Source organism: Neoarius graeffei, chromosome 15 (assembly GCF_027579695.1).
Source record: "Neoarius graeffei isolate fNeoGra1 chromosome 15, fNeoGra1.pri, whole genome shotgun sequence".
NCBI classification, from domain to species: Eukaryota; Metazoa; Chordata; class Actinopteri; order Siluriformes; family Ariidae; genus Neoarius; species Neoarius graeffei.
The window spans coordinates 64,686,967-64,759,055 of NC_083583.1; the positions used below are offsets into that span (position 1 = coordinate 64,686,967).

Genomic DNA, 72,089 nt, shown 5'->3' on the forward strand with positions numbered 1-72,089 from the left:
CTATCAGCTCATGTACGACATGATTTCATGGAATAACTGTTAATTATTTGTGTTCCTTATAGCCATAATGGTATTTCACATGCATCTTCTCTCCCACTGCTAATGAAGTGTTATGGATGCATCAATGAAATGCGCTGAAAAATACAAACCCAAATGCACACAAAATCTACAGGGTGTCTTTCACTCTGTGTAATCACCAAATACAACTGTCGCATGAATCTACATCTCTGGGCTAGAGAGAATCAGCCCCACCCTTGCATCGTTATACTAAGCTGTGTATTTTTACTACAACCCTTGGTGGTGCTGTTACTCTTGTTTCCACAATAATCCACTTTAAAACATTTATTAACAGCAAACAGTCTGATGCAGATCTCAAAAATTAAAGGATGTATATATAATATCTTTGTGATATAATAATAATAATAATAATAATAATAATAATAATAATGCTATTAATTTAATACTTTCTGTATATATTTTTTCAAAATATTTTTTCCTTTATTTATGAACAGAATAATCATGTTGTAGAGAAGCCTTGTAAGTAGGTGTCTAATGTTTTTTTTTTTCAATTTCTCAGATGAAATGAGTATTTTTTTTCCTTCTTGGTTTCATTAGTGATGGTGTGAGCAAAGTTTTCTTTTTGCTCTCTTACCTTTTATTTGTCAAGTGTAATTAATTCTGTACTTTCATAGTGTTCTCTGGCTTTATCACTCTTCAAGGTTAATAAATTGCTCCCTGTTTATTGTATTCCTCATTTTATTTATTAAATTTGGTATCGAGAAGGCAGACTTGTGTCTAGATAACGATAGAGTTAGTTTAATGTCTGATAGAGTTTAGTGTAATTATTGCTCTGTCCATTATTTTTTAATGCAGGATCTGTTGGATAAGTCCACTGAAGAGTTCTGGTTTACATACAGAACTGCTTGCTCTTCACCAGTCTCTCTGTCTCTACTATATTTGTGTATCAATGCACCTCGCTGCCAAATCTTCAGTCTCAACTTGCTTTCTATGTGTTTGCTTCCATAACCATTTTCCTCTTAGTGTTAACATTCTCCACTTTAATCACCTGAGTCCATAGAAACAATAAACATTCTTTGGAAATGTCATTTATTATTTTGGTAGATGGAGGTGAAAGCCATTACTCCCACTGACTTATGTTTAACACAAAGTAAGTTGTGTTGACAGTCTGATGTTATCTTTAAGCTCATACTAAGGTGAAGTTAACGAAATTAAAGGTAGCCTTCTGCCTGGAATATATGACATTGAAATTTCACTAAAATTAGCTACATAGTGCATTATGTTCTCAATAAAAGTCACACGATGATGGAAAATAATCACAAAGTTTTGCATTTTCTAAAGAACAAAGCTTTATTGAACAATAAAACTCCAAAACAGGAGATTTTATTTGTTGGTTATGAGTGCTTGACCATTTTTGATGCTTGTGTATCGATGATTATTTATTTTAACATACCATGTGTACTTATATAGTTTAGAATGGTCATAAGTAAGCAATTTCTAGACTACCCATTTCCCCAAAAGTATTAAAGAAAGCAACAAAAGCAGCTTGGCAGTATTAAATTCAGTACTTAATTCAATAAGTTGTGAGTTAAGACTATCATTACTTCAGGCTGTGCCCTTTTCTGTGTTAGCATGAGTTAAATTAAATTGGGTGCATTTGCTAAGATCAATTGACCCTAGTTGTGAATGAGTGTATGATTGTATGTGATCTGAACAATCATGCAGAATAAAGTGACCCCAAATTTATTCTATTTAAAAAAAAATCAACAACACGAGCTCATAACTGTACTGTATGTTGATGATAATAAAAACAACCACAGCAACATCACTTCAGTTTACCACAACCTGATTTATTGTACTAACACTGAAGTTGACAAAACGTAATGGGTTTCATCCTTCAAGTGTCTACAGAATGTAAAATTATTGAATTAATCTTCATGGAATTAGACATTTTCGTGACAACATCTAATTAGTGTCTGTAAAAAAAACAACTTGAAAACAACTTATCAATTGTGGTCATTCTGTTGTTTATAACTAAGTACATGAACATACCTTTAATAATCATTTAATATGAAAGTTTAACTTGAAATGCATTGCCATCTCTTAAGCATGTATCCAAGCAGGAGTGCACTTTGATGAATTACAGATTACTTTTTTGTCCATGACTCATAGAAGAAGCTGTTGTGTGATTGGTTATGAAGTAAAACTATGGTATGATGATAAACCTGGCACTTGTAGATTTGTATCATTAAACCTGACTAAGACTGACAGTGAGATAAAATGAGTATTTGTCAAAATGTCGTCATTAAACCCTGAATGTTTTTGATTGATATGAAATATCTCATGGAAACGTCTTGCCTGGATATACAGGAAAAACTCCAGTCTTACTCGAGTTTAGCACCTTAGTGTGTATGCAAAACATTCAGGTAATTCGGTTAAAAATACAGAAATGTACCAAAAGAAATCTACAATAGCTTGTAGTTTCAACATTCAATCAGGAATTTTGTTTACATGTTTGTCATTGAACTTTACTGTAGTGTCTTCTTGTTCCCTTCTCCCAAATCCATTGGTATGATAAAGAGGGTGCAACCCACAAATAGTTTTCTATTGAACCTGAAGACCATTCAGTTTAAAAAAAAAAAAAATCTCATCGAAGACCATACATGAAAGATACATACTGCAAATTCAGTTAATAACCCTAATGACCAAGCTGACTCCAATAACACATCAATTCCCCCCTTACATTAGTTTGAACTTAAGACACCCCATCTGCCTCAACAGACCCACCGAATGAACCGTTCAAAGAAGCTGGGTTCGGACAGTTGGGAGTAATCCTTTCCCCTGAAAATAGCTGTCTGGTCTCCCAGAGTGAGCTTTGTCAGCACTTCCTTGTCAACAGCTTCATCCTTGCCCATGGCGATGACAGTGGGCACACCCTCTACCCGACGCATGGAGCTTATGCCTTCCTCCAGATTCTTCTTGTCGGTGATTCCATCAGTGATAAAGACAAAGGAGATTTCAGTGTTGCCCCGAGTCAAGCGGGTGTTTCCGCTCTGCAGGATGTGGTTGATGGCATAGATAATGGCACTGCCCACGTTGGAAGATGAATCCATGTACGTCATGTTTGCAAGGCCATCAGAGATGACGGTGAAACTGTGTGAAAGTCTGAAGACCTGACGGTTTTCCATGCCATACTGTAACAGAGCCATGCGGGCATTATTTTTGTCCTTGGGACCTTGAGCCAAGGTCAGGCGGTCAGCTACTTTCTCCACAAACTCACGGACTCTCTGAAAGCCATCCATGCCCATGCGTTCAGAACCATCCAGCAAGAACACAAGATCAACAGGGCGTTGAACGCAACTGGCCACTGCTGGGTCTGTGGGAGAGAAATACAAAATATTGATCACAGATTAACAACTCATAAAAATCTGTCTTTACTGCCTTAAAGGGACAATCCAGCCAAAATCAAAGATGCAACCTTCAATACATCTCTTGTAAACATGCCTATTTGTGTCTGACAGTGATGACGCAGCAGGCTGTGTAGTGAGATTTCCTGGTTACAATTCTGATTACATCACTACAATGGTTATGGTGGATATGTGTGTTGGAGGGATGGGAAAATGGGGAAAGGATGGAGAGGCGCTTAATAGATAATTGTATTCATGTAAACAAGATAACTAGCTGGCTATGGCTGATAAGCAGTCACTTTGCTTTGTATGTTCAAGCCAGAATATACAGAAGAAGAACTGCACCAGAGAAGAGCAACAGGAGGAAAGTATTAGAAAAATTACTGTGAGCCAAATATCTGATGTTAGCAACAACACAATTAGCTACCAAACTATTAGTGAATAATGTTACATGATTATTTACCTTGTGTTAATGATCTTACTAGCCATCATACTAGTAGCCACATGGATGAAGACAAGAATTTACTAACTAGTTCTCCTACCTCAGTTCGACTCCTTTTGTTCCTGGGATGGAGCTTCTCTGCTCTCTGTTTTGGACTAAATTCAGAAAGAATGACCCTTTTCTTTTGCATCTTCTTTGATGCTACATTGTTTGATGGATTTGTTTGGTGTTACACTGAAAGCCAAGCCACTGCCCAGCCAAATGCTATAACTTATTTTCTTAAGCCGAACAAAGTTAGATAGCTAAACATGTCAAACGTAGTTCCATTATATGTAGAACTATGTAGGTTTGTTAAAGCAATGTAAATCAGGCATGTTAGTTAACTAGCATGCTAAGGTGTTCTAACCCTAAACCTAACCCTAGCTGCCAACCCCAACCCTACCCCTACCCCCCTGCCATTGCCCCCTTAACCAGCACCTCATATATTAAGCAAATACAGAGCTTGGGGAACATCTTTTTCAACATTCCCAATATGTGCTATATAGGACCCTGGGAACATGCAGTAGGAATGACCTCAAGCTAAGCATGTTAAATTCTTAGTTAGCATGACAATTTTATGAATAGTTAGCTTCTTAGCTGCGATGAAATGTACCCTGCAAAGATGGAGCAACTTGGACCAGAATTATTGCCCCAAAGTACAGTAGAAGCAAATCTTCTGTTGACTGATAAAGGTGTCTGGTTTGATAGTATAATCTGCACAAGGTGACATTTTAGAAAGCACATTCTGGCTTGCATTTAAAAATCACTAAAGTGTAAAAATGTATTCCAGGCGATCACAATATTATCACAATACTGCTGTGATTTATTTCCAGGGATGCATGTCAGAGGGAGAATTCAGAGTGCTATATCTCATTCAGAGACTGGTTTATCAATAGGGATTGCCAGTGGTTGAATACGTATTGGCATATTGCATGCTGGGTATTGCCCAGCATGCAATATGCCAATACGTATTCAACCACTGGGAATGGGAATTTCCATGAGAATGGGAAGGGGAGACAACTACACTTAGCTTTCACTATTTTGATGGGTGAAAAAAGGAAAACGACATAAAATCATGAATACTGTTAAAACGCAGACAGTGAGCAATACCATCCTGCACAACAGAATACTACATACCATGACAAATAAAATATTAGATGCTAGTTTAATGCCGGAATTGTCCTTTGATTGTGCACTGGTCCAAATCAGCTACAGTAACAAGCAATACCCATGAATCCTTTTTGCATCAGCCATGTGACTCTAAAAGAGTGTCAGAACCATGCAATGGTCAAAATAAACATAACAGATCTGACACGAATATATCTGATGGTGTATATTTGGGTTTAAACAACAGGGACAGCTTCTATTCGGAAATAGTAGTGCTAAAACAAGTAGACAATAATTAAATTAAAACTTAATTTGTTTGCAATATATGTTTATTTGATACATTCTTGCAGTCTTCGAGCTCTTTTTCTAATTGCACATTTAATGTACAGCGTTATCACATAGAATAATGTGAGCCAATATTTGCATCAACTTGTATTCTTAGTTTTAAGTTTTTAATCATCGAAATTATTCCTCATGTTCTTAACCATTTACCTCACAGGACATGTTTTCAGCCTACTCTTCCTAGAATTGCATAGATTTATTTGAAGTCAGCTTTCAAATCCTTAATCCTACAATGTGCTCTACAGTAATTTAAAATTATACCCCAAATTAAAGTAAATTAAAAGTTAATTACTGTACGAATGGAAATGGCAGTGATGTTACGTATTTAGTCATGAATGCAAAACATGTATTGTATAATTACTTATAGGCCATCAAGGAAATAATGCCCATCAGTACTGTGCAAAGTACAAAACTTTATGAGAAAATTGTAGTGTGGTTTACTCAAAATGCAATATTTACACATAACATGAGTTTTGGTTATCACTGTGATATCTCAGCTGATTATTGAAAACTGCTGAATGTGTCCGTCTGTAGAACCAAAATGCCCCCTATATCCAAAGGCCTTAAGCAGTTTAGTCCAGATTCATAACATTTAAGTTGTGCAGGCTCAGTCAGAATGCCGTAATTCTATCTCTTAACCTTGTTCAAGTATATAAAAAATAACAATGTAAAAGTATTTCACAAAGCAGCAGGCACTGAGGTCAGGAGAAAGAGGCTTCCATATTAAACGTCATAAAGTTTCATCTAAGTAAACAAAATGTCATGGTTATGTCATTATCATGCTTATTACTAATCGCCTAAGTGGCCATTGTGTATTTTAGCCCTGAATACAGATGTCTCAAATTAATGTTAGTTCAGCAAGCTTTAGATGTTTGTAGTAATTATATATAATTTCATTTTCTTTTCACATAATCTTCTAGCGAGGCCAAGATGCAACCAGTTTTCGCCACTAAAAAATATAAAGCCATAGCCACTTTTTAACAGCCCAGCTTAGCCAAATAATGAGCTGACATTGCCTAACACAACCCCAAGGCTTTGTTAGGGTCACCCAGGAGATCGCCAAAGACAACTCTGAAAGAGTCAATGAACAAATTAGTCCACTGCTGTCTCTCGTGTCCGGTGGCGAGCTTGGCTCTCTGGGCTGTGTAAGCCATTGTGGCTACAGCCGTGGTGTAGGCATCGGGGGTCTTGACCTCCTGCAGAGAGTTGATTAAGTTTGAGATGTTTGAGACAGTAGTTGGGACAACGCTGTTTGTCCCTTCCTCTGCAATGAATCCATGTATGGGGTACCCATTCCAATGAGATGACAAATCTGCAAGTGAGCAGCGAGACAATAGTTTTAGGAGTCTCCAAGCAACTGGCTCCATTCATAGAGCACAGTGCAAACTATGCTTGGACTGACTGGTTAAATTATTTAAACTTTTATCAAAGGTGCAAATTTTCTAAAGAATTTTATGTTTATTTAAGAGCCATTAATTCATTTTATGGGCATTAATACTGGTAGCCTATAGTGGCTATTTGCACAGCTAATTGATTAGTTTGAGCTTCAGGAATATTTAACATATTTGAGATTTACACTGAGGGAAGGGAAAAAAATCAGGAAAGCTGGTTTAGTTTTCATTAGACATCCCAGGATATGAAGCGTCTGGAAGCATGTGACTTTAATATTAGTCTTTATTGTTTATTAGTTTAATTTGTTCTCCTTATCACTACGATTTCTTCTTATATCCTTTCCCTCTTTACGTGAAGGGATTTGAGTTGTATTACCATTGAATAGTTATACCTTGAGTGCCTTTAAGTAAGCCAAGTAAGTAAGTCAATCTAATCCTCATGAATTTCATACTTTTTGAAATGACAGACAGCAAACTTTTTCCAGGAACCCCATTAAAAATTAATAGAATCTTACCAGTTTTGCATGGAAGGTCAGGGCAGACAATCACTGGGTCTAAAACAATGAAAAGAAAGTTATGTAGTATATCCACACATTACAGAATAGCTGAAAGGTTAAAAATGATATATAATTGAGATTAGGGTGCATGTATGCAGATGGACAACTTACTCGGGCAAAGAACAGTCTCCATCTTGTCTATGAATTCCTCTGCCACCAGTTCAGAAAACTGCTTCATGCCCATCACCTTATCTTTCTTGTTACAGGCAATGGATGTCAATTTCTCAGATTCCGCATTCTTGTCAAACATGTCTCCAACACCAATGGCTGTTACATCAATATTGTTGTTGTTGCAGAAGGACGTTAGCAGTAAGTCTTGATCCCGGGGATCATAGCGACCATCTGTAATTACAACCACAGTCACTTTAGCCTTGGCACGTCGACTATCACGAATCAGGTTGTCATAGGCAAATTTCAGGGCAGACGGAGTCCATGTGCCACCAGCAATCCACTCCAGATTCTTCACAGCATCTTTGAAAGCTGAAAGGGAATCGATCTTGGAGTCGTTTAGCTGGATGGCTTGGAAGGTTCCACTGTGACTGTACTGGACCACACCAACACGTGTTCCTACAAGAACAGACAGCACAACTTTGGCAGCCTTAATGACAGAACACACACAACCTTCATGTACATGATCATGTTAGGTGTATTTGTATATTGTGCCTGCCTGTCTCTGATAATGGGTCCTTAGCCATTGAGCCCAATCTGTTGATGGTGCTGATGACAAAGTTCTTCTCCAGGGTGAAGTTTGTTAGTCCAACACTCTCAGAGCTGTCAATCACAAATACAATATCCAATGCTCCACATCTCTTCTCACAATCTGAAACAGCACAGAGAAGAGAGAGAAAGAGTAAGTCATTGAACATGAAAGTGCACTTTATTTGAATTAGACTGACACAGGAAATGTCACTTACCACAACACCCACAGGTCTCTCTGATATAGTTCATGACATCACATTCCTGAGGTGATGTAAGAATCAGATTACTAAACTAAACCTCTGAAATGTCATCGCAAGATAAATCCTGAAAAAATCTTGAAAGATTCTCGGACTGTACTTACTGTAAGGCCTGGGTCTCCCTCTGGACCACTGTCACCCTGTCCAAAAGAAGGTTGACTTCTAAGTACAAAGCCAGAATGTTTTTAATTGACCTCATATTTTACTTTTATTATTCTTTGTCTTTCTTCTTCAGTAAATGCTTTACCCTGGCCAGGTCTGCAGTAGATATTTAGCATTGAATAGCACTGATTGCATCTAATCTAATCAACCAATCATGTGGCAGCAGTGCAATGCATAAAATCATGCAGATACAGGCCAAGAGCGTCACTTAATGTTCACGTCAAACAACAGAATAGTGACCTCGCTCTTGGACAACCATGGAATCGTGGCACAGTTGTTGGTGCCAGACAGACTGGTTTGAGTATTTTAGATACTTGGTGATCACCTGGGATTGTCATGCACAATAACTTCACAGAATAGTGAAGAAAAAAAACAAACAAAATAAAACAAAATAAAAGCTCCTGTAAGCAGTAGTTCTGCAAGTCTTGTTGATGAGGGCAGTCAGAGGAGAATAGCCAAACTGGTTGGAGCTGACTGGAAGGCTATGTACCTCAAATATTGCAGGTACAATTTACAATTGTGGTGAGCAGAAAAGCATCTCAGAATGCACAACATATTAAACATTAAGGCAGATGGGCTACAACAGAGAAGACCACATTAGTTTCCACTCCTTTTCACCAGGGACAGGGATCTGAGGCTATAGTGGGCACACAGTCAGTGCTGGCACATGAGTTGATGATTGCATGAATAAGCAGGTTTACACGTGTTCCTAATAAAGTAGACAGTGAATGTATTATGCATGTAAATCTTCTGCTTATAATTCAACAATGTACTATGTATAAACATATTTCAGTATGGTCCAGTGCATCTACTTACATCTCGACCTTTATCTCCCGGAGGCCCCCTTGGTCCAGGCTCACCTTGAGGTCCAGATTCTCCCTAACATTAAGAACATAAAGAACATCCTTATTCTTCACATACACAACTATTCTGGAGGTCAGTCTCTGATGATCTGATCACTGGAGGAAAATAAATTGAGGAGATGAAGATTTGCTCACAGGCTCTCCTGGTAGTCCTTTCTCTCCCGGCTCTCCCTTTTGACCACAGTCTCCTCTGCTTCCCTGAGCTCCAGGTCTACCTTTGTCTCCTTGGTCACCCTGGAGAACACATAAACAAGCTGAAAGAATGGCTTCATATAAAGTTGTGACATAGTGAAGTAAATAGGAGTTACTGTACCGTTGGTCCTCTTGGTCCAGGGTAACTGAATCCTGGTCTGCCAATGTCACCCTGTGGCATTAGATTCAAAAACATGCCCTTAAAACAGTCATATGATAATGATATAAACAAACATGGCACAGCTAGCAAATTAGCAAAAATCAAATAAGCATGTTAATTAAAAAAACAACAGAATACAGAGGGTTTACCATGATCAGTAGAAGCTCAGTGTATGATGATATAACATGGAAATATTCACACTTTTATACACTGATTTAAAAACAGACTCAGACCTGAAGACAATTCAGCAGATTAGCAGATTATAATTAATATTAGTATCTGTGTAAACGCCTAGTGTCTCTACACCTGTCCAGTGATGTCATCTCACTCTTCAGGACATTTTTATAATAATAATAGAAATCTATCTATATAATAGAAATAATAGTTGACTGCTTTAAATGTCCTTCATGCAGAATATTGTAGTTCCATATATTGAGATGTGTATTGTCTCTGATAGTACATTAATTATGATACATACCCATCACAAACTGCGTTTCATTCTATGCACTTCTGTGTAAAAATGATGTGCTAACAGCATAAAAAAATAAAATACGCAATGGATGAAGTTATAACTGATTTATTTGCAATACACAGAAATATTAGCAGAACTGTTAGCACACTAATGCATCTCAAAAAATTAGAATATCATGAAAAAGTTCATCTTTTTCATAATTTAATTCAAAAAGGTAAACTTTCATATATTTGATCCTCATTACACATAAAGTGAAATAATTCAAGCCTTTGTTTTGATGATTATGCCTTATAGCTCATGAAAATCGGAAATCTAGTTTCTCAAATTGTTCGAGTATTTCATTTCGAGTTTGAGTAAAACAGTATAAATACTGTGTATCTCTCAGTCTAGTTCAGTATATGGAACTACAATCATGGGGAAGACTGCTGACTTGACAGTTGTCCAGAAGATGATCACTGACAATCTCCACAAGGAGAGTGTGGCAGCGGGGGCATGGCCAAGCATCGGTTTGTGAATGGAGGGCGGGGCCAGGGAAGGTGAATGGTAAAGTCAATGCACCTGTGTCTAATTAATGTGTGTTTGTGTTGCAGTGACAGAGGATAGAAAAGGAGGGAGAGCACAGAGAGAGGGGAGCTCTCCCGACCAGAACACATACGTGTGTGTGGGTGTGTGTGAGAGACTGGGAGAGTGTGAGTGTGTGACGCTGAAAAGCGGAAAGAGTGTGTGTACATCAATTCCTGCCTGCCATGCTTCTGTACTCCACCCTCATCAAGGAACTGTTACAGTGGTGCTGAAAGCCAGGACGTACAGAAGGGAACCACCACATGGAGTCCTCCCCATTCTAAGAGCTCATCTGTGCCCTCACTACCGCCCAGCAGAACCAGCATCAAGTGCTGATTGCTCCACGGGTGCAGATAGAGGGGGCGACAGGGGGGATTCGTCCCACCCAGTTTTAAATTCACCTCGTTCGGTCCCCCCCACTTATAGGGAGGAAAAAACGTCTATGCTGTCTTTCTTTGCATAAGGCAAACCTCACGGAAAAATCAAAAGACTAATTACCATTCGGTTTATTGAGGTGCACAGCAGTACATACATAGTTGCAACTGCGCAGACTGCACAGGTTGCGAGCTCGAGCTTGGTTGCTATGGTTATCCACAACAAGTTTGACAGGCATATCGGGGACAGCTCCTCCTAGTTCAGGACCCCAACACGGCATGATGAAGGGTGCCAAAAGGCAGAAAATGATTGCATTGTTTTTTCAAAAAAAAAAACGACTGTAAGTAAACTGTGCCTTACTTTATCATATCACCTTGCAATTTTTTGATAGTGTGTTCAAAGTAATGTCGTAGTGAAAGTAAAATAATTAGGAGTGATGCCTTTCTGGTAGCCTCCTTCTTTTGGTGGCAGCCTGTAGATACAGTGCTCAGAAGGCAGTTTTAATGTTTAATCTGGCGTTCCCTGCCATAATTTCAGCAAGCATATTGTTTCATAAGGAAACTTTGTGAAGAGTTGTTGACTGACTGCCGCTCACGCAACACACAGGCATAGTTAGAAAGTCAGGATGCACTGGTTTACACTTTACACACACACACGTAGCCCAGCATCTCGCTATGTTTAACAGTTGGAACTTAGCGGTTTTAAAACTAGCTTTGCAGTTTTGCAATTTCTGTGTGTGATGATAATGTGTAAACTTTGGATTTCCATAGGCTATGTTAAAATGTTATCATTGTCCCCTGCAGGTAGTTCCTGGTGATGGCAGTGAGGGAGGTGAAATAACATGTATACACACTACCGTTCAAAAGTTTGGGGTCACCCAGACAATTTTGTGTTTTCCATGAAAAGTCACACTTTTATTTACCACTATAAGTTGTAAAATGAATAGAAAATATAGTCAAGACATTTTTCTGGCCATTTTGAGCATTTAATCGACCCCACAAATGTGATGCTCCAGAAACTCAATCTGCTCAAAGGAAGGTCAGTTTTATAGCTTCTCTAAAGAGCTAAACTGTTTTCAGCTGTGCTAACATGATTGTACAAGGGTTTTCTAATCATCCATTAGCCTTCTGAGGCAATGAGCAAACACATTTTACCATTAGAACACTGGAGTGATAGTTGCTGGAAATGGGCCTCTATACACCTATGGAGATATTGCACCAAAAACCAGACATTTGCAGCTAGAATAGTCATTTACTACATTAGCAATGTATAGAGTGTATTTCTGATTAGTTTAAAGTGATCTTCATTGAAAAGAACAGTGCTTTTCTTTCAAAAATAAGGACATTTCAAAGTGACCCCAAACTTTTGAACGGTAATATATATATATATATATATATATATATATATATATATATATATATATATATATATATATATATATATATATATATATACACACACGCACACATACATGTATACACAAAATGGAATCATTTGCTGACAGCTCAGTCCCCCCCAGTTCAAAAATCCTATCTGCGCCCCTGGATTGCTCTCAGGAAGGAGCAGGAGCAACGCTTCAAAGCCTTGATGCTGGCCCAGCAGAAAGATCGCCAGGCGTTCCGGCATCTGCTCGCGTCAGCGGGGGCTTTGACCAGCACCACGGCAGACCCTCACGCCACCCTCATGAAGATGGGCCCGCAGGATGATCCGGAAGCTTTCCTTGCTCTTTTAGAGCAAATGGCAGAACGTGGGGGTGGCCATTTGAGCAGCGCGTGGTGCGCCTCCTCCTGCTTCTGACTGGTGAGGCACAGCTCACAGCGCTGCAGCTCCCTGCTCACAATCAACTTAGGTACGCTGACCTGAAGAGAGCCATCCTGCAGCGTGTTAGCTGCTTCCCGGAACAAGTCAAGTCAAGTTTGTTTGTATAGTGCTTTTAACAATAGACATTGTCCCAAAGCAGCTTTACAGAATCTGAATGACCCAAGACATGAGCCAATTTTATCCCTAGTCTATCCCCAATGAGCAAGCCCGTGGTGATGGTGGCAAGGAAAAACAACACCGCCAGCGCTTCTGGATGCTGACGCTGGAAGAGGTCAGCTGGCTGTTTGCACTCGGCCAGCAACTCCGGGACACCTGCTGGTGGTGGCTGAGGGTGGAAGACCATGACACCGATGGGATCATTGATTTGGTGGCACTGGAACAGTTCATCTCTCAACTTCCAGAAGGAACGGCGGAATGGGTCCAGTGTCATTGCCTGGCATCGCTGGAATGAGCCATCAAGTTGGCAGAGGACCATCTGGAGACGGTTCCAATGGCAGATGGATGAGGAGCCTCTCCTCATGTTCTCTCTCTCTCTCCTTTGTCCCCCGTCTTCCACCCCCTCCCTCTCACCCTGTTCCCCTACTGCGGAGGCGGCGGCCGGCTCCTCCCCAGCCGGCCTGTCGCACCCGTAGAGTCCTCCCATCTCCCTCTTTCATGTCTGTGTCTTCTCCCCCTCAGGTGAGTGACGCCCATAACGCCAGTGCAGAGGGAAAGCCTGGGCTGGTGTGCTGGCGTGGCGGGGAGCCGGAGCATCTCTCAAGCCCAGGCTCCGCAACAGAGATGGGAGCTGTGATCTGTATCCCCAACGCACCAGAGACTGTCCCTGATCAGGCCAGAACATATCGCATACCGGTAAGCGTTCAAGGGGATACATATCATGCATTGGTGGATTCTGGTTGTAATCAGACCTCAATCCACCAAAGCCTGGTGCAAGGTGAGGCACTGGGGAGAGCACAAGTGGTGAAGGTGTTGTGTGTGCATGGGGATATTCACAACTACCCTCTTGTGTCTGTCTATATTCTATTTCTGGACCAAAAGCATAGAGTTAAGGCAGTGGTTAATCCCTGTCTCACCCACTCACTGATTTTGGGAACAGATTGGCCAGGGTTTCGAATGTTATTGGAACATGCAATAGGGAGTGGGTCCTGCCATAAAATGCCACGGGGGATCATGGTGTGGCATTGACTGGAGAAGCTGTCACAGAGCAGTCCATGTCATCACTGTATCAGGACAATATGAGGAGTGAGGAGCAGCCCTCCCCTCCTCCCGCCCTTGGGGATTCCCTCGAGGATTTCCCTTTAGAGCAGTCATGGGACGTGACTCTGCGGCATGCATTTGACCAAGTGAGAGTAATCGATGGTCAAACTCTCCAGTCTTCCCGTACTTCACAATTATTAAAGATAGACTGTATCGAGTGACACAGGACACTCAAACTGGTGAACAAATAACCCAGTTGTTAATCCCTAAGAGCCGCAGGGAACTCGTGTTCCATGCAGCTCACTTTAATCCCGTGGCCGGACACTTAGGGCAGGATAAAACACTAGCCCAAATAATGGCCCGGTTCTATTGGCCAGGGATTTGTAGAGATGTTCGTTGGTGGTGTGCAGTGTGGTGTGAATGCCAATTAGTAAATCTTGCAGCCTTTGCGCCTTCTCCCTTTAATCAAGACCCCAATTGAAAGATTTGCTATGGATCTTGTCGGGCCATTAGCTCGGTTAGCATGAGGATATCACTTTATTTTAGTTCTGGTGGATTATGCAACGCGATATCTGTAAGTGGTGCCTCGCTGCAATATCTCAGCATGCAGTATTGTGGAAGCGCTCTTCCGTATTATCTCCTGGGTCGGGATTCCTAAAGAAATCCTGACAGACCAAGGCACTTCGTTTATGTCACGCACACTGTGTGAGCTGTATGGGTTACTGGGGATTAAATCCATCCGCACCAGCATTTATCACCCACAAATGGATGGTTTAGTAGAGAGATTTAATCAAACTCTTAAAAATCTCATTTGGAAATTTGTAAGTGAAGACGCATGTAACTAGGATAAATGGCTCGAGCCCCTGGTATTTGCAGTACGAGAGGTCCCACAAGCCTCCATGGGATTTTCCCCGTTTGAATTATTATATGGGCGAAAGCCACGTGGCATCTTGGATGTGCTATGGGAAAATTGGGAGGAGGGACCTTCACCTAGTAAAAATGAAATTCAATATGTTCTTGACCTGCGCACCAAACTCCACACACTCATGCACTTAACCCAGGAGAATTTGCGGCAGGCACAAGAACGTCAAGCCTGGCTGTATGACAGGGGCATGTGCCTTAGAGAGCTCACTCCGGGATACAAAGTACTCGTATTATTGTCCATGTTGAGTTCCAAATTAGTCACCAAGTGGCAAGGGCCCTTTGAGGTCACACGGCGAGTTGGGGACGTTGACTATGAGGTGAGGTGAACGGATAGGGGCGGGGCACTACAAATATACCACCTCAACCTATTAAAGCATTGGAATGAGGGGGCCCCTGTGGCGTTTTGCATCAGTAGTTCCGGAGAAGGCGGAGCTGGGGCCGGAGGTAAAAATAACCAAAACCACAACCTGAACCACTCTGGTCCCTTGTGGAGACCACCTCTCACCGGCCCAACTCACAGAGGTAGCCAAGTTGCAGGAGGAATTTTCTGGCGTGTTCTCGCTCCTTCCCGGCCACACCCACCTCATAGAACACCACATTGAAACGCCTCCAGGGGTGGTGGTGTGTAGCCGCCTGTACTGCTTACCTGAACACAAAAAAAAGTGGTTTGGGATGAACTCAAGGCCATGCTCAATATGGGCATAATCGAGGAGTCACACAGTGACTGGAGCAGCCCGGTGGTCCTGGTACCCAAGGCCGACGGGTCGGTCTGGTTCTGTGTGGACTATTGAAAAGTCAACATGGTGTCTAAATTCAATGCGTGCCCAGTGCCTCGCATTGATGAGTTGCTTGATCGGTTAGGCGTGGCTCGCTTTTATTCGACACTGGATTTGACAAAGGGATATTGGCTATTGGATATTGACTCCTCTATCCCAAGAGAAAACGGCTTTTTTCACACCGTTTGGATTACACCACTTTGTCACATTTCCTTTTGGGTTGTTTGGGGCTCCCACTACGTTCCAGCGGCTAATGGACAAGATCCTCCGCCCCCACACCACCTATGCGGCAGCCTATTTAGATGACATAATTATATACAGCAGTGACTGGCCACGGCACATAGAAAACCTTAGAGCTGTCCTAGAGTCACTGAGGCAGGTGGGTCTCACAGCCAACCCGAAAAAGTGTGCGATTGGGCGGGTGGAAGTATGGTATTTGGGTTTCCACTTGGGTCATGGGCAGGTGCATCCCCAAATTGACAAGACAGCAGTGATTGCGGCCTGTCTGAGGCCTAAGACCCAAAAGGGGGTGAGACAGTTCCTGGGGCTGGCTGGCTACTATTGTAGGTTCTTACCTAATTATTCAGACATCACCAGCCCACTGACTAAAAAGGGAACACCAGGTCCGGTCCAATGGATGGAGCAGTTCCAACAGACTTTCACCAGGGTAAAGGCTGCACTGTGTGGTGGGCCACTCTTAAACTCCCTTAACTTCTCTCTCCCCTTTATTTTGCAGACGGACGCATCGGACAGAGGGCTGGGGGCCATTTTGTCCCAGGAGGTGGAGGGCGAGGAATGCACCGTGCTGTATATCAGCTGCAAACTCTTGATGTGCAAGAGTAAATACAGCACCATCGAGAAAGAGTGCTTGGCCATCGGGGTGCCCTTTCACCCTCTGTTCGGATCACACGCTCCTCCAGTGGCTCCACCGCATGAAAGATGCCAATGCGCGGATCACCCGTTGGTATCTAGCCCTCCAGCCATTTAAATTCGAGGTGGTCCACAGGCCGGGGGCGCAGATGGTAGTGGTGGACTTCCTGTCCCATTGGGGGGGGGGTCCGCTGCAGGCCGGATGGCTCCCCGGCCTGAGTCGGGCGGTGGGGGGTATGTGGCAGCAGGGGTGTGGCCTAGTGTCAGTTTGTGAATGGAGGGTGGGGCCAGGGAAGGTGAGTGGCAAAGTCAATGCACCTGTGTCTAATTCATGTGTGTTTGTGTTGCAATGACAGAGGATAGAAAAGGAGGGAGAGTGCAGAGAGAGGGGAGCTCTCCTGACCAGAACACATATGTGTATGTGGGTGTGTGTGAGTGTGAGTGTGTGATAGTGAAAAGCAGAAAATAAATGAAAATAAAGAGTGTGTGTACATCAATTCCCACCTGCTGTGCTTCTCTACTCCACCCTCATCAAGGAACTGTTCCAGAGAGTAAGTCACAGAAGGTCATTTGCTGAAGGAGCTGGCTGGAAAAGGTGCACAAGCAACAGGGATGACTGCAGCCTTGAGAGGTTTGTCAAGAAAAGTCGATTCAAGAACTTGGGAGAGCTTCACAAAGAGTGGACTGAGGCTGGTGTCAGTGCATCAAGAACCAGCATGCACAAATGCCTTCAGGAAAGGGGCTACAACTGTCGCATTCCTAATATCAAGCCATTCCTGAAGCAGAGACAACATCAGAAGCATCTTACCTGGGCTAAGGAGAGAAAGAACTGGAATCTTACCCAGTGATCCAAAGTCCTCTTTTCAGATGAAAGTACATTTTGCATTTCATTTAGAAATCAAGGTCCTTGAGTCTGGAGGAAGAGTGGAGAGGCCCAGAATCCAAGGTGTTTGAAGTCCAGTGTGAGGTTTCTACAGTCTGTGATGATTTGGGGTGGCATGTCATCTGCTGATGTTGGTCCACTGTGTTTTATCAAGTCCAAAGTCAGTGAAGCATCTACCAGGAGATTTTAGAGCACTTCATGCTTCCATCTGCTGACAAGCTTTATAGAGATGCCGATTTCCTTTTTCAGCAGGACTTATCACCTGCCCACAGTGCCAAAACCACTACCAAAAAGTTTGCTGACCATGATATTACTGTGCTTGATTGGCCAGCCAACTCGCCTGACTCGCCCAGAGAAAATCTCTGTGCTATTGTCAAGAGGAAGATGAGAAACATCTGACCCCAAAATACAGACGAGCCAAAGGCTGTTATCAAAGCAACCTGGGTTTCAATAACACCTCAGTAATGCCACAGGCTGATCACCTCCATGCCACGCCACAGTGATGCAGTAATTCATGGTAAAGGAGCCCCAAGGAAGTGTATAAATGAACATAATTTTCAGAAGTTGAACATTTCTTTATTGTAAATCATTTTTTGATTGATCTTAGGAAATATTCTAATCATTTGAGACACTGGATTTCTGATTTTCATGAGCCATAATCATCACAATTAAAATGAAAAAAGGTTTGAAATATTTCACTTTATGTGTAATAAATATAGAATATATGAAAGTTTACTTTTTTGAATTAAATTACCAAAAAAACCCCCAAACTTTTTCCACTATAATCTAATTTTTTGAGACGCACTAGTAAGTGCAGTCTGGTCTGCTGTCCAGTTCATGTCCAAAACACATATCTCATCTCATTATCTCTAGCCACTTTATCCTGTTTTACAGGGTCGCAGGCAAGCTGGAGCCTATCCCAGCTGACTACGGGCGAAAGGCGGGGTACACCCTGGACAAGTCGCCAGGTCATCACAGGGCTGACACATAGACACAGACAACCATTCACACTCACATTCACACCTACAGTCAATTTAGAGTCACCAGTTAACCTAACCTGCATGTCTTTGGACTGTGGGGGAAACCGGAGCACCCAGAGGAAACCCACGCAGACACGGGGAGAACATGCAAACTCCACACAGAAAGGCCCTCGCCGGCCATGGGGCTTGAACCTGGACCTTCTTGCTGTGAGGCGACAGCTCTAACCACGACACCACCATGCTGCCCCCCAAAACATATATATATATATATATATATATTTTTTTTTTTTGATGTATGTGTATCAAACAACAGTAAAAATATCAAGGCAAAGATCTGGTGTGACCACTAAATAATTTGCGCCTTTTCCAATTTTCCTCCAAGTTAATCTTGAAACAAATGTAAGACCCAAACATACATGTACCTTTCATGTCCCATGTTCCTTGCCTTTCAGCGAACCACTTTTTTTCTGCCTGGTCAATTTTCTTCACTGCTGTTCAAAGTATTTTATGTTTTTTTTTCCTAAAAAAATTAATCCGTTATCATTTTGAGATTTGTAAGAATATTGGACATACTTTTGGTCCTGGGGGTCCTGGGTCTCCTCTTGGGCCAGCATCACCAGGGTCACCACGGCTCCCCTACCACAAAGAAAGACTGTTTAAAATTTTTAAATATTTTAACAATTTAAGATCAGCTCCTCCAATATAAAGCACAAAATTCAACAACAATAAAATGTAATACAAAGTCCAAAACCAGAAATGTTGTTTTGTATCACTTCCTCCATTCTGATTCCAACAGTAATAATACGACTCATATTAATTTGTCCTGATTGATTGATTTAAATTTTTTGGAGCTGTTCACATTCACATTCTCACTGCAGAGTTACACAGTAGATTGTGTTGTGCCATGGTCTTACATTTCTTCCTGGCTCTCCGATTTGTCCTGGTGGACCTCTTGGTCCTGGAAGTCCTGGATCTCCCTAAACACATTAAGAAAATATAAGCTTCAGCTCTGGATGCATTACAAACACTTGTAATAATAATAAAATCATTACCTTGGTTCCTTTATTGCCACCTTCACCTGGAAGCCCTCTTAGACCTTCAGGTCCTGGTTCACCCTGAAACACATCCATTTCTCACTTATGATTACTGATCTGTTTCAGTGGAATCAGTTGCTGAGACAATATAAGTCCTCTCATACACTGGGCTGAAACCAATCAGCACCTACCTTCTCTCCTTTTGGCCCATCTGGTCCTTGACCTCCCTTTGGTCCATAGTCTCCTCTTCTTCCCTATCAAGACAAAAGAAATGATCAGCTTTTAGACTTGTATGTCCACATCATTGTGGATAGAGAGACATGGCAATACGCATGCTTTCACTTACAGGGTCGCCCTTAGGGCCAGGGTCTCCAACTGTCCCCTGGAAATCAAAATCAAAGTGTTACAAGTAGAAGCATTTCTTAATATAAATAAAATAGCAGGGAAAAAATAGGCAAATACTAACTTTAGGGCCCTTCTGCCCTGGGGCACCTGGTGTGCCTGGACTACCTCTCTCACCCTGCAGGAAGTGTGATTATTATTATTATTATTATTATTATTATTATTATTATTATTATTATTATTATTATTATTATGCACTAATTCATGAATTAATTCCTTTCTTTGACTTGTTTAGTGTACCTTGGGACCAGGGTCTCCTGGAGGTCCAGCTGGCCCTGATCTCCCAGGTCGACCTGGATCTCCCTAGAAACAAAGCGGATGTCAGATCACTGCACATAAAAAGTACACAAAGTTCACTTTTTTCTGTAAAACTAACCGAATACCTTCTCTCCAGGACTTCCTTTTGGGCCACTCTGTCCAACATCTCCTGAATAACCATGAGGACCCTGTTAATAGAGTAAACAGCTATAATTACACAGTAATTGCACAGTGTCAGGTTTTTGCTGACAAAAGGCACATCACATACATACCGGGCCACCTGGTTCACCTTTACAGCCAGGAGCCCCAATGCGACCAATTTTGCCCTGCAAAAAAGATTGTTTATTTGTTAATTGATGACTCTTTTTTTTCAATAACTTCTGAACTATTAGCTTTCATCCACTTCAGTCGATGACTCTCACCTTTTGACCATCAGTGCCATTGCGTCCTGACACCCCTGAAACTCCCTAGTAAAATAGGAGAGATCAAATAACATGGCATTACTTGAAAGTGCCAGACCTTAATAATTTGACTATTTTCTCCATCTTAAAGTAAATTAGCTCATACAGCTACAAAGACAGAATGATGTATGACCTTACCTTCCTTCCTTGTGAGCCAATTTCTCCCTATGATGAAAAAAAAATCAAAATAATTTATTAAATATTTGCATTAAATATATAAGACCGACACTTATGTTTGTAGGTCATATAAAAAATCCTACCTTTTCACCTTTGAAACCATGTTCTCCCTAAAACAGGAGAAGGTGAAAACAGGAAAAAAAAATATGGTCAGACACATACAATATCTGGAACCGACACGAAAAACAATGAATGCATATTATGAAATACGTACTTTCGGTCCAGGGTAACCAATAGGACCTTCAATACCAGGATCACCCTGTAAGTAAACACAGAATAAAATTAAATATTGCATCATAGAGCTGTAGGTCCATGTCCATTATAAAACTCACCCGGCTGTCTTGATTCCTGGAGGTTTTATTATCATCGCAGAGGTATTGTTTAGCAAGCAGGAAGCAAACTCTCAAGTTTACAAGTTCCAGTTAAAGACAGACATGTCCTATTTCCCAAATTCTTCTATATGTTAGAATACATTCCTCACTGAACTGAATGCATTTTGAAAATCTAACATGAGCAAAATTAGTAATTAGTAGTATATTAAATTTACAGTTAAATACTAAGTGACTGTTTATTGTCACCTTTCCAAATAAACTATTGAATCCACGGTGAGAAAAAACAATATTATAAAACAAAATAAAACACAAAATGTAGTGCAACCTCTCATGAAATGAGATGCAAATAATTTTCAGTGTGCCACTGAATGTAACAATTAAAATAATTTTTGTCCAGTTAACAAACAGGGGGAAAAATCATTAAAATGTAAATCATGAAACCGACTACCTGCAACTTTATGCATCGCAATTTTATCTAATATTTTTGTTATTTGTTACTTAATTCATATAAATTGTTGAATACATTTGTACATTTCTGTGTGTGAACACAACTTCACTATTCATGTTACTTCATTATATAGACTGTATATATACAATTGAGTTTAAAAGTTTACAAACACCCATCATGGACATGAATGTCATGGCAATATTGGGCTTTCAGTGATTTCTTTAAACTGTTCTTTGTCTGGGGAAGAAAGATCGTACAACATACATCTTTAACAGGAAAAAAAACAAGAAATGGTTACACAAGTTTATTCATTTTGGGTTTTCTGAAATAAACAGGGTCAAAAATATGCATACAGTGTCTTGCAAAAGTATTCATCCCCTTGTTGTTTGTTCTGTTTTGTCGCTTTACAAGCTAGAATTAAAATGGATTTTTGGGGGTTTAGCACCTTTTGATTTACACAACATGCCTACCACTTTAAAGGTGCAAATTGTTGCTTTATTGTGACACAAACAATAAATAAGATAAACAGAAATCTGGAGTATGCATAGGTATCTCACCCCCCAAAAAACAACAACAACAACAAAGTCAATACTCTGTAGAACCACCTTAGGGCCTCTGCATGCTCTTGCGACAAGGCTTTCGCAGATAGCTTTTCACAGACAGTTGTAATTTATCGTTGAGCGGGGAGTAATAGGCATGCGCGATGTTATTCACCGCCACAACGCAAGGGGGCGCGAAGTCGCGAAATCGCTAGGAGTAGTTGGTGGGTGTGGTTAGTGGAGTGTTTATCCTCCGGTTACTTATAATGACTAGAACTGGAGTCGTATAGATGTATGTACTTCCTCACTTCCTCAATCAACCGCTCTTCGTGCTGCTCCATCTTCACTCGTGTTTTTAAAAATGGCGGTCGTGAAAACAAAACAAACCGGGAAAGTAGGGAAGCGGAAGTGCGTGTACAGCGGATGTAGAGTGGACCAATCAGAGCCCTCTTATCTGCGACACTGTCTGCGAGGCTTCTGCGGTGGTCACAATTTTTGGGAGGTGCGCGCAGAGCATCTGTGAAGGTGGGGGGGCTACGCAGACGCCATCTGCGACGCCATCTGCGAGGACTGCTTTGTCAGCATAAATTGGCCTTTATGCTGCAATTACAGCTGCAAGTCTCTTGGGGTATGTCACTATTAGCTTAGCACATCTAGCCACTGGGATTTTTGCCCATTCCTCAAGGCAAAACTGCTCCAACTCCTTCAAGTTAGATAGGTTGCGTTGGTGTACAGCAATCTTCAAGTTATGCCACAGATTCTCAATTGGATTGATGTCTGGGCTTTGATTAGACCATTCCGAGACATTTAAATGTTTCCCTTTAAACCACTTCAGTGTAGCTTTAGCAGTATGTTTATGGTTGTTGTCCTGCTGGAATGTGAACCTTTATCCCAGTCTCAAACCTCTGGCTGACTCAAACAGGTTTTCCTCCAGAATCACCCTGTATTTAGTGCTATCCAACTTTCCTTCAGTTCTGACCAGCTTTCCTGTCCCTACAGATGAAAAATATCCCCACAGCATGCTGCTGCCACCACCATGCTTCACTGTAGGAATGGTGCTCTCAGGGTGTTGGGTTTGTGCCACACATGGCATTTCCCATGGTGGTCAAAAAGTTCAATTTTAGTCTCATCTGACCAAAGAATCTTCTTCCATGTGTTTGGGGAGTCTGCCACATGCTCTTGGGCAAACTCCAAATGTGTTTTCTTATTTTTTTCTTCAAGCAATGGCTTTTTTTCTGCCCATGCTTCCATAAAGCCCTGCTCTATGGAGTGTATGGCTTAAAGTGGTCCTATAGATAAATACTCCCATCTCCGCTGTGTATCTTTGCAGCTCCTTCAGTGTTATCTTTGGTGTCTTTGTTTCATCTCTGATTAATGCCCTCCGTGCCTGGTCTGTGAGTTTTGGTGGGCAGTCTTCTCTTGTCAGGGTTGTAGTGGTGCCATATTCTTTCCATTTTGCTATAATGGATTTAATGGTGCTCTGTGGGGTATTCAAAGTTTGGGATATTTTTTATAACCCAACCCTGATCTATACTTCTCCATAACTTTGTCTCTGACCTGTTTGGAGTGCTCCTTGGTTTCCATGTTGCTTGCTTAGTAGTGTTGCAGAGTCAGGGTCCTTCCAGAACAGGTTCATTTATCCATACATCATGTGACAGATCATGTGACACCTTGATTGCCCACAGGTGGATCTTAATCAACTAATTATGTGACTTATGAAGTGAATTGGACCAGCTCTTATTTAGGGGTTTCATATGAAAGGGGGTGAATACCTATGCACACTCCAGGTTTCTGTTTTTTCATCTTAATGAAAAACAATTTTCACCTTTAAAATGGTAGGCAGGTTGTGTAAATCAAATTGTGCAAAACCCCCTCCCCATAAATAAATAAATAAATAAATTCCAGCTTGTAATGTGACAAAACAAGGCCAAACACAGGGGGGAATACTTTTGCAAGACACTGTAGCACACCTAATATTTGGCTAAATGTCCCTTAGCAAGTTTCACTTGACCAGATGCTTTTGGTAGCCATCACCTAGCTTCTGGCAGAATTCTGGTTGGATATTTGCCCACTCTTCTTGGTGGAATTGGTAGAGTTCAATTAAATTTGTGTGTTTCCTGGCTTAGACTTTTAAGCAAAATCCACATATTTTCAATGCGGTTGAGGTCAGGACTTTGGGAAGGCCATTCTAAAAGCTTAATGTTATCCTGATTTATCCATTCTACAACCAGCTTTGATGTGTTTGGGGTCATTGTCCTGTTGGAACACTCAACTGTGTCCAAGTTACAAGCATCTAGTTGATGGATTGAGGTTATGCTGAAGGATTCTGAGGTAGTCCTCCTTCTTTATTATTGTTGTAAAACTAACAGCTACCTTAGGAGCATCGATACCCACTAATTAAAATTAATTAACATGAAGCACTTCACTATTAATCTGACACTTGCAGTAGTATAAGGTTTGGTATGGCTCTAAAACAGATGTCTCCCAAATGCAGAGGATGAAGGAACACCCACACTACAAAAACAGCTTTGTTAGCAATAGGTCTTAATGATATTATTGATATTACAGTGGTGCTTGAAAGTTTGTGAACCCTTTAGAATTTTCTATATTTCTGCATAAATATGACCTAAAACATCATCAGATTTTCACACAAGTTCTAAAAGTAGATAAAGAGAACCCAGTTAAACAAATGAGACAAAAATATTATACTTGGTCATTTATGTATTGAGGAAAATGATCCAATATTACATATCTGTGAGTGGCCAAAGTATGTGAACCTTTGCTTTCAGTATCTGGTGTGACCCCCTTGTGCAGCAATAACTGCAAATAAGCGTTTCCGGTAACTGTTGATCAGTCCTGCACACAGGCTTGGAGGAATTTTAGCCCATTCCTCCATACAGAACAGCTTCAACTCTGGGATGTTGGTGGGTTTCCTCACATGAACTGCTCGCTTCAGGTCCTTCCACAACATTTCAATTGGATTAAGGTCAGGACTTTGACTTGACCATTCCAAAACATTAACTTTATTCTTCTTTAACCATTCTTTGGTAGAATGACTTGTGTGCTTAGGGTCATTGTCTTGCTGCATGACCCACCTTCTCTTGAGATTCAGTTCATGGACAGATGGCCTGACATTTTCCTTTAGAATTCGCTGGTATAATTCAGAATTCATTGTTCCAGTGATGGCAAGCTGTCCTGGCCTAGAGGCAGCAAAACAGGCTCAAACCATGATACCACCACCACCATGTTTCACAGATGGGAGAAGGTTCTGATGCTGGAATGCAGTGTTTTCCTTTCTCCAAACATAATGCTTCTCATTTAAACCAGAAAGTTCTATTTTTGTTCTCATCCGTCCACAAAACATTTTTCCAATAGACCTCTTGCAGTCACGTGACCAAATCCCGGCTGGAATGTAAACAGCCGCCATCTTGTCGGTCAACAACACAGCTGAATATAACCGATGGACTACACGGCTCATTTTTCTAATGAACAGATAACTAGATATATGTCTAAAATAAACGACCTACAGATTAGTGACCCTTATCGATTACCGGACGTAGTTTTCATGACCGTGTCAGTGGATATTGAACTGCCAGAGGTGGAATACCCAGATGTGTGTAATTACCTCATTAACTTTCCCTCGCTGTTCAGTGGTGAAGCACTGTGTGCTTATAAATCTCTGGACAGTTATCTTTACAGAAATTCAGGATTTGTCAGCCCCCCTCAGATGTGGCATCTTGTAAACAAGAAAATAACAATCCTCATTGGACGGGTAAGTCACTTAAGTATTGAGTACTAGTACTGATACTAGCTATATCAGTAGTATCTAGTATAGCACTGACCAGCCGATTATAGAACAGAATAGAATAGAATAAGGTAATTCCAGCTGTAATTCCAAATCATCCGTCTTGTTTACCATGGAGGTTTGAGTGGCTGTTTTCTGAGCTTAGTCAACAGGCCGGCTCTGCAGCCTCACTTTTGCTTCCTCTCCCGACGCCGCCTCCTTCGCCTGCCAGACCCAATAACAATCCATGGAGACCCCGCTGGTCTCGCTATCTCGTCCGGAATGTTGTGCATGCGATGGAAATCGCTACAAACCGTCATTTTCTGCTGGAAACCAATGTCCAGTAAGTCCATATGGTTGTAGTGGATATTGAAGTCCGGTACAGATGAACAACACGCAAAAATACACACAAAAAACATAAAAAACGTGCACAGGTAGGGAGAGCTTGTAGCCGCAGCATCCCCATCATGCGCCGCCATATCCACTATTATGGTTGAATATTTTATATTATCAGTTAGATCAAGTATCAGTAGTCTATCACTATTACTGTATATATGGTATACCTGATAGCAGCAATCCATTTTGCACACCTGTCAGGGTCCCGTGGCAGCCTACTGTCAAGTGTATGTAAGCATCATGGGTTTCCCACACTTGAAAGGGAAGGACTCGGACACAGGATTCCACTCGTCTTATGTTTTATTGATTTTCAGTGGAGTTGATGTTGTAGTAGAATTGTATATAGTAGGGTTTTCCAGAAGAAAAGGTAGAAGTAGAAGCAGAAGTAGAAGGCGGAAATATGGCGTTTGACCGACAAGCTGGCGTCTGTTTACAATCTGGATTGGCTGTGATGTCACATGCAAGTGGTCTATAGCCTTCTGGCTTGTCCACGTGATCTTTAGCAAACTGCAGACGAGCAGCAATGTTCTTTTTGGAGAGCAGTGGCTTTCTTCTTGCAATCCTGCCATGCACACCATTGTTGTTCAGTGTTCTCCTGATGGTGGACTCATGAACATTAACATTAGCCAATGTGAGAGAGGTCTTCAGTTCTTTAGAAGTTACCCTGGGGTCCTTTGTGACCTTGCTGACTATTACATGCCTTGCTCTTGGAGTGATCTTTGTTGGTCGACCACTCCTGGGGAGGGTAACAATTGTCTTGAATTTCCTCCTTTAGTACACAATCTGTCTGACTGTGGATTGGTGGAGTCCAAACTCTTTAGAGATGGTTTTGTAAACTTTTCCAGGCTGATGAGCATCAACAACGCTTTTTCTGAGGTCCTCCGAAATCTCCTTTGTTAGTGCCATGATACACTTCCACAAACACGTGTTGTGAAGATCAGACTTTGATAGATCCCTGTTCTTTAAATAAAACAGGGTGCCCACTCACACCTGATTGTCATCCCATTCATTGAAAACACCTGACTCTAATTTCACCTTCAAATTAGTAGTTACTAATCCTAGAGGTTCACATACTTTTGCCACTCACAGATATGCAATATTGGATCATTTTCCTCAATAAATAAATGATCAAGTATAATATTTTTGTCCCATTTGTTTAACAGAGGTCTCTTTATCTACTTTTAGGACTTGTGTGAAAATCTGATAATATTTTTGGGTCATATTTATGCAGAAATATAGTAAATTCTAAAGGGTTCACAAACTTTCAAGCACCACCGTATATATTTGTGATATGTATTGACACTAACCTGTACATTTCAAATAGTAAAAAATGACTATATTTGATTGAAATAATGAAGAAAGTATAACTAATGAAAAACAAAATTTTGATGTTTAAACTTAGCCCTGCATCATGCTGGAAGTTGTAACCAGGGTACACATGAATAGGTGTATTTGATCAAATTATACTGGATAAAAACAGATTTTAGAGTAGTAATACACATGTTTATTATTTATTATGTTAGATTTCAAGTGTACAGGTTTCAACATTAAACTCGAGAAATGCTCTATCTTGTGTACTGTAGTGCATTCCCAAGAAATAATATACCGAAGTGCAATGAAACACCGAATGATTTTTGTGTTCACCCAAACTGAAGCATTAACTTCACATTGAAAAACTTAAGATGTGATTTGGACTTGCAACAAGTGACTGCCGAAGCTATCTGCTGTTCACCAACAACATACACCTCTACTGTTTGTCTTACAGGCTTCTGATTTAAGATTTTGTTCAAATACTTCATGAGTTTTACATTTGAAAAGACTATATTTCTGTGTTTTATGTGAGAAAATGTGGCTCAAACATTTCCAGGAATGGACTAATAGTTTGTACTCACAGGGTGACCTCTGTCACCTTTGGGACCTGTAGGACCACTGTCTCCTTTAGCACCCTGTAATCAGCATTAAAGAATGAGAAAGCACAACATTAAAAAAAAAAAATACATTACATAACAGTCCCATCTCATCTCATTATCAATTAAATATGACAGCAATTAAATACAGTGAATATAATGAAGTCCCAACTCACTTTCTGTCCCCTGGGACCAACGGGACCAGGGGGTCCAGGTGTTGGAAGACATTTCACACTGTAGCACTGTTAGAAAGACAAAATTAATGCATTTGTATGCATTAATACATTTGTATAAAAATCCAGAGAGCATATGATAGTAGTTTGGCATATTATGAGAGAAATGGCTCAAGGAATCTTACCTCTTGATAAGCGAGATGTAGCTGGAGAACAACAAAAAAAAGGAGGCAGATTAAAACTAGTCACTCACAAAAGGGCAAACAAAAGTGAAAAAGAAAACATACGATGGTGGATAAATGGAGTTCAACTCAATTTGACAAAGAAGCACATACACATGCAAGGTATGGAGTGAGACATTACCATGGTGTTGTAAATGCGGTCAATATGGTTTGTTAAAAGCTCAGGTCGTCCTTTGGAGAGATCAACAGCCATGTAGTTGCTGCGGTAAACTCCAACAGGACTATTAGCAATTTCTCTGAGGCCTATTTCCTCCAGCTTGTTAGATGATGCTATGGAAAATATCTTAATGCCCTTGTCTCGAGCCCGCTCTGCTGCCACCTTGATGCCTTCACAGGGGTTTCCAGTCACATGGCCGTCTGTGATGACAACGGCAAAGCGCTGTCTCTTGATCGTAGGATCAGATGGTATAATCATAATCTCCTCAGACATTTTCTTGAGGGCGCAGTCAATGAAGGTGCCCTTGCCTAAATAACTGATCAGCTTTAATTTTGTGATGAAGTCTTGCTTGTTGGTGAGTTTGCTAATGATCGGCTGTGTCATGGAGAAGTGGAGTCCACCCACATTCCAGGTAATCTTCACCCTGTGCTTGTAATCAATATCTTCCAGTCGTTCAACAAATTTCTTGGTGAAATTTGTAACACTGTTAACCAGGCTACCTGGTGGAGGCTCCTGGAGAGCGATGGTCTCTGATGTATCGATAACGAAGTACAGGTCTATGGGGCATTCTATAATTTCTGGAGAATATAACACATAAAGGACCTCAGTACAATACATACAATATCACCAGCATATATTCTAAAAACTATTTATTAATTTACTACAAATGTATAGCATTGTAGTTATTTGTAATAATAAAGTAATATATTATATATGTGATATTTGTTTGTCTTGCCACAGTTTAGAGCAACTTCAAGGAGTGAAAATAATTATTAAGATGTCCAAATGAAGGACTGTAAGTTACTATTAAAAATGTATTTCATGTTTCATGGTCAACTGATTAATTTGCTGTTACACACTAAGTATATTAACCACTGAAACAGTCAAGTGGGCAGCACTTACTGTGACAATCCTGTGTCTGGCCAACTGGTGCCATGTACAGTAAGCCCAGCACAATCGTGTTAAACAGCATCATCCTCCTCTTCCACATTCTTGAAGGAAAACACATGATCAGTGATAGTTTTACAGTTTAAGTACAAATCTTAAACATCTTTAAAAATTAAACAATTTTGAAATCACCACAACATTGACCCATGACAGAAAGTATTCTAGTTAGTAGCTTCCTGAATAAAATAATTTCTTTGCATCAAAATAGCACCGAAGCACATTTTCCACATCAATAGCAATTTAAGGTTAAGTGCATTGGTCAGGAGCATAGAAGAGCTAGAAACACTGGCAAACTTTACAAACAATTTTACATATCGGTTGTCTTCATATATTTAACAGTTATTCCATGAAATGAGCTGATAGCTGATGAGGAGCGTAGCGCCGAGTTGGCTATAAGCCATGTACGATGAGATTGAGTGGAATAACTGTTTTATTCTATCCACATTCACTGGATTTTGAGAAACAGAGCATTTTTATTTTTATTTTTAAAAATAGTATCCCATAGTCAGCTGGGATAGGCTCCAGCTTGCCTGCGACCCTGTAGAGCAAGATAAGCGGCTACAGATAATGGATGGATGGATGTTCTTTCCATCAAATACTTTTATTCCATATGTTGTTGCTATTTTGTATTTTTGGGGGGTTTTGTTTTCAAGTTGAGTTTTTATTTCATCCTCGGTTGGTTCAGCAACATGCGCTGCCATTTTGTTTTTCTCTACTCACGGTATATGAAGAAAAAGAAGAAGAAGAAGCCTTTGTCACATGCACACTTCAAACACGGTGAGATTCATCCTCTGCATTTAACCCATCTGAAGCAGTGAACACACGCACCCAGAGTAGTGGGCAGCTACACTACAGCGCCCGGGGAGCAGTCAGGGGTTAAGTACCTTGCTCAAGGGCACTTCAGCTCAAAGCCGCCCCATGTTAACCTAACTGCATGTCTTTGGACTGTGGGGGAAACTGGAGCATCCAGAGGAAACCCATGCTGACACGGGGAGAACATGCACACTCCATACAGAAAGGCCCCCGCCGGCCACTGGGCTCGAACTCAGAACCTTCTTGCTGTGAGGCGACAGTGCTAACCACTACACCACTGTGCAGCTCATATGAGCTGGTAGCCTAGTAGTAGAGTAGCCAATCAGAGCGTACGATTGCTCATATCCAGTGAATGTGGATAGAATAAATATCTATATCATACTATATCATAACCTAATTAAAGTCAGTCCATATTAAACAAATTAAGATCATTTAAAACTTTACTCCAGGTCATTCTAAAGGTCCCAGTTGCAATAGTTCCTCAAATTAATTGCCTGACAATGTTGATTCAAAGTATTCAATTCCTCAAGACCTTAGTTGGCAATTATTTTCTCCCTTTCAGACTAGTGTTGTTCAACTATATGTATTTCTACTGTAAGAAACTACAAATTCTACAAAATGGTACCTAAATAGGAGAGGGTTAGGAGGAAAAAAATGTTTGTTTACAAATATTTGTACAAATGTTGAAGCTATTTTGGTCGTTATTCCTTATAAATATAAGGTGATCTTTTTCTTATGGGTTTTTCACCCTCAAAATTGGTAGCACAGAGGTATACAAAAACCAAACTCCAAGGGGAAAAAAATCAGATCAGCCAAAAGGAAAGATTATCAGAGACTGTCCCTCTGTCTATAGAGGTCTTCAGTATATTACAACTAAAAAATAAACACCTGCACAATCATCTGTAACCTAAATGTCCCTAACTTATGTGACCAGATGAACCAGTTCTATTTTTTTCTCCTGATTTTCTTCCTGCTGCTCATGCAATGTCAGGGGGTGGTGTAACACACTCGGAGTAAAGTGCTATCCACCCACTTCCGATTACATTATGTGAGCTCACAGATGCTCACAGTTGGTTAGTGTTGCTGTGATTGTTAGGGCTGAGAGAGTATGCCCACCCCTCCCTCCCTGAGAACATGGCCAATTTTGCTCAATCAATTCACATTTTGGACAATCAATTCACCACTGGATTCCCTACTTCATAACCCCCTTTCCCCACAAAGCCTCCAGCATTTCCTCCACCACTCCAAGCATCATCTGCCCTTCCATACTCAGAGTGCAGACTAGTCAGTCTCTGGAACTATGCATTGTTTCTGGCTGCTTCAAGACCTCACCATATGTGTAAAGTGGTGTAAAACCGAGAGATTAATTCAAATATAATTTTTTAAAATTCGGATTCCTGTAAAGCTGCTTTGTGACCACTGTTAAAAGCGCTATACAAATAAAATAAAATTGGATTTAATTTAATTGAACTGAATTGGGATCATCCTGCCTCCTGAGAAGCCTAAGATCACTGGCCTGAATGATTATAGACCAAATTTTACTATCACATCCATAGGAAAGAAGACCTTTGAGTGATACATTTTGGGGTACCTCAGAAACACCACCAAAAACTTCCTTGACCCACTGCAGTTCACTGACAGACCCAATACGAAGGTTGATGATGGATGCTCCTAGTCAAAAGTTTGGACACACTGTCAAATTCAATGTTTTTTCTTTATTTTTATTAATTAAAAGTCACTTCATGTCTTAAAGTAATGACGGATGTCGTTTCTGTTTACTTAGTTGAGCGGTTCTTGACATAATGTGGATTACTACAGCTATGGTGTTGAATAGGGCTATTTACTGTATTTTTATAATTTACTGTTTGATCTCAAATGCATTAAAAAGGCAAGAAATTGCACTAATTAACTTTTGATGAGGCACACCTGTTAATTGAAAAGCATTATAGGTGACTACCTCATGAAGCTGGTTAAGATAATGCCAATAGTGTGAAAGCATCATCAAGGTAAACACTAGCTACTTTGAAGAATCTAAAATATGAAACATATTTTGTTTTTTAAACACTTTTTTGTTTACCACATAATTCCATTATGTTCCATATGTTATTTCATAGTTTTGATGTTTTCAGCATTGTAGAAAATAGTCAAAATACAGAAAATTCTATGAATGAGTAGGGGTGTCAAAACCTTTGACTGGTACTGTATATGTGCCTATGTTTCATTCACTAGCATTTCAATATGTATGTTAACCAGTGGCGGCTGGTAGTCTTTCAAACAGGGGAGGCTGGTCGGTTACGATATTTCCAGATTTTAAACGAAAAAACACATCAATTTTGCCCATACTCTTGCCTCTGATCTGGCTGATTGTTGGCAGGGTCACAAACTGTGAAATAACAGGTTCTTTTGGCCCATTAGCCTACTGTCCAATATACATGATGGTGGTGTTGGGGGGGTATATTTTAACATTTTATATTTTAAAATTGTGGCATGTTGTTTAAAAATTGATCATTATTGAAAGCAGCTCTTTGTCAGGAACCTCAGCAGTAACAGCAGAGTGTTCTGGAATAGGCACAAGCACTGACCTTGGGGAGCCAAACATAGAGCTGGGTGCCACACATTTCATTCAATGACACTTTCCCTATATTTTACTTATTTTGACTGAGAAATGTTTTATTGACAATTTTGATAACCCTTCACTTTTAATCCAGGTCTGTAGTGTGAAATGTTCTCGGCTGTGTTTTTGTTTAAAAATGTTTTCCAAATTGTAGCTGTGTTTAATTCATATCCAGAAAAATATATATTCCAATATAATATACTCAGCATAAACATTTTAAATAGCTTCTATATTTTTGGTCCATCCATGACATATTACTAAAGTAGCCTATTTACTGTTGTTGATGTGGGTCACTTGCTGTTAGCCAATTCACTTTCTCGTACCAGGAGAGCTGAAAGGAACAAGTATTATTCCCTACCTTTTTCACCAAGTCAGTTTGAAGCGTTGGTCTACCCTGCTCTTTAATTTTTATTTTTTCCTCGCAAGGAAGACTGGCAAATGGCTTCGCCAAAATTAAATCAGCAATGCTTGGCATCCATGTGCAGCTTTCTTGCTAGCTGAGTAACCCCCTCAAGTTCAAGTTCAGTCACTCAAATAAACGAAATTTCTGGAACTAAGATAGCAAACTTGACAACACTATATTTACACTTTATTTACAATGAAAATATATACAAACTAAAAAAGCTGGTAGAAACCGTATGTAATGAATGAAATCGAAATGTAAGCTGATCTCTTACAATACACCACACCGCTTGCGAATCCGCATGGGACTGAACTGAAATCACCGCTGCCTGTCTATATTTGAAACGAGCTGTCAATCAAAGAAAATATCTGGCTGCTTTCACCAATCACCAGTCTCCTCGCGGAAACTGCCATGTCCCTCCCACTGTGAGGCTGGGAGTCCGGTGGGCGGGTGTTTTCGCAGTATTTGTCCAATAACCGTCTTGCATTTTGATATTGAAAAGCGCATAGCTCCCAAATGCCATTGAAGTCCACTGAGGCTGGGAATCCGTGAGACTCAGTGGGTGGGCGTTTTCGCAGTATTTGTCCAATAACCGTCTTGCATTTTGATATTGAAAGCGCATAGCTCCCAAATGCCATTGAAGTCCACTGAGGCTGGGCTGCATCGCGCTGTCACAAAGGGGAAAAAACTCACGCACACATTAGGCGAACTGGGGAAAGTTATAACGGAATGATTTCGCACTGTAGTTGGGTTGAGCATATATATTTCTATGATTCTTGATCTGAAATAGCAATGTTATAAGGTCGGCTATAACATAAGCCTAGCGCAATTCATCCTACACGATGTTTGTCATTTTTAGAGGAGGCTGAGCCTCCCTCGTTGTCTTAGAGCAATCGCCCGTGATGTTAACATCTTGTTTCTTGACTTCAATATGATCCTCTTAGAACTGGACACCAAAATCACTCAGTCTAAACTGCCGAACTGCTGAACTCCATCTGACATTAAGCTTTCCTGACAGACAGACAGACAGACAGACAGTGCAGCTTAGCAAATACATATCAGATGCTGATGCAAATACACTCTGTTGGCAGAAAACAGAAGGATATAGTCTGACCTAAAAGGTAGACAAACCCCAAAACACAATGTCAAACAATACATTTCCCTTAGTTGGACATAAACATTTCTGACACAAATCTGACACCTCATTGTTGGATGAGTCTCATATTTAAAGAAATTTAGCTCCTCTTGTAGAGTTGCACATTTTTTGGCTTTATTGAAATCAGATGGAATAAGCATTTAAAATTGCTATTGCCAAGTTTGTTGGAGGAGGTTATGTTTTCACCTCTGTTTGTTTGTTTATTTGTCTGTTCCCAATGTAACTTAAAAAGTAATGAATGGATTTTGATGAAATTTTGAGGAAAGGTGAACCATGGGCCAAGGAACAATTGATTAGATTTTGGTGCAAATACAGACATGTATGTGGATCCAGGAATTTTTTGTCTGTTCCCAACATAACTCAAAAAATAGTGAACAGATTTTAATGTGGCGGCACGGTGGTGTCGTGGTTAGCGCTGTCGCCTCACAGCAAGAAGGTCCTGGGTTCGAGCCCCGGGGCTGGCGAGGGCCTTTCTGTGTGGAGTTTGCATGTTCTCCCCGTGTCCGCGTGGGTTTCCTCTGGGTGCTCCGGTTTCCCCCACAGTCCAAAGACATGCAGGTTAGGTTAACTGGTGACTCTAAATTGACCGTAGGTGTGAGTGTGAATGGTTGTCTATGTGTCAGCCCTGTGATGACCTGGTGACTTGTCCAGGGTGTACCCCGCCTTTCGCCCGTAGTCAGCTGGGATAGGCTCCAGCTTGCCTGCGACCCTGTAGAAGGATAAAGCGGCTAGAGATAATGAGATGAGATGAGAATGAGATTTTAATGCAATTTGGTGTACAGCTTGATTATTATTATCCTAGAGTCAAGTGATTTGATTTTGATGTTGATAATATGTGATTTGGCAGAGGTATGCACTCAACTGTGTACCCTTCTAGTTTTAAAAGCAGTTAATATTAAATTAATATTTGCTGAATGGATAATATACTACATAGCATACCCCATGTTCTGCAATGGATAAGACACCACTAAACATGACACACATCTCATCTCATCTCATCTCATCTCATTATCTCTAGCCGCTTTATCCTTCTACAGGGTCGCAGGCAAGCTGGAGCCTATCCCAGCTGACTACAGGCGAAAGGCGGGGTACACCCTGGACAAGTCGCCAGGTCATCACAGGGCTGACACATAGACACAGACAACCATTCACACTCACATTCACACCTACGGTCAATTTAGAGTCACCAGTTAACCTAACCTGCATGTCTTTGGACTGTGGGGGAAACCGGAGCACCCGGAGGAAACCCACGCGGACACGGGGAGAACATGCAAACTCCACACAGAAAGGCCCTCGCCGGCCCCGGGGCTCGAACCCAGGACCTTCTTGCTGTGAGGCGACAGCGCTAACCACTACACCACCGTGCCGCCCCATGACACACATATTTCTGAATATGATCACTACTTCATACATGTGTAACTGCACGTTTCAAATTATCTTAAGAATGTGGATACATAATTCAGTGACAGCCCTTTCACATGGACATCATTTCATGTACAACCCCGATTCCAAAAAAGTTGGGACAAAGTACAAATTGCAAATAAAAATGGAATGCAATAATTTACAAATCTCAAAAACTGATATTGTATTCACAATAGAACATAGACAACATATCAAATGTCGAAAGTGAGACATTTTGAAATTTCATGCCAAATATTGGCTCATTTGAAATTTCATGACAGCAACACATCTCAAAAAAGTTGGGACAGGGGCAATAAGAGGCTGGAAAAGTTAAAGGTACAAAAAAGGAACAGCTGGAGAACCAAACTGCAACTCATTAGGTCAATTGGCAATAGGTCATTAACATGACTGGGTATAAAAAGAGCATCTTGGGGTGGCAGCGGCTCTCAGAAGTAAAGATGGGAAGAGGATCACCAATCCCCCAATTCTGCGCTGACAAATAGTGGAGCAATATCAGAAAGGAGTTCGACAGTGTAAAATTGCAAAGAGTTTGAACATATCATCATCTACAGTGCATAATATCATCAAAAGATTCAGAGAATCTGGAAGAATCTCTGTGTGTAAGGGTCAAGGCCGGAAAACCATACTGGGTGCCCGTGATCTTCGGGCCCTTAGACGGCACTGCATCACATACAGGCATGCTTCTGTATTGGAAATCACAAAATGGGCTCAGGAATATTTCCAGAGAACATTATCTGTGAACACAATTCACCGTGCCATCTGCTGTTGCCAGCTAAAACTCTACAGTTCAAAGAAGAAGCCGTATCTAAACATGATCCAGAAGCGCAGAGGTCTTCTCTGGGCCAAGGCTCATTTAAAATGGACTGTGGCAAAGTGGAAAACTGTTCTGTGGTCAGACAAATCAAAATTTGAAGTTCTTTATGGAAATCAGGGACGCCGTGTCATTTGGACTAAAGAGGAGAAGGACGACCCAAGTTGTTATCAGCGCTCAGTTCAGAAGCCTGCATCTCTGATGGTATGGGGTTGCATTAGTGCGTGTGGCATGGGCAGCTTACACATCTGGGAAGACACCATCAATGCTGAAAGGTATATCCAGGTTCTAGAGCAACATATGCTCCCATCCAGACGACGTCTCTTTCAGGGAAGACCTTGCATTTTCCAACATGACAATGCCAAACCACATACTGCATCAATTACAGCATCATGGCTGTGTAAAAGAAGGGTCCGGGTACTGAACTGGCCAGCCTGCAGTCCAGATCTTTCACCCATAGAAAACATTTGGCGCATCATAAAACGGAAGATATGACAAAAAAGACCTAAGACAGTTGAGGAACTAGAATCCTACATTAGACAATAATGGGTTAACATTCCTATCCCTAAACTTGAGCAACTTGTCTCCTCAGTCCCCAGACATTTACAGACCGTTGTAAAGAGATAAGGGGATGTCTCACAGTGGGAAACATGGCCTTGTCCCAACTTTTTTGAGATGTGTTGTTGTCATGAAATTTAAAAATCACCTAACTTTTCTCTTTAAATGATAAATTTTCTCAGTTTAAACATTTGATATGTCATCTATGTTCTATTCTGAATAAAATATAGAATTTTGAAACTTCCACATCATTGTATTCCATTTTTATTTACAATTTGTACTTTGTCCCAACTTTTTTGGAATCGGGGCTGTATATTCCCTGTACATTTATTTAACTCAGGGCATTTAAATTTGTACAGATTTTACATATACCCTCACTGACCACTTTATGATAATACCTTCTAATTTATATCATTATTCGATCAGCCAATTATGTGGAACCAGTCCAATGCATAAAATCATGCTGTGGCAGTGGGGGCGTGGTCAGGTGTCGGTCTGTGAATGGAGGGCGGAGTCAGGGAAGGTAAGTGGTAGAATCACTACACCTGATGGGAATTAACTTGTGTTTGTGTGTCTTCCCCAGTGACCGCGCCCTATAAGAGGAGAGGGAGAGCAGAGGAAGGGAGCTCTCCCCCAACCAGAATACTTGTGTGTGTGCGAGTGTGCCTGGGAGAGTAAATGTATGACACTGGAAAGCGAAGAATAAAAGAGGTTTTTGAGAACTCAGTTCTGGCCTGCCGTGCTTCTGTGCTCCACCCACCTGGTCTGATTTTACAGTGGTGCCAAAACCCGGGAACAGAGTGCAGAAGGGAACAGCCCCATGAAGTCCTCCCCCTTCAAGGACCTGATCCATGCCCTCGTCACAGCCCAACAGAGCCAGCACCAGGTGCTGATCGCCCTCCGGAAGAAGCAGGAACAATGGTTCGAAGCCCTGGTGCTGGCGCAGCAGGAAGTGCGCCAGGCGTTCCGGCACCTGCACGCCTCGGCGGGGTCCATGATCACCACTGACGCAGACCCTCCCCACCTCACCCTAATGAAGATGAGCCTGCATGATGACCCTGAAGCCTTCCTCGCTCTTTTTGAGCAGGCAGCAGAGGCGTGGGGTTGGCCGGTGGAACAGCGCACAGCACGCCTCCTCCCCCTGCTAACGGGTGAGGGCAGCTGGCCGCGCTACAGCTCCCCGCTGACAGTCGGCTGATCTACGCGGACCTCCGTAGGGCCGTCCTCCAATGTGTGGGTTGCACCCTGGAACAGCAACTGCAGCGTTTGTGTTTGGCCAGCAACTCCGGGACGCCTGCTGGTGGTGGCTGAGGGCCGACAACCGCGACGCCGAGGGAATCGTCGACCTGGTGGCACTGGAACAATTCATAGCCCGACTTTCGGAAGGAACAGCGGAGTGGGTCCAGTGCCATCGCCCGGCGTCGCTGGATCAGGCCATCGAGCTGGTGGAGGACCATACGGCGGCCGTTCCGACGGCAGGACAGCATGTCTCCTCTTCTCCCCTCTCTCTCTCTCTCTGTCTATCTCTCTCTCTCCCCCTCTGCTCCTCATCCTCACCCTATTCCCCCACCGCGGAGGTGGGGGCAGGCTCCACCCCAGCCGGCCCACCGCACCCACGGTGCCCTACTGTTTCCTACTTCCTTATCTGTCTCTTCTCCCCCTCAGGTGAGTGATGTCCGGAACACCGGTGCAGAGGGAGGGCCTGGGCCGGTATGCTGGCGCTGCGGGGAACCAGGGCACCTCCAGCATCAGTGCTCAGCGATGGAGGTGGGTGCGGTAGTCCGGATCCCCGATGCGCCTGGGACCGCCCTCGATCGGGCCGGAGCGTATCGCATACCGGTGAGTATCCAAGGGGATACGTATCAGGCTTTGGTGGACTCCGGCTGTAATCAGACCTCAATCCACCAAAGCCTGGTGCAAGACGAGGCATTGGGGAGAGCACAATTGGTGAAGGTGTTGTGTGTGCACGGGGATGTTCACAACTACCCTTTAGTGTTGGTCCACATTCTATTTCAAGGGAAGAAATTTAGAGTAAAGGCGGCGGTTAATCCTCGCCTTACCCACTCGATAATTTTGGGGACTGATTGGCCGGGATTTAGGGAATTAATGACGCATTTAGTGAAGAGTGGTGCCTGCCATAGTTTAGCGAGGGGAGGTCCCGGAGTGGCATTGGCGGGAGCAGCTGTCACAGAGCTGTCTACGTCATCACTGCGTCAGAGTGAGGAGCAGCCTGCTCCTCCTCCCTCTCTCGGGGATTCCCTTACAGATTTCCCATTAGAGCAGTTGCGAGACGACACTCTGCGGCATGCGTTTGACCAAGTGAGAGTAATCGATGGTCAAACTCTCCAGCTAAATGCCACACCGTCCTTCCCCTATTTTTCCATTATTCCATTTTCCATTCCATTTTCCATTTTTCCATGTATTAAGGATAGATTATACCGAGTGACGCAGGACACTCAGACTAAGGAACCAATAACACAGCTTTTAATCCCAAAGAGCCCCCGGGAATTTATATTCCAGGTGGCTCACTTTAATCCCATGGCTGGACACTTGGGGCAGGATAAGACACTAGCCCAAATTATGGCCCGGTTCTATTGGCCAGGGATTCACGGCAATGTCCGTAGATGGTGTACGGCATGCCACGAATGCCAGTTAGTAAATCCCGTGGCCATTCCAAAAGCGCCTTTGCGCCCTCTGCCATTAATCAAGACCCTGTTTGAAAGAATTGGGATGGATCTCGTTGGGCCATTAGATCGGTTAGCATGAGGATATCGCTTTATTTTAGTTCTGGTGGACTATGCAATGCGATATCCGGAAGCAGTGCCTCTTCGCAATATCTCAGCACGTAGTATTGCAGAAGTGCTCTTCCGCGTCATCTCCCGAGTTGGAATCCCCAAAGAGATTCTGACAGATCAAGGCACTATGTTTGTCACACACACTGCACGAACTGTATGGGTTACTGGGAATTAAACCTATCCACACCAGGGTTTATCACCCACAAACAGATGGCTTAGTCGAACAATTTAATCGCACCCTCAAGAATATAATTAGAAAATTTGTAAGCGAAGACGCAGCCCCTGTTATTCGCAGTGTGAGAGGTCCCGCAAGCCTCCACGGGGTTCTCCCCGTTTGAATTATTATACAGGCGTAAGCCGCATGGCATTCTGGATGTGCTATTTGAAAATTGGGAGGAGGAACCTTCAATCAGTAAAAACGAAATTCAATATGTTATTGACCTGCACGCCAAACTCCACACACTCACGCACCTAACCCAGGAGAATTTGCGCCAGGCCCAAGAACGTCAAGTCTGTCTGTATGACAGGGGGACGCGCCTTAGGGAACTCACACCGGGACATAAAGTATGCATGTTGTTGTCCACGTCGAGCTCCAAATTGATTGCCAGGTGGTAAGGACCTTTTGAGGTCACATGGCGAGCCGGGGACATCGACTATGAGGTGAGGCGAATGGACAAGGGTGGGGCGTTACAGATTTACCACCTCAATCTGCTGAAATGCTGGAATAAGGAGGTCCCCCTGTCATTGGTGTTGGTGGTTCCGGAGAAGGCGGAGCTGGGGCCGGAGGTTCAAAAAGGAAAATTGACATTGCCCACCGCTCCGGTCCCCTGTGGAGACCACCTCTCCCCGACCCAGCTCACGGAGGTCGCCCAGTTGCAGACAGAATTTTTTGAGTGTTCTCGCCCCTGCCCAGCTACACCCACATAGAATACCACATTGAGATGCCCCCGGGGGTAGTAGTACGCAGCCGCCCTTACAGACTGCCCTAACACAAAAAAAAGTGGCTCGGGAAGAACTCGAGGTCATGCTCGAAATGGGCATCGTTGAGGAGTCCCACAGTGACTGGAGCAGCCCGGTGGTCTTGGTTCCCAAGGCCGACAGGTCAGTCCGGTTCTGCGTGGACTATAGAAAAGTCATCGCGGTATCTAAATTTGACGCATACTCAATGCTTCATATTGATGAATTGCTTGATCGACTAGGCACGGCTCATTTTTATTCAACACTGGATTTGACAAAGGGATATTGGCAGATCCCCTTGACTCCTCTATCCTGAGAGAAAATGGCCTTTTCCACACCGTTTGGCTTACACCAGTTCGTCACACTTCCTTTTGGGCTGTTTGGGGTGCCCGCTACATTCCAGCAGCTTATGGACAGGGTCCTCCGCCCCCACGCCACCTACGCGGCCGCCAACTTAGACGATATTATTATTTACAGTAATGACTGGCCACGGCACTTAGAACACCTAAGGGCCGTCCTTAGGTCGCTGAGGTGAGCGGGTCTCACAGCCAACCTGAAGAAGTGTATGATTGGGCGGGTGGAAGTACGGTATCTGGGTTTCCTCTTGGGCAATGGGCAGGTGCGTCCCCAAATTAATAAGACAGCAGCGATTGCGGCCTGCCCGAGGCCCAAGACAAAAAAGGGAGTGAGACAGTTCCTAGGGCTGGCTGGCTACTATCGTAGGTTTATACCTAATTATTCGGACATCACCAGCCCACTGACTGATCTCACTAAAAAGGGAGAACCAGATCTGGTCCAGTGGACAGAGCAATGCCAGCAGGCTTTCTCTGAGATAAACGCTGCACTGTGTGGGGGGGCCACTGTTACACTCCCCTGACTCTTCTCTCCCCTTTATTTTGCAGATGGATGCATCGGACAGAGGGCTGGGGGCTGTTCTGTCCCAGGAGGTGGAGGGGGAGGAACGTCCCATGCTGTACATCAGCTGGAAGCTGTCGGTGCACGAGGGCAGGTATAGCACAATAGAAAAGGAATGGCTCACCATCAAGTGGGTGGTCCTCGTCCTCCGCTACTACCTGCTGGGGCACCCTTTCACCCTCTGTTTGGACCACATGCCCCTGCAGTGGCTCCACCGCATGAAGGATGCCAACGCGTGGATCACCCGTTGGTATCTGGCACTCCAGCCTTTTAAATTCGAGGTGGTCCACAGGCCGGCGGCACAGATGGTCATGGCGGATTTCCTCTCCCGTCGGGGGGAGTCGGCTGCAGGCCGGACAACTCCCCGGCCTGAGTTGGGCGGTGGGGGTATGTGGCAGCGGGGGCGTGGTCAAGCATCAGTCTGTGAATGGAGGGCGGAGTCAGGGAAGATAAGTGGTAGAATCACTGCACCTGATGGGAATTAACTTGTGTTTCTGTGTCTTCCCCAGTGACTGCACCCTATAAGAGGAGAGGGAGAGCGGAGGAAGGGAGCTCTCCCCCAACCAGAACACTTGTGTGTGTGCGTGCATGCCTGGGAGAGTGAATGTATGATGCTGAAAAGCGAAGAATAAAAGAGGTTTTTGAGAACTCAGTTCTGGCCTGCCGTGCTTCTGTGCTCCACCCACCTGGTCTGATTTTACACATGCAGATACAGGTCAGGTATTTGTACATCAAAATAACTTGAGAGTCAAACCTCTATAGTTGACAAAGCATGAGCAGAAATACCTTGTTGGTGAGAGATGTCAGAGGAGGCTCTAGCTGACAGGAAGGAAGCTACAGGAAGTAACTCAAATAACTACTCTTTACAACCATGGTGAGCAGAAAAGTATCTCACACCTCACACATGCTGAAACTTGAAGCAGATAGACTACAATAGCAAAAGACAACACACACCTGTCAGCCAAGAACAAGACTCCGAGGCGACACTGGGCACAAGCTCATGGAACCCAGACAGCTGAAGACTGGAAAAAGACTAGAGACTCACTCATAGTTTGGACACAGGGACAAGACTGCATTATGCTAACCTCAAGACGATAAGTCTGACCTCATTTCTTACAACCTGTTTTGCGAATGTTCACTATTTATGCAAACCAATTCACTACACTGAGAAACATCACCTAAATACTATCTAAAACCAGCAGCCTTAATTATTTTATCCATAATAAATATGCACAAATGTCTAAGTTGTTGCTACAATAGATCAGTTTATAATGGAAGCTTTTACAATGCACCTTTTAGCTGCATTGATTGCTTGATTTGATGTCACAACAACTCACCAAATCACACCTCTTAATCATGTATTCATTCAAACTCTACACTTTTTTTTACATTTGCAGCACACAGTACCATTTTACCACCTGCACAAATGGTCATGAAGATACCCTAAATTCACAATTTGAATTTGAATGCACTTGAATATTAATGGCCCTTATTCATCACAGAAAATAGTGCAGATTTATATACATGGAATATATGAACAAATCTGCAACAAATCCATTCAACTTATGTATGGCATTCAAACAAGCAGAGATTTGAGTGAGGAAGTGATGAATCAGCCTCAGCTGAGCGGAAACAAGCTCCTGCCTGCATTAACCCCCCCCCCCCCCCATTATCTTCAGATATGTCAAATTTACATAAAACATGCCTTAATTTATGCCACAGGAATAAACCAATGAAAAGCAAGCCTTCAGCTGACTGCAGTCACTTACGACACACTTAAACGATCAATACAGTCAAACAATTTGGTGAGTTGTATGTGGTGTTGGTCAGTACAAGGTGTCTGCATTGTAGCCCAACCCAACATTTCTGCCAAGAGTATAGATGTCGTGGTATATTAACAAACCTATCAACTTATCTCAGATGAGAATGTGAGAGTGTGTCTCTCAAGAGCTTTGTGGAAGTAACTGTCAATGGACAGGTCTCCGATCAGCTGTTTGTGTGTTTTAGGAACTACTATAAACTCCCATGTTTTACTGCATACTATGGTGACCTAAAGCCCTAAACAACTGAGAAGTGGCAACATGGAGCTCACCATCTACTTCTGCTAAATTTTACTCATCAGAACATTTTACTAACCCTTGTGATGACTTTCACTTATTTCATAAAAATTCCATCCATCCATCCATTATCCATCACTGCTTATCCTGTGCAGGGTCGTGGGTAAGCTGGAGCCTATCCCAGCTGACTATGGGTGAGAGGCGGCGTACACCCTGGACAAGTTGCAGGGCTGACACACACAACCATTTACACTCACAGCTACAGTCAATTTAGAGCCACTAATTAGCCTAACCTGCATGTATTTGGGGGAAACCGGAGCACCCGGAGAAAACCCACACAGACAGAACATGCAAACTCCACACAGAAATGCCCTTGTTGGCCACAGGGCTTGAACCCAGAACCTTCTTGCTGTGAGGCAACAGAGCTAACCACTATGCCGCCCTATTTCATATAAATACTGTAATAAATCACATCTGGTATCTTTTAGTTTTGATATGAAATTCTGTAATAACCTCCAAAATGTGTGATGATATCCAAAGGTCTTCATCAAGTGGGTTTTTATTGTCATTCCTCTGTATAGCTTGTATACATTGGACTAAAATGTCATTTCTCCAGGACCATGGTGCAACACATAACAGTACGCAAGACTACATAAAGTGCAAATACACAACAGAGTGAGATGACAAAATACAGTGGTGCTTGAAAGTTTGTGAACCCTTTAGAATGTTCTATATTTCTGCATAAATATGACCTAAAACATTATCAGATTTTCACACAAGTCCTAAAAGTAGATAAAGAGAACCCAGTTAAACAAATGAGACAAAAATATAATACTTGGTCATTTATTTATTGAGGAAAATGATCCAATATTACATATCTGTGAGTGGCCAAAGTATGTGAACCTTTGCTTTCAGTATCTGGTGTGACCCCCTTGTGCAGCAATAACTGCAAATTAACATTTCCGGTAACTGTTGATCAGTCCTGCACACCGGCTTGGTGGAATTTTAGCCCATTCCTCTGTACAGAACAGCTTAAACTCTGGGATGTTGGTGTGTTTCCTCACATGAACTGCTCGCTTCAGGTCCTTCCACAAGATTTCGATTGGATTAAGGTCAGGACTTTGACTTGGCCATTCCAGACATTAACTTTATTCTTCTTTAACCTTTCTTTGGTAGAACAACTTGTGTGCTTAGGGTTGTTGTCTTGCTGCATGACCCACCTTCTCTTGAGATTCAGTTCATGGACAGATGGCCTGACATTTTCCTTTAGAATTCGCTGGTATAATTCAGAATTCCTTGTTCCATCAATGATGGCAAGCCGTCCTGGCCCAGATGCAGCAAAACAGGCCCAAACCATGATACTACCACCACCATGTTTCACAGATGGGAGAAGGTTCTGATGCTGGAATGCAGTGTTTTCCTTTCTCCAAACATAACGCTTCTCATTTAAAACAAAAAGTTCTCTTTTGGTCTCATCTGTCCACAAAACATTTTTCCAATAGCCTTCTGGCTTGTCCATGTGACCTTTAGTGAACTGCAGACAAGCAGCAATGTTGTTTTTGGAGAGCAGTGACTTTCTCCTTGCAACCCTGCCATGCACACCATTGTTGTTCAGTGTTCTCCTGATGGTGGACTCATGAGCATTCACATTAGCCAATGTGAGAGAGGCCTTCAGTTGCTTAGAAGTTACCCTGGGGTCCTTTGTGACCTTACCGACTATTACACGCCTTGCTCTTGGAGTGATCTTTGTTGGTTGACCACTCCTGGGGAGGGTAACAGTGGTCTTGAATTTCCTCCATTTGTATACAATCTGTCTGACTGTGGATTGGTGGAGTCCAAACTCTTTAGAGATGGTTTTGTAACATTTTCCAGCCTGATGAGCATCAAGAACACTTTTTCTGAGGTCCTCAGAAATCTCCTTTGTTCGTACTATGATACACTTCCACAAACATGTGTTGTGAAGATCAGACTTTGATAGATCCCTGTTCTTTAAATAAAACAGGGTGCGCACTCACATCTGATTGTCATCCCATTGATTGAAAACACCTGACTCTAATTTCACCTTCAAATTAACTGCTAATCCTAGAGGTTCACATACTTTTGCCACTCACAGATATGTAATATTGGATCATTTTCCTCAAAAAATAAATGACCAAGTATAATATTTTTGTCACATTTGTTTAACTGGGTTCTCTTTATCTACTTTTAGGACTTGTGTGAAAATCTGATGATATCATATTTATGCAGAATTATAGAAAATTCAACAGGGTTCACAAATTTTCAAGCACCACTTTATACCCAGAACCATATAGTCCTTCTCCCCAAAACAGGTCAAAGTTTCATGGTGCTTCTTGTATGTAAATGTCCCTAGTACTCATTTACATGACTAATGAGCTAACAGACATCCATGTCTGCAGATTCTAATTCACATTTACAAATCACATGTTGACACTAAGCTCCATTGGCCATGTTTAAGTCCAAGTTTCCCTTGTTTGCAAGATGCAGTTTTCTTAAATGTTATACTCAAATTTACTGTACATGTGCTCTGACCAGACATGAATTTGGCCATAAATTGTATGACATTTCTGAGTTACTCTTGCAGTATTATAAAAAGATATGACATTTTTTTACACCAACAAATTCTTCAGGATCAAGTGGTTCTTGACATAATATGGATTAGTTATTAAATAGGACTATTTACTGTATTTTTATTCTTTACTATTTACTGTTTGATCTCAAATGCATTAAGAAGTCAAGAAATTGCACTGATTCACTTTTGACAAGGCACACCTGTTAAGTGAAAAGCATTCCAGGTTACTACTTTATGAAGCTGGTTAATCCATCCATCCATTATCTGTAACTGCTTATCCTGTGCAGGGTCGCGGGCAAGCTGGAGCCAATCCCAGCTGACTATGGGTGAGAGGCAGGGTACACTCTGGGCAAATTGCCAGATCATCACAGGGCTGACACACAGAGCCAAACAACCATTCACACTTACGGTCAATTTAGAGCCACCAATTAATCTAACTTGCATGTCTTTGGACTGTGGGGGAAACCAGAGCACCCGGAGGAAACCCACTCAGACACGGGGAGAACATGCAAACTCCACACAGAAAGGCCCCCATCAGACACTGGGATCAAACCCAGAACCTTCTTGCTGTGAGGCGACAGTGCTAACCACTACACCACTGTGCCCACCCAATGCTGGTTAAGATCATGCCAATAGAGTGTAAAGTGTCATCAAGGTAAACAGTGGCTACAAATAATTTTTTTTTAACATTTATGTATGTGTCCCATATAATTGAATATAAAAACCTGTGAATGTGAATGATTAAGTGTGTCCAAACTTTTGACTGTTACACACACACACACACACACACACACACACACACACACACACACACACACACACACACACACCATTTCCAGAAAAGTTGGGATATTTTCCAAAATGCAATAAAAACAAAAATCTGTCATTTGTTAATTCATGTGAACCTTTATTTAACTTAAAAAAGTACAAAGAAAAGATTGTCATTAGGTTTACTGAAAAATTTAATTGTATTTTGTAAATATAAATGAAGTACGAATTTGATGCCTGCAACACACTCAAAAAAGCTGGGACAGAGGCAAAATAAGGCTGAAAAGTTTATAGGATATTCAAGTAGCACCATTTTGGAAGATTCCACAATAAACAGGTTAATTGGTAACAAGATTGGGTATAAAAGGAGCAGCACCAAAGGCTCAGTCTTTGCAAGCAAGGATGGGGCGTGGCTCATTCCTTTGTGCCAAAATTCATGAGAGAATTATTCGTCAATTCAAAAAGAACATTTTTCAACACAAGATTTTAGGTCTTTCAAAATCTACAGGACATAATATTGTGAAAAGATTCAGGGAATTCAGAGACATCTCAGTGGAAACCATTGTTGAATGTGTGGGACCTTCAAGCCCTTGGGCAGCACTGCCTGAGAAACTGTCACGCTAATGTGACAAATATAGCCACATGGGCTTGGGAGTACTTTGGAAAACCGTTGTCACTTGACAGAATCTGCCGGTGCATCCAGAAATGCAACCTGGAACTGTATTATGCAAGGAGGAAGCCATTTATCAATTCTGTGAAGAAACGCTGCTGATTTCTCTGGGCCTGAACTAATCTCAGATGGACTTAAAGAAAGTAGAAACGTATGCTGTGGTCAGATGAGTCCACTTTTCAGCTCATTTCTGGGAAAACCAGACATTGAGTTCTCAGTACCAAAGGTGAACACGACCATCCAGTTTGTTATCAGAGAAAGGTGGAAAAGCCAGCATCTGTGATGGTATGGGGGCATCAGTGCCTGCAGCATGGGTGAGTTGCATGTGTTTGAAGGTACCATTGATATGTTGTAGCATATATTGGGATTTTAGAGAGACATATTCATCAAGGCAATGTCTCTTCCCAGGAAGTCCATGATTATTTGAGCAGAACAATGCCAAGCCTCATTCTGCACGGGCTACTACAGGGTGGTTTTGTAGACACAGTGCATGTGCTTGACTGGCCTGCTGCCAGTCCAGATCTTTCTCCTATTGAGAATGTATGGTGTATCATGAAGAGGAGACTCAGGAAATGGCCACCATGGACTGCTGAGCAGCTGAAGTCTTGTGTCAAGCAAGAATGGCCAAAAATTCCAATTGCACAACTGCAACAATTCGTATCCTCAGATCCCACATGATTAAAAATGTGTTATTAAAAGGAAAGGTGATGTAAAACAATGGTAATAATGCCTCTGTCCTCACTTTTTTTTTGAGTGTATTTTGGAAAATATCCCAACTTTTCAGGAAATGGGTTTAGTGTGTGTGTGTGTGTGTGTGTGTGTGTGTGTGTATTGCTTATTTTACATTCAGGTTTTTCTGTGTACAACTTTCTTGAACCTATAAAAAAATTACTGCCAGATACAGAGAATGCAGTTATACAGTTTGAATCACATAAACCAATAAAACTAGTCTTGTTACAAAACTCCAAATCTGACCTTCAAACCCTAAACTTTGTCATAACCTCCATTGCCAAATGTATAGGATTCATAAAGTGTCTTGTAAAACACTGACATTATTAATGTAACCTATGCAAATATTGCAACCTCCAGCCCACACAGAGGTACCAGAATATTTGGCTGTAGCATGTTTTAGCAGTAGCAATTACAATTTTTGATGCTCTGATATGGCAAAATGAGAGCCACCGAACACAAATAAAATTCACCCAGTGAAATGAAGAGTAAAAGATTACTTCTACTTCAAAAGACTACTTCGTTCAGTGGTTGCTTTTGCTTTGCCCCAGTTTCATCTGTCTGAACTTTGACCTCTGAATTCACAATCCTCTGTCTTGTGAGCTGATAGAAAACAAGTTGGTGGCCATCTTGACTGCTTGATTGCCTGTTGAATATTTCTGGCAAGGAAAATTGGGTGAATTTATTTATGAATATGTTGGATCCTGGCCCTGCCAACCTGCCTGTGTTGGGCCCTCAAGCAAGGCCCTTGACTCTCCCTTAACTGCTCCAGGGACAGTGTATTATGGCTGACCTTTTGTGTTAAATCATTTTGCCAATGTTTCAACATGCAGGTCACTACATACAGGGTATGTAAGGGATCCCTTTACATATAGTGCACTGTTATACCGTAGAAGTACACTGTCTTCATACATACCTTACATACTATAAAACAACACATAATCCAGTACATTTGCTCATTTAGCTGATGATTGGCTTAAAAACCCCGAACAACTTATAGCTGAGCTAAAAGTTGAGGGGCTAAGCAGTACTGAGATTTGAACACACCATCCTCTGGTCAGCAAAGCAAAGCCTTAACCACTCAGCCACTACAAATTGCTTGCCTTGATTTAACTACTTCTACCACTGAATTGACTTGCACTAAAGCCTGTATTGAAGCTAACTGAGGTAACTGTGGTGGGTTTTGAGCTACAGCTCAGAATATGTGTTCGAATCCCACCACTGCCAAACTGCCATGGTCGGGTGCTCAAGCAAAAACCCTTCAGCTCAGTTGTATCCTGCATTAATTGTAAGTTGCTTCTTTGTTTAAAAAGCATCAGTCAAATGAGCAAATGTATTGCATTATGTGTAATTTCATACTGTGTATGATGTTGCACTCTCTTATTGTAAATGTTTTACATATTATATAATTGACTTTATATTAACTTGATATTTATATTTTACGGCATTTTACTGCCAACTGTGCTGCCAGTAAATTACGATACAATTTACAATCTTTTTTTTTTTACAGTGTAAGAACCATCCGTCATTCACTCAAAATTTATACAAATGAAACTCACAGCTTTATGTACAATATTAAAAACATTATTTCTATTTGGTTTAAGAAGGCATAATTTTCGTGGATTTATGGGCTGTATATGAACCCACTGAAGCGTATCAGTGCAGATTGGGCTGAAGCTGTACTTCTCCAGTACTAAACAGAATGGGAATTAAACTAAAACAAATTAAACTATTAAAATGAAAACTATTAAAACTGTATGGTCTGAATCAAACTTTAGGTAGAGAAGGTTAAATCACAATACTTGTGTCAAGGGTGAAGATTAACGACCAAAGAGCCGTGACTTAACCATCTCACTTAGAGAAACTAAAGTTAACACAGTCTTCACACAACTTTACTGATGTACATTATTGCCTATTCATATGAGCAAGGCTGATGGCCCAGCTCAAATCCTCCAAAATCACACAGCATTTCTGGTTTATTAATGGAAACTCTACTTGGTGAATGATGGGAGATGCACTTTCTTTTCATCATTGTGATCTGAGCAAGGGACCAAGTCTTTGCATTTTGCTGTTACAATCCATTGGAGTGCTACAGAGTTTATAAGTACTAGACTAAATGTATATAATGCACAAAAATGAACAATATTGTGTTCTACATTGTCACATGCTCAGAATGTTTAATCTGAATTTTGCAAACTCATAAAGCAATGCTTCATATTTTTTCCCCACATGCACACACAGATGAAGGCTTACAGCAATGCAAAGCGAGTAGTTCTAATGAGAATCTTTTCTCCATCATCCTGCCTGTGAGAAGTCCAAGGAGAATGCAGAGTTTTAAAAAGTTGACACTCACCTCACCTCACCTCACCCAGAGCCGGAACAGAAATCCTTCAGGATATCCGGGAATAATTAGAAGATACAGTCTATCGAGTGTACATTCCGACAAAAAGTGAAGCTGGAAAAGGGCAGGAACTTTTACCAGAATACAAGAGGACTCACTACGTGTGTGTGTGTGTGTGTGTATGTGTGTGTTCATGCATGCCTCCTCCCTGAAACTCCCTCCTTCTTTCTGCACACTTGTGGAGAACCTTGTGCACACATGGGGGAGCTGTGTGTCCACAGAGTTGAACCCTGAGCCCTCTCCCATTTTACATTCCCTACTCTTTTATTATGTGAGGAGTAGAGCTTGAGATGGCGGGACCTGGGCGGGTTAGAAAATAATTTCCTTCATGGTTTTTTTCTTCCCCGACACTTGACCTTACACCCTCACACCTTGAAATGACTGCCATAGCCATGAAATTGCCATTGTGTGCCTGTGCCATTTAACTCTACTGCTGACACACCTCAATTAGGTTTTATTTTCAAACTACAGCAATATTATCCTATCTGTGGAAGCAACAAAGATGTTTGATGCCAAACCATCAAAACCAGCTCATGCTTCATGCTATAGAGCTTCTGATTGTTTAGCTCATGTGAATAGTTGGCATAGATGATGCATACAACACCTACACTATACAGCCAAACGATTTCAGACACCTGACCATCGCATGCATAGGTACTGTAGTTCTACCCTAAATTTTTATGGTGGGTTAAAGTTGGAGAGGAAGAACTTGAGTGTTCTGCACAGATCCTTGACCTCAACTCCATGGATCACCTTTGGAATGAACTGGAATGCTGATTGCACCCCAGGCCTCCTCGCTGACCTCATTAATGCTCTTGTGGATGAATGGGTATAAATCCTCACCAAAAAAAGCTAGTGTGAAATATCCAAATCTAGTATTTGGATATTTCACACTCTACATTGCATAATATCATTATCAACAACCATCATTCATCTATAGCTGATATAACCACATGAGCTCAGGATTACTTTGGCTAACCTTTGTCAAGCGCTACAATAAGGAGTTACATCTACAAATGTCAGTTAAAACTTTGCTGTGCAAAAAGGAAGCCTTATGTTAACTGTGGCCAGAAGCATCATCAACTTCTCTGGGCTTGGAGGCATCTGGGATGGACCATCACACAGTGGAAACATGTACTGTGGTCAGACGAATCAATATTTCAGGTCTTTTTTGGAAGAAATGGACACCATATGCTCTGGACCAAAGACGAAAAGGACCATCCAGACTGTTCTCAGCAACAAGTCCAAAACTCAAGGTCTGCCATGGTATGAGGTTGTGTCAGTGCCCTTGGTGAAGGTAACTTACATTTCTGTAATGGCGGCATTCATGCAGAAAAGTACATTGAGATTTTGGAGCAACATATGTCACCTTTAAGACAACATCTTTTCCAGGAATATTTTAACAAGACAATGAAAAGTCACATTCTGCACACATTACGAAGGCATGGCTGTGGAAGAAGAGGATGCCTGTCCCCTCTATGTGTGGCAATTTTGAAACGAAAAAATATATTCTTGTATATGAGGCAGCTGTGTAGCTATGCAGTTTTAGACAGACGCTGCAGCCAGCTCAGTGTGTTGGGGGTTTGGATTGATCAAATCTAGGATTATGTCTTTGAGTGGGCAGAGGGCAGGGCACTTGTGGAGAATGTGGTGTATGGTCTGATCGGTGGGTCAACATATGCAGGCTGCTGATGGCCACACCACCCAGCGGTGCATGTTGGCATTGAACCAGCCAACTCCTGTGTTTAGCCAGTTCAGGGTGACCCATTCTCTGTGTGGTAGGTCTACACCTGGCGGCAACTTCATGTTAGGAGTGATTGTGAGTTGAGTGGGCCAGGGGTCTGCTGCCAGCCAGTTCTTCATGAGGGAAGGATGTTGAAATTAGAGTCATACAGGGTTGCTGTGTGGTGGGAGAAAGGGTGGTGAGAAGGCAGGCATTGACGACCCAATTGTGAGTTTTGGGTGAGGTCATGTAGAGGGTGGTTGGGGTCATGGAGGGCCTTGTTCATCAGTCTGTAGGTGTGGTGTTCTCTGTGAAGAGCTGCAGGTGTCATGCCAGCTAACACGGGAAGGAGGTCAGTTGGAGTGGGTCACAGACAGTCAGTGATAATTCTCAAAGTTTCATTAAAAGTTGTGTCTAGCTTTCTTGTGTGTACAATCTGGCACCATGCTGGAGCAGCATATTGTGCAGCACTATAGGCCAGGGCAAGGACACCAGTTTGGAGGGTAGACATGCTGGCTCACCATGGTGAACCTGTCAGGTGATGAAGGAGGTTGTTCCTGGATGACACTTTAGTGTGTAGTGATTCAAGGTGTTGTTTAAAAGTCAACTGCCTGTCTAGTTTTACCCCGGTGATATGTTGGAGAGGGGTTATAGGGCAATGGTGACCCATTGAGATTGACCGTGAACTAGCTGTTGTGGTGGTTTTTGCCACACTCAGCTTCACTCTCCAAGTCTTAAGACACATTGCTATTAATGCCATATCTGTTGTCAATACTACATCTTCAACTTTCAACCAGATTCTGTCTGAGTGAAGAAGAATGATGTCATCTGCACAGCCATATTACCATAATGTTGTGCATGGCAGGTCACTGAGATACAAGCTGAAAAAGCATGAAAAGCATGGGGACCAGTACTGAGCCTTGGGGAACTGTTTCTGAGGCATTGTGGCTGACTGGACTGTGGCTCACTTGCCTTCAAAATGAAGCTGCATTTGGCAAGGATGTTGAAGATGAACCGCACTAGATGGCAATCAGGGATGGTCCAGAGGAGCTTCAGGATCAGGCCCTGGTACCACACAGTATCATAGGCTGCAGTAAGGTCCACCAGGATAGAACTTGCTTTGTGGCCTTTTTCAAAGCTGGCTTCTACAGTATGTCATTTGAAAGTTTTAAAATCCTATGTACAGTGCTGCATCCGTGGCGGAAGCCTGCTTGTTCATCAGGAAGTTGGGGGTTGACTATAGGTTCCAGCTGAGGCAGGAGGAGTCATTCAAAAAGCTTGAAGAGGACACAGAGAAGTGGTGATGGGATGGTAGTTCTTTGGGTTGTTTGTGGACATTTTTGGTTTTGGCAGGGCAATGATAGTTGCCTTCTGCCAGATCTTGGGTATAGACTGGTGGAGGAGGCATGAGGAGTAAACCACTTGAAGCCAGTCCAGGCATTTTGGGCTGCAGTGGAGCAAGAACTCTGGAGGAATGTTGTTGTCAGGCCCTTGGGCCTTTTCACTCTTCAGTTGACTCATAGCAGAAGACAGATTTTCAGATGTGAAGGGTGCTGAGAGAAGGCCATCAGCTCCTGGGGCTTGCATTAATTTGATTGTTTCTTACTTGATGGAGTGGGTGTGGTCCTTGTTTGCATCCTTGAATTGACTATTTGCAAGTTGCTGCTCAGTGATTGAGTTGGCTGTCACAGGGCATTGGGTTGGTCTGGAGCTTCTGCCAGTAAGGCGGTTGAAAGTCTTCCAGGCCTGCCTGCTGGAACATGTGAAGTCAATTCCTTGAACTGTCTCCTCTCATCTCTTTCTATGCTTTTTGTCTAAACAATCTGTTAAATGTGATGCCTCGGTGGCTGCCTCTGCACCAGGTTCTGCATGCAGGAAATTGTCATAGTGTGTGTTGTACTCCTCGTCCCAAGTGGAGATATAATGATGATGAAAACCATGTGGGCTGGCACTCTTTGCTGCCCTGATGAGAGGGTTTGCAGAGAGCTGAGTAGGCATAGTCCAGGTTGGAAGAAGATGGGGTGGGAATACTGTCTATGCCTGAGTCCACCAAGCTTGTGAACTGGTCCCATGTAGCCTTGTGGAAATTCTACCTCTTCACTGGTTTGGTTGGGACCAGTTCTACTGGGCTGTCTGGGATGATTGTCGACAGTCTGTGTTGTGATCTTGGAAAAAGGTCCAGGATGATAATGAAAAATATGACAACAATCACCCCTGCTGTTGCACAACTTAAGACCTGTTTGCAGGAAAGATGGGACAAAATAACAAAATGCATCATCACTTAGTATCTTCAGTCCCTAAATGTCTTTTAAGCTTTGTGAGAAGGAATGGCAACATTACAAACTGGACCTGTAGTTGTCATCAGATAATTAGTTAGCAAAATGTAAATTAAAAGGTCACATTAATTAAGATTAAATTCTGCTTTGTCAGATCAACCTTTCAATTTTAATGTATCCATCAGTCAGAAACTTTTAAAAATCTTTACAAAACCTACCTTCCTAGGCTAAAATATGATAAGAAAAATATGCAAAATATACTATAAGTAGGGAGGAAATGCAGGTTAATGCCCTGTTAAAGCAATAGTGTAACCAGAAATACGAAATTATGTGTCTCTTTAGAAGATGCCACACCTGACGTTATTCAGAAATTCCAGCTCTTTTTTTTTTTTGTGACTCAATCAGCTCAGCTCATCAATAATGGATCCTGGCTTTCCTGGACTTTCTGTCTAGAAGACATCAGTCTGCCAGTATTAGCAACACTTTCAGCACAACCACATTGAACACCACTGCTCCCCAAGATTGTATTCTCAGTTCAATAAAAACCCACTTGAATTGACTAATAGCCAACTCTTTCATCTCCTAAACAGCTGCTCTCCAGCTTTTTCCCTTCCAAAACCATGATGTTGGTCTTGGCCTAGCTGTCATCTAAATTGTTCAGTAAAATTTTAATTCACTTTTATAACTGACAGAAAACATTATACTTGATTACCTCCACCAACTTTGTTGAAGGAGGTTATGTTTTCACTTCCATTTGTTTGACTTTTCACAATGTAACTCAAAAAGTAGTGAACGGATTTTGATGAAATTTTGAGGAAAGGTGAAGAATGAGCCAAGGAACAATTTATTAGATTTTGATGCAAATTGAGATATGTATGTGGAACCAAGATGTTGGGTTTTTTTTGTCTTTTGTCTCAGGATGATGTTTTTGTTTACACACACAGTGGTGCTTGAAAGTTTGTGAACCCTTTAGAATTTTCTATATTTCTGCATAAATATGACCTAAAACATCATCAGATTTTCACACAAGTCCTAAAAGTAGATAAAGAGAACCCAGTGAAACAAATGAGACAAAAAGAACAGGGATCTATCAAAGTCTGAGCTTCACAACACATGTTTGTTAAAGTGTATCATGGCATGAACAAAGGAGATTTCTGAGGACCTCAGAAAAAGCGTTGTTGATGCTCATCAGGCTGGAAAAGGTTACAAAACCATCTCTAAAGAGTTTGGACTCCACCAAGCCACAGTCAGACAGATTGTGTACAAATGGAGGAAATTCAAGACCACTGTTACCTTCCCCAGGAGTAGTCGACCAACAAAGATCACTCCAAGAGCAAGGCGTGTAATAGTCAGCAAGGTCACAAAGGACCCCAGGGTAACTTCTAAGCAACTGAAGGCCTCTCTCACATTGGCTAATGTGAATGTTCATGAGTCCACCATCAGGAGAACACTGAACAACAATGGTGTGCATGGCAGGGTTGCAAGGAGAAAGCCACTGCTCTCCAAAAAGAACATTGCTGCTTGTTTGCAGTTTGCTAAAGATCACGTGGACAAGCCAGAAGGCTTATTCCAGCATAAGAACCTTCTCCCATCTGTGAAACATGGTGGTGGTAGTATCATGGTTTGGGCCTGTTTTGCTGCATCTGGGCCAGGACAGCTTGTCATTATTGATGGAACAATGAATTCTGAATTATACCAGTGAATTCTAAAGGAAAACGTCAGGCCATCTGTCCATGAACTGAATCTCAAGAGAACGTGGGTCATGCAGCAAGACAATGACCCTAAGCACATAAGTCGTTCTGCCAAAGAAAGGTTAAAGAAGAATAAAGTTAATGTTTTGGAATGGCCAAGTCAAAGTCCTGTCCTTAATCCAATAGAAATCTTGTGGAAGGACCTGAAGTGAGCAGTTCATGTGAGGAAACCCACCAACATCCCAGAGTTGAAGCTGTTCTGTACAGAGGAATGGGCTAAAATTCCTCCAAGCCAGTGTGCAGGACTGATCAACAGTTACTGGAAATGTTTATTTGCAGTTATTGCTGCACAAGAGGGTCACACCAAATACTGAAAGCAAAGGTTCACATACTTTTGCCACTCACAGATATGTAATATTGGATCATTTTCCTCAATAAATAAATGACCAAGTATAATATTTTTGTCTCATTTGTTTAACAGGGTTCTCTTTATCTGCTTTTTGGACGTGTGTGAAAATCTGATGATGTTTTAGGTCATATTTATGCAGAAATATAGAAAATTCTAAAGGTTTCACAAACTTTCAAGCACCACCATATATACACACCAGATACTCATACAAGTCCTAAAAGTCGATAAAGAAAACCCAGTTGAGCAAATGAGACAAAAATATTATACTTGGTCATTTATTTATTGAGGAAAATGATCCTCGATATAGGTTTTGATGAAATTTTGAGAAAAAGTGTGCCATGGGCCAAGGAAAAATTGATTGCATTTTGATGCAAATCTGAATATGTGGCTTGGTGGAGGTATGTACTTATACTGAGTGTCTTTCTAGTATTGTGTTTTGTTTTAAAATGTATTTTAACAACTGAAATACCAGTAAGGTGCTTACAGGCAGTCTGTTTAGGGAGGGGCTTCAGCCTGTTCCTAATTTGAATTTGTGTTTGTATATCAAAATAATTAGTTTTTCTTTTGTTTCAGACATGTAAAAGCTGTTTACCTTTACCTGACATGTTTCGACGGTGTAACTTCCGTCTTCATCAGAGGGTCACCCGGATGTTGGTGTGTGACGTGCCTTTATAATCAGCTGATGTTATGTTATGTTATAACATCAGCTGATTATAAAGGCACGTCACACACCAACATCCGGGTGACCCTCTGATGAAGACGGAAGTTACACCGTCGAAACATGTCAGGTAAAGGTAAAAAGCTTTTACATGTCTGAAACAAAAGAAAAACTAATTATTTTGATTTAAGAAGAAGACATAATGAACGTAATATATTTATTTGTGTTTGTATAATTTTTTACCCTTTAATTATTTTGACATCTATTATTAAAAGAGGTAAAAATTACAAATGTGATGGTGTAACAGGAAACTGTCCTGAAACTGTGCCAACACTCTTCTGTCCCTTTTAAGATTGCTCAGTTTAAACAGTACAATGTGTCTAGCACATAGTTAAGCTGCAGCCTTTTGATCATTTGATTTAACCCTAACACCAGTGGTATGACTTGTGTTTTGCATTTAAATATATTTTAATTAAATTCCCATTCTTTTTATTATAAACAAAGTGCAGCTTAGGCCCAATCTGCACTGCTGCAATTTAGTGGTTCAATGTACAACCCCAAATCAGAAAAAGTTGGGATGGTATGTTGAAATTGAAATTTAAAATGAAAACAATGATTTGTAAATAATCTTTTACCTGTACTGCATTGTACTGTTATTTTTTCAAAATAAACACATTACAATTTTGATTATTGCAACACATTTCAAATAAAGTTGGGATGGTAAAGCACTTACAACATGGGAGTGGTTTAAAGGGAAATGTTTAAATGTCTTGGAATGGCCTAATCAAAGTCTAGACCTCAATCCAATTGAGAATCTGTGGCATAACTTGAAGATTGCTGTACACCAATGCAACCCATCTAACTTGAAGGAGTTGGAGCAGTTTTGCCTTGAGGAATGGGCAAAAATCCCAGTGGCTAGATGTGCTAAGCTAATAGAGACATACCCCAAGAGACTTGCAGCTGTAATAGTATTAAAAGGTGGCTCTACAGAGTATTGACTTTGTGGGGGTGAATACATATGCACACTCCAGATTTCTGTTTTTTTCATCTTAATTATTGTTTTTGTCACAATACAAAAACAATGTGCACCTTTAAAGCTGTAGACATATTGTGTGAATCAAATGGTGCTAACTCCCAAAAATCCATTTTAATACCAGCTTGTAAAGCGACAAAACAGGACAAACACTAAGGGGGATGAATACTTTTGCAAGGCACTACACACCAGAGATGGGACCAAGTCACACATGTGCAAGTCTCAAGTAAGTCTCAAGTCTTAACCTTCAAGTCCCAAGTAAGTCCCAAGTCTTTTTTGTCTTGGGCAAGTCAAGTCAAGTCAAGTCAAGTCAAGTCACAGGCTATGTCAAGTCAAGTCAAGTCAAGTCCTATAATAAGTCAAGTCAAGTCCAAGTCAAGTCACCTTAAGTGTATTGGTGTAATTTTAGCAGCAGAATATGAATTTAATACATTGAAAAGGCAATACATAAGTAAATGTCAGTAAACATCCCTGGCACATTCAATAATTTTTATATTTTATTTATTTCTGATCAGTGATGGGAATAACAGCAGCCGCTACTAACACCTTTACTTGATCCAGTAACAGGCCATCTAATTAATTATTAGGGATGCACCGAAATGAAATTTTGGGGCCAAAGTCGAACACCGTGTCTAATGCCGTACACACTATGTTTAATGTAATTGTACACCCTGAAGTTTAAGAACAGCAAAGGAAGATGAAAAATTCAGGGAGCTGTCTGTCTCATTTTTCACAATAAAATAAAACTAAACAATATATAAATAAATACATATAAATAGTAAATGCAAAAATTAATGAAAAAAAACACCCCATTATGGTAGCCTACTCATGCAGAGAACTGGCATTCTGTTATGTGCGTAGTTAAAAGAGGGTAGGACGACACCTTGGGTTAACAGGGGCATGAGCTCCTCCAATCTCTAATCACGTCAGATGAGATGATTATTATTAATAAGATACACGTGGAGAAACCTGAAGTGACTTCGATGTATGTTTGCGCCAGTAAAAAAAACCCCCAAAGGATAGAGAAATGTGTTAGACATAATTTAGGTCTCAAAAAGAAGACCTGTTCGCCCGTGCAAAAGTGACATCATCTTACCCCATATGACAAGCTACAGAGGTGTGTGCAAAAGCGCTCTCTCGCTCTCTCCCTCTCCGAGGTTGCCTCAGCCTGTGCGGAGCGTGGACATACGACTTTGGCGCGGGAGTCTTGGTTCCCGCTATAATAGATTGTTATGAAAATAAATGTTAAATGAAATATACATCCCGCGCATTCCTTTCCACAGGAACTTTGCTCACAACGTTTCGGTCATGGCTAACACACTGTCCTCCTTACCACAAGTGCAACGTTTCGGGAACAATACGGAAAGGACAGTGCGCGGGATTCATCTTTCCTTGAACAATTACCCAGAGACTTTTTAAATTACCTCACTGGGAAATATCCAATGCACCTGTTCAGTTACAGAGTTGTGCTCTCTAAATTGTAGTCATTCAAACCATTGTTTTGGCGGCCTGGTAGCCTGATATACTAAATGTAAATTCATGGTTTGGATGACTGCACAATTTATTTTCGTAACACTGTGTTACAGCGGGAACCGAGACTCCCGCGCACAGTCAGCCTATTTTGCAGAGTTTAGTATTGCTGCTAGCCTGTATTCAAACAGCGAGTGGCATGCCGGGGAATCCAAATCGTGGCGCTTTTTTCAATAGTGCATGATAGGCAGTGGGACGGAGTTTTCTTTTCTTTTTTGATTGGGTAGTGTGACGAAAAAAATGTGCAGGTTGCTGCACTGCTATTTCAAACGGCTATGATAAACTCCCCTGCCTCTATGCCCTATGGAGAGTCTGGCTAATGTACACGAACACACTTACACGAATTTGTACTGCTCATGAACGTGTACATGTTCACAAGCTGACCATTAGCTTAACCCTGAAACAGAACAACAGGGTGGGAAGCTGCTTATGTTATTCAGAATCACGACTGTAAAGTGCACAATCAACTTACTACTACTGATATACAATATCATTAAACTTGACGTAACTACATTGCTTACCAGCATCCACATAAGAATTTCACAATAATAAACTGAATCCCTAGCTACATCTGCAACGGCTAAAATCCTCCTACCGCTCACTCTCGTGGCTAACATTGGCTAACGAGGAGTTTAGCTGCTATCACCAAATAACAACACATTAATAAACTTACTGGGCAGAATGAATCTTCAAATGCCGGACGAAATTGGAGGTCGTGGTCTGGCTGTCAGAAATCGTCACGTTGCAAATCTTGCACTGCGCCATTCGTCGGTTACTTTCTAGGCGGTAGCCCTTGAAGCCGAAAGTGATTACTCTTGGGATGGCTGACATGATCAAATCAAATCAAATCAAATCAAATCAAGTTTATTTGTATAGCGCTTTTAACAATAAACATTGTCGCAAAGCAGCTTTACAGAATTTGAACGACTTAAAACATGAGCTAATTTTATCCCTAATCTATCCCCAATGAGCAAGCCTGTGGCGACGGTGGCAAGGAAAAACTCCCTCAGACGACATGAGGAAGAAACCTCGAGAGGAACCAGACTCAAAAGGGAACCCATCCTCATTTGGGCAACAACAGACAGCCTGACTATAATATTAACAGTTTTAACAGGTATAACCCTCAACTGTCCTCATGGGGCCATCCTTCACAGGAACGGTGCGATAAAACTCCGACCAGACACAGGGCACCAGGATGGATCAAGCAGGTCCGAGGGGCAGAAGAGGCCAGCATCTCAATCCCAGGATCAACATGTAACTCAGAGGGACAGATTGGGGGGGGGGGAGAGAAAAAGAAAACACAGGTTGTTAGGTATGCCCTAAAAATGACAAGTATTAAATCTGTGTGGTAGGCTCGCAGAGACGAGAGTCTTTACATCAGGCATAACACACAACAATGGCATGTTAATATGGTAAAAAATATCATGACCTGCTCTGGCTGGATGCTTGATTGGGTGATGGGAGCACACTCCTCAGCAATGATGAGATGCAGATGGGACCCTTAGGGCTGGCCAAGACAATTCAGTTACATTTCACCGGGTCTGGGACATGCGACAGAAGTCTGACGGCCGATTCCCTGCAGGCTACGATAGCCAGTCGAGGTCTCCACCCGCTCCACCAAAAGATTTCCTGTTGACTCCATGTAACTCAGAGGGACAGATTTGGGGTGGGGGGGAGGGAAAGAAAACACAGGTTGTTAGCTATGCCCAATGTCACCTGAATAAGTAGGAGCAGTATACATATTGCACCGAGTACAAGCAGGGACTCCGGCAACTAACTATGACAGCATAACTAAAAGGAGAGAGCCAGAAGGTAACGCAGGCATGAGGGAGCCCCGGGACATAAAGCAGCCAGCCACTACACCGTCAACAAACTCGAGTGAGCAAGCGAGTGGGGACTGACAGCATCCATACATCCCAGTTTACCAAAACACTCTATGTCTGAGGACCCTCCAGATCTACTCCTTTACCTCATAAACACCATTAACAAAAGGCTTGACTAAACAGATATGTTTTCAGCCTAGACTTAAATGCTGAGACTGTGTCTGATTCCCGAACATTACTCCTCTAAAAATGAAAATGGTCAGAGACAAAAAATTAGCACCCTGGTATAATGATGACACTCGCACATTAAAACAGACCACTCGAAAATTGGAACGTAAATGGCGTCAAACAAAATTGGTAGTGTTCAAATTAGCTTGGAACGAGAGCTTCCTGAAGTATAGAAAAGCTCTTAGTGCTGCGAGATCAACATATTTCTCCTCCCTAATAGAAGATAACAAAAATAATCCTACATACTTATTTAATACTGTAGCAAAATTAACCAGGAATAAGTCCACTATCAACACATGCACACCTGCAGTATGTAGTAGCAACGACTTAATGAATTTTTTTAATGACAAAATTGAGAATATCCGACAAAAAATTCAAACTACTAATTTAAGGTTAGACAATGAAAGTGACCTTGTAGTTAACAATATAACTGTATCAGATCATCAGTTAGAATGTTTTACTCCCCTAAAAGAAACTGAATTACTTTCATTAATCTCTACATCAAAAGCCTCAACTTGTGTACTAGATCCCTTACCGACACATCTATTCAAACAGATAATGCCTGGAGTAATTGAACCGCTTCTAAAAATAATAAATTCTTCTCTTATGATTGGCTATGTACCCAAATCCTTTAAACTAGCAGTTATCAAACCCCTGATTAAAAAACCTGACCTTGATCCCTGTCAGCTGTCCAATTATCGGCCAATATCAAACCTCCCCTTTATCTCTAAGATCCTTGAAAAAGCTGAGGCACAGCAGTTATGCTCATATTTACATAGGAATAACATCCATGAAATGTATCAGTCAGGATTTAGACCTCATCATAGCACAGAGACAGCACTGGTTAAAGTAGTAAACGACCTACTGTTGGCATCAGATCAGGGCTGTGTCTCACTACTTGTGTTGCTTGACCTTAGTGCAGCATTTGATACCATTGATCATTCCATTCTTCTGGATAGACTAGAAAATGTTGTGGGAGTTAAGGGAATGGCCCTCTCCTGGCTCAGGTCTTATCTAACTGATCGTTATCAGTATGTTGATATAAATGGTGATATTTCTAGACGTACCAAGGTAAAGTTTGGTGTTCCACAAGGTTCTGTCTTCGGTCCACTGCTTTTTCTCTATATATGTTACCTCTGGGCGATATTATTCATAAACATTGTATTAGTTTCCACTGTTATGCTGATGACACACAGTTGTATGTCTCTGCAAAACCTGATGAGAGACACCAGCTTAATAGAATTGAGGAATGTGTTAAGGACATTAGACACTGGATGCTTATTAATTTCCTTTTGCTTAACTCTGACAAGACTGAAGTACTTGCACTAGGACCACATACAGCTAGAAGTAAGTTTTCTGATTACACAGTAACTCTGGATGGCCTTTCTGTTTCTTCACATGCAGCAGTAAAAGACCTCAGAGTGATTACTGACCCCAGTCTTTCATTCGAAACTCACATTGATAACATCACCCAGATAGCTTTCTTTCATCTCAGAAATATTGCAAAGATAAGAAATTTAATGTCATTGCATGATGCAGAAAAACTAGTCCATGCTTTCGTTACCTCCAGGTTGTATTATTGTAATGCCTTACTGTCTGGATGTTCCAATAAGTGCATAAACAAGCTCCAGTTAGTTCAAAATGCAGCAGCAAGAGTCCTTACTAGAACTAGAAAATATGACCACATCACGCCTGTCTTATCCACACTGCATTGGCTCCCAATCAAATTTCGTATTGATTATAAAATACTACTGTTGACCTTTAAAGCACTAAATGGTCTCGCACCACAGTACCTGAGTGAACTTCTGCTCCTCTATGACCCACCACGCCTACTTAGATCAAAAGGTGCAGGCTATCTGCTGGTACCTCGTATAGTGAAGGCTACATCAGGGGGCAGAGCCTTTTCTTACAAAGCCCCACAGTTATGGAACAGCCTTCCAAGTAATGTTCGGGAATCAGACACAGTCTCAGCATTTAAGTCTAGGCTGAAAACATATCTGTTTAGTCAAGCCTTTTGTTAATGGTGTTTATGAGGTAAAGGTGTAGATCTAGAGGGTCCTCAGACATAGTGTTTTGGTAAACTGGGATGTATGGATGCTGTCAGTCCCCACTTGCTTGCTCACTCGAGTTTGTTGACGGTGTAGTGGCTGGCTGCTTTATGTCCCGAGGCTCCCTCATGCCTGTGTTACCTTCTGGCTCTCCCCTTTTTGTTATGCTGTCATAGTTAGTTGCTGGAGTCTCTGCTTGTACTCAGTGCAATATGTATACTGTTCCTACTTATTCAGGTGACATTGGGCATACCTAACCACCTGCGTTTTCTTCCCCCCCCCAAATCTGTCCTGCTGAGTTACATGGAGTCAACAGGAAATCTTTTGGTGGAGAGGGTGGAGACCTCGACTGGCTATCATAGCCTGCAGGGAATCGGCCATCAGACATTATGTCGCATGTCCCAGACCTGGTGAAATGTAACTGAATTGTCTTGGCCAGCCCAATCTGTCCCTCTGAGTTACATGTTGATCCTGGGATTGAGATGCTGGCCTCTTCTGCCCCTCGGACCTGCTTGATCCATCCTGGTGCCCTGTGTCTGGTCGGAGATTTATCGCACCGCTCCTGTGAAGGACGGCCCCATGAGGACAGTTGAGGGTTATACCTGTTAAAACTGTTAATATTATAGTCAGGCTGTCTGTTGTTGCGCAAATGAGGATGGGTTCCCTTTTGAGTCTGGTTCCTCTTGAGGTTTCTTCCTCATGTCGTCTGAGGGAGTTTTTCCTTGCCACCGTCGCCACAGGCTTGCTCATTGGGGATAGATTAGGGATAAAATTAGCTCATGTTTTAAGTCGTTCAAATTCTGTAAAGCTGCTTTGCGACAATGTTTATTGTTAAAAGCGCTATACAAATAAACTTGATTTGATTTGATTTGATACTTGGAAGGCTGTTCCATAACTGTGGGGCTTTGTAAGAAAAGGCTCTGCCCCCTGATGTAGCCTTCACTATACGAGGTACCAGCAGATAGCCTGCACCTTTTGATCTAAGTAGGCGTGGCGGGTCATAGAGGAGCAGAAGTTCACTCAGGTACTGTGGTGCGAGACCATTTAGTGCTTTAAAGTTCAATAGTAGTATTTTATAATCAATACGAAATTTGATTGGGAGCCAATGCAGTGTGGATAAGACAGGCGTGATGTGGTCATATTTTCTAGTTCTAGTAAGGACTCTTGCTGCTGCATTTTGAACTAACTGCAGCTTGTTTATGCACTTATTGGAACATCCAGACAGTAAGGCATTACAATAATCCAACCTGGAGGTAACGAAAGCATGGACTAGTTTTTCTGCATCATGCAATGACATTAAATTTTTGCAATATTTCTGAGATGAAAGCTATCTGGGTGATGTTATCAATGTGAGTTTCGAATGAAAGACTGGGGTCAATAATCACTCCGAGGTCTTTTACTGCTGCACGTGAAGAAACAGAAAGGCCATCCAGAGTCACTGTGTAATCAGAAAACTTACTTCTAGCTGTATGTGGTCCTAGTACAAGTACTTCAGTCTTGTCAGAGTTTAGTAGAAGGAAATTAATAAGCATCCAGTGTCTAATGTCCTTAACACATTCCTCAATTCTATAAAGCTGGTGTCTCTCATCAGGTTTTGCAGAGACATACAACTGTGTGTCATCAGCATAACAGTGGAAACTAATACAATGTTTATGAATAATATCACCCAGAGGTAATATATATAGAGAAAAAAGCAGTGGACCCAAGACAGAACCTTGTGGAACACCAAACTTTACCTCAGTACGTCTAGAAATATCACCATTTATATCAACATACTGATAACGATCAGTTAAATATGAGCTGAGCCAGGAGAGGGCCGTTCCCTTAACTCCCACAACATTTTCTAGTCTATCCAGAAGAATGGAATGATCAATGGTATCAAATGCTGCACTAAGGTCAATCAGCACAAGTAGCAAGATACAACCCTGATCAGATGCCAACAGTAGGTCGTTTACTACTTTAACCAGTGCTGTCTCTGTGCTATGATGAGGTCTAAATCCTGACTGATACATTTCATGGATGTTATTCCTATGTAAATATGAGCATAACTGTTGTGCCACAACTTTTTCAAGGATCTTGGAGATAAAGGGGAGGTTTGATATTGGCCGATAATTGGACAGCTGACAGGGATCAAGGTCAGGTTTTTTAATCAGGGGTTTGATAACTGCTAGTTTAAAGGATTTGGGTACATAGCCAATCGTAAGAGAAGAATTTATTATTTTTAGAAGCGGTTCAATTACTTCAGGTATTATCTGTTTGAATAGACGTGTAAGTAAGGGATCTAGTACGCAAGTTGAGCCTTTTGATGCAGAGATTAATGAAAGTAATTCAGTTTCCTTAAGGGGAGTAAAACATTCTAACTGATGATCTGATACAGTTATATAGTTAACTACAAGGTCACTTTCATTGTCTGACCTTAAAATTGGTAGTTTGAATTTTTTGTCGGATATTCTCAATTTTGTCATTAAAAAAATTCATTAAGTCGTTGCTACTACATACTGCAGGTGTGCATGTGTCTATAGTGGTCTTATTCCTGGTTAATTTTGCTACAGTATTAAATAGGAATCTAGGATTATTTTTGTTATCTTCTATTAGGGAGGAGAGATATGTTGATCTCGCAGCACTAAGAGCTTTTCTATACTTCAGGAAGCTCTCGTTCCACGCTAATTTGAACACTACCAATTTTGTTTGACACCATTTACATTCCAATTTTCGAGTGGTCTGTTTTAATGTGCGAGTGTCATCATTATACCAGGGTGCTAATTTTTTGTCTCTGACCATTTTCCTTTTTAGAGGAGCTACATTATCTAAGGTATGGCGGAATGTTGACTCCAAGCATTCAGTTGCCTGATCAAGTTCTGCAGGGGCTGACAGTGACCCAGTCAGAGTTGATAACTCTGGGAGATCATTTATAAAGCTCTGTGCAGTAGTTGACGTGAATGTACGTTTAATACAATAGCGTGGTGAGGTGCATATATTATTACTCAGACATAGTTTGAATGAGATGAGATAATGATCTGAGATAACTTCAGACTGTGGAAGTATGACTATATTGTCTACATTTAATCTGAATGTTAGTATTAGATCAAGGGTGTGTCCACCATTATGGGTCAGTCCTATGATATTCTGATTAATCCCTACTGAATCTAAGATGGACACAAACGCTGTTTTTAAAGGGTCTTCTGGGTTATCGAAGTGAATATTAAAATCTCCGACAACTAAAGCTTTGTCTAAGGAAATAACCAGATCTGAGATAAAATCTGCAAATTCAGAAAGAAACTCAGAATATGGCCCCGGGGGCCTGTAGATAATAAGCAATGGAATTAACTGGGTAGACTTATTTTTCGAGGCTACATACATTATATGAGTATGAAGAACTTCAAATGTATTAAATTTATTACCAGGTTTTTGTGTTACACCTAGATAATCATTATAAATAACCGCAACACCTCCTCCTCTGCCAGTTTGACGAGTCTGGTGTATATAACTGTATCCAGGAGGACTCGCTTCATTTAATGCTATATATTCATTTGGCTTAATCCATGTTTCAGTTAAACAAAGTACATTAAACTCCTGATCAGTAATGTGTTCATTAACCATTAGCGCTTTAGATGTAAGAGATCTAATATTTAATAGCCCCACCTTTAGATCAAAGGTGCTGGCAGCAGCTGTACAGTCAGTATGATCTAATTTTATATTGATTAGGTTACTGGAACAAACTCTCTGAAAATTTCTACCTTTTTGTTGGTGAATGCCTTGGTGTTCTTCCCGAGGAGCTGGCCGAGGTGTCTCGGGAAAGGGAAGTTTGGGCTTTCATGCTCAGACTGCTGCCTCTGTGACCCGGCCCCAGATAAGTGGATGAAGATGAGACGAGACGAGTCTTTTGTGGTATGTCTCTACCAGCTTTGCACATCTAGATACTGAAATTTTTGCCCATTCTTCTTTGCAAAATAGCTCAAGCTCAGCCAGATTGGATGGAGAGCATCTGTGAACAGCAATTTTCAAGTCTTGCCACAGATGCTCAATGGAATTTAGGTCTGGACTTTGACTGGGCCATTCTAACACATGAATATTCTTTGATCTAAACCATTCTATTGTAGCTCTGGCTGTATGTTTAGGGTCATTGTCTTGCTGGAAGGTGAATCTCCTTCCCAGTCTCATGTCTTTTGCAGCCTCCAACAGGTTTTCTTCCAGGATTGCCCTGTATTTAGCTCCATCCATCTTCCTATCAACTCTGACCAGCTTCCCTGTCCCTGCTGAAGAAAAGCATCCCCATAGCATGATGCTGCCACCACCATGTTTCACAGTGGGGATGGTGTGTGCAGGGTGATGAGCGGTGTTAGTTTTCCGCCACACATAGCGCTTTGCATTTAGGCCAAAAAGTTCAACTTTGGTCTCATCTGACCAAAGCACCTTCTTCCACATGTTTGCTGTGTCCCCTACATGGCTTCTGGCAAATTGCAAAGGGACTTCTTATGCCTGTCTTTCAACAATGGCTTTCTTCTTGCCACTCTTCCAAAAAGGCCAGATTTGTGGAGTGTACGACTTATAGTTGTCCTGTGCACAGATTCTCCCACCTGAGCTGTGGATTTCTGCAGCTCCTCCAGAGTGATCATGGGCCTCTTGGCTGCTTCTCTGACCAGTGCTCTCCTTGCTTGCTCTGTCAGTTTAGGTAGACGGCCATGTCTTGGTAGGTTTGCAGTTGTGCCATACTTTTTCTATTTTTGAATGATGGATTGAACAGTGCTTCTTGAGATGTTCAGAGCTTGGGATATTTTTTATAACCTAACCCTGCTTTAAACTTCTCCAGAACTTTATCCCTGACCTGTCTGGTGAGTTCTTTGGTCTTCATGATGCTGTTTGTTCTTCAGTGTTCTCTAACAAACCACTGAGGCCTTCACAGAACAAGTGTATTTATGCTGAGAGTAAATTACACACAGTAGGACTCTATTAACTAATTAGATAACTTCTGAAGGCAATTGATTGCACTGGGTTGTATTTAGAGGTATCAGAGTACAGGGGGCTGAATACTAATGCACACCACATTTTTCTGATTTTTATTTGTTTAAAATTTTGAAGACCATTTATCATTTTTGTTTCACTTCACAATTATGTGCTACTCTGTGTTGGTCTATCACATAAAATCTCAATAAAAAACTTTTAAGTTTGTGGTTGTAAGGTGGAAAAATGTGAAAAAGTTCAAGGGGTATGAATACTTTTTCAAGGCACTGTATTGCAGAGGAGGCAACTCAAGACCATGCTGAATGGAGAGCTGAAGACTGCTAGTCATACATACGTCTGATGTGTCAACTGACTCAAAACGGATAGTGAGTGAGTGAGTGAGTGAGTGAGTGAGTGAGTGAGTATAGGTTGTGACTCATATCAATTATGAAAATACATCTATTTAAGCAATATTGTTTAATGGACAAAATAACAAATATGCCTGCTTTCAGTTATAATCGTCTTATAGAGTTGCAGTGCTGCTGATTCTGAGTTTCTCTCCCTTGAGCAGCTATTTCCACAGAATATCACAACTATGCCCTGTTTCAATTACAGTGACTCACGGAAACACTTTGGTTTAAGATCATGTCCCTAAAGACATTGTTAAGTACTTGCCAAACATACAAAAGTCTCTGAAGCAGCTGGGATTTTGTCGTGCTACCAGATAAGCCTTCTCCATTGTCATTGCTTTTGCAGTGTATTTTGTTGTTGTTATTTTTGCAGAAATAAAAAAAATCAAAGAAGTGCCTCTTTGGCAAATAATATAAAAAAACCTTGCTAAAACTAACTACACATTTAATAACAAATATGGTAGTTACAGTTTAAAGAAAAACATATAGGTTGTGGAATGACTTCACTAAATTGCTCCTACATGAATGAGTGTGTGAATTTGTATGTGCATGAGGTCCTGCAACAGATTGGAATCCCATCCATGGTGAATTCTCCAGTCTTGCTCCCTGTGTTTCCCGGAAACTCTCAGTGACCCTGACAATGATAAAGCAGTAACTAAAAATGAATGAATGAATGAATGAATGAATGAATGAATGATAAAAAGTAATATTAAAAAAAGATTAACAGTTGGTGTTCTGGTGTCATGTTGTGTTGTGTCTAAACAGAAAACACATTTTGCCCTGTTAATTGTAGAGTTTTAGTCTAAGACATTTATATTATTAATTTATGTAGATTGGTAGCTATTAAAAGTGCTCAACCATGCAGTGTTTAAATTGTAAAGACTCTGGGAATGAAGAAAGGATATCTCGTGTTTGTACTCCAGGACTCATCTGGACCTCCTCTAATCTCATCTTACATAAGAGCATGGAGGAGTCTGGCATTCACTACAATCTCATCCATGGGACTGAAGGGGCTACGTGATATATTATGCATAACTAAGCTGGGGAATATATAGAGTATATACCAACATGTACTGTATTCACTGGCTTTTGTAGCTATCCCCTATAGCATGTTTATTATACAGTGTAAATGACATTGCCTTATATGGTATACCACCAAGTCATGAGCTCTGCTCTTACAAATAAAAGTGTAAAGACCTAACTGGAGCAGTTGTACTGACGCTGTTTGGTGGAACATACTGTGGTAATTAAGTGCACTCAGCTGAAGTTGTTTTAATAAGCTTTAAACAAACTAGAGGAATGGATGTGCATCGAGATGGACAGTGCTTGTAACTACAGCATTTGTGGACAGATCAGAAGTCAGTACATAACATATACAACCAGTGTTGTATCAGCTAAAACACACACACACACACACACACACACACACACACACACACACACACACACACTTTCATACATTCTCTCAGTTCCCCCTACTCATCCATTCTTTCAAACAATTCTAATTACAAAGCACACAGATAGAATAACTTTCATGTGTTTTTAATCCTCCCTTTTCTTTCCTTATACCTTCAATCAGACTGTGTGTGGTAAAATACATGTAATGTGCAGACCAGAGCCATTGTTTACAATGTTGTTTTGTCTCAACAGCTGTGTGGCTGTGGTTGTCAAGACCGTTACGATGTGTGGTCAGATAATGGCTGTGGTTAGGTTTTTTGTTCCCTGTGGGGTTGATATTCCCTTATGACTGTGACTTTGAGTGCTATTTGACTTTTCTTTATGCCTTTTAATATTATACATCAAGAAAGCAGCCAGAACTGTTTTTACCCGACACCGCAATACAAAAACCACTGGGCTGGAATTCAAACCTCAGCCTTCCATTCATCACAATTCAGTCTGTACGCTTT

The 72,089-nt window shown here is 41.6% G+C and overlaps 1 protein-coding gene across 2 annotated transcripts; it reads right to left on the reverse strand.

Annotated features, from left to right (window-relative positions):
• Positions 1-1,847: 1,847 nt before the first annotated feature.
• Positions 1,848-51,539, reverse strand: col6a2 (collagen, type VI, alpha 2). Of its 2 annotated transcripts, none has more exons than XM_060941754.1 (28): positions 51,365-51,537; positions 29,709-29,797; positions 28,770-29,383; positions 28,592-28,612; positions 28,410-28,475; positions 28,219-28,272; positions 21,042-21,086; positions 20,911-20,937; positions 20,789-20,815; positions 20,612-20,656; positions 20,462-20,515; positions 20,315-20,377; positions 20,172-20,234; positions 19,996-20,049; positions 19,876-19,911; positions 19,721-19,783; positions 19,548-19,610; positions 19,410-19,472; positions 19,069-19,131; positions 9,598-9,648; positions 9,420-9,518; positions 9,238-9,300; positions 8,364-8,399; positions 8,218-8,263; positions 7,971-8,123; positions 7,415-7,870; positions 7,262-7,300; positions 1,848-3,394 (listed from the first exon to the last, which is right to left on the reverse strand). In XM_060941754.1, the coding sequence occupies exons 2-28, from the start codon at positions 29,794-29,796 to the stop codon at positions 2,793-2,795; spliced, it is 3,054 nt and encodes a 1,017-aa protein (XP_060797737.1). In that variant the 5' UTR covers position 29,797; positions 51,365-51,537; the 3' UTR covers positions 1,848-2,792. The 2 variants fall into 2 exon arrangements, with proteins under 2 accessions (XP_060797737.1, XP_060797738.1); XM_060941755.1 differs by lacking the exon at positions 1,848-3,394 and adding an exon at positions 4,897-6,667 and having other exon boundaries at positions 51,365-51,539.
• Between the last annotated feature and the right edge of the window lie 20,550 nt (positions 51,540-72,089).

What these genes read in the sequence shown, in the direction of transcription:
- col6a2 (XM_060941754.1), bottom strand. Translation starts at nt 29,796, where the DNA reads ATGTGGAAGAGGAGGATGATGCTGTTTAACACGATTGTGCTGGGCTTA. An exon ending in TTGGTTACCCTGGACCGAAA is followed by an intron (nt 20,938 to 21,041) that starts GTACGTATTTCA and finishes CTCCTGTTTTAG; the next exon opens with GGAGAACATGGTTTCAAAGG. An exon ending in ATGGGCCAAAAGGAGAGAAG is followed by an intron (nt 19,611 to 19,720) that starts GTAGGTGCTGAT and finishes GATGTGTTTCAG; the next exon opens with GGTGAACCAGGACCTGAAGG.